The 69798-nt window shown below is 38.4% G+C and overlaps 7 protein-coding genes and 1 long non-coding RNA gene across 12 annotated transcripts in view; 3 read left to right on the top strand and 5 right to left on the bottom strand.

The window, feature by feature from the left end:
- The first annotated feature begins 5630 nt into the window (after nt 1–5630).
- Nucleotides 5631–9239, top strand: LOC122032076 (D-3-phosphoglycerate dehydrogenase 1, chloroplastic-like). The gene is made up of 5 exons (XM_042591325.1): nt 5631–6305; nt 7225–7601; nt 7884–7994; nt 8171–8266; nt 8344–9239. Exons 1-5 carry the CDS (start codon nt 5702–5704, stop codon nt 9013–9015), a joined length of 1860 nt encoding a protein of 619 aa, XP_042447259.1. The 5' UTR covers nt 5631–5701; the 3' UTR covers nt 9016–9239.
- A 1352-nt stretch (nt 9240–10591) lies between these two features.
- LOC122032651 lies at nt 10592–16505 on the bottom strand. The gene is made up of 4 exons (XR_006126183.1): nt 16110–16505; nt 15855–16015; nt 11069–11281; nt 10592–10913 (listed from the first exon to the last, which is right to left on the bottom strand). It is a non-coding gene; the product is annotated as an uncharacterized LOC122032651 (long non-coding RNA).
- Nucleotides 13755–15039, top strand: LOC122032650 (transcription factor IBH1-like 1). 2 transcript variants are annotated; one of them, XM_042591963.1, is made up of 2 exons: nt 13755–14512; nt 14687–15039. In XM_042591963.1, exons 1-2 carry the CDS (start codon nt 13962–13964, stop codon nt 14742–14744), a joined length of 609 nt encoding a protein of 202 aa, XP_042447897.1. In that variant the 5' UTR covers nt 13755–13961; the 3' UTR covers nt 14745–15039. The 2 variants fall into 2 exon arrangements, with proteins under 2 accessions (XP_042447897.1, XP_042447898.1); XM_042591964.1 differs by having other exon boundaries at nt 13756–14512; nt 14640–15039.
- Nucleotides 16506–18815: 2310 nt separating the features above from the next.
- LOC122032789 (aspartyl protease family protein At5g10770-like) lies at nt 18816–20626 on the top strand. The gene is made up of 2 exons (XM_042592102.1): nt 18816–19148; nt 19235–20626. Exons 1-2 carry the CDS (start codon nt 18974–18976, stop codon nt 20455–20457), a joined length of 1398 nt encoding a protein of 465 aa, XP_042448036.1. The 5' UTR covers nt 18816–18973; the 3' UTR covers nt 20458–20626.
- A 1970-nt stretch (nt 20627–22596) lies between these two features.
- LOC122032418 lies at nt 22597–23242 on the bottom strand. Of its 3 annotated transcripts, none has more exons than XM_042591713.1 (2): nt 23037–23242; nt 22597–22930 (listed from the first exon to the last, which is right to left on the bottom strand). In XM_042591713.1, exons 1-2 carry the CDS (start codon nt 23203–23205, stop codon nt 22719–22721), a joined length of 381 nt encoding a protein of 126 aa, XP_042447647.1. In that variant the 5' UTR covers nt 23206–23242; the 3' UTR covers nt 22597–22718. The 3 variants fall into 3 exon arrangements, with proteins under 3 accessions (XP_042447647.1, XP_042447646.1, XP_042447645.1); XM_042591712.1 differs by having other exon boundaries at nt 23031–23242; XM_042591711.1 differs by having other exon boundaries at nt 22597–22942; nt 23031–23242.
- Nucleotides 23243–23547: 305 nt separating this feature from the next.
- LOC122032553 (eukaryotic translation initiation factor-like) lies at nt 23548–29113 on the bottom strand. Its single transcript, XM_042591863.1, has 9 exons — nt 28732–29113; nt 28052–28123; nt 27642–27737; nt 26928–27131; nt 26069–26163; nt 25759–25846; nt 25325–25675; nt 24997–25239; nt 23548–24853 (listed from the first exon to the last, which is right to left on the bottom strand). Exons 1-9 carry the CDS (start codon nt 28909–28911, stop codon nt 23828–23830), a joined length of 2355 nt encoding a protein of 784 aa, XP_042447797.1. The 5' UTR covers nt 28912–29113; the 3' UTR covers nt 23548–23827.
- Nucleotides 29114–58288: 29175 nt separating this feature from the next.
- LOC122032164 (protein C2-DOMAIN ABA-RELATED 11-like) lies at nt 58289–60839 on the bottom strand. Of its 2 annotated transcripts, none has more exons than XM_042591426.1 (4): nt 60654–60839; nt 60108–60230; nt 59658–59753; nt 58289–58693 (listed from the first exon to the last, which is right to left on the bottom strand). In XM_042591426.1, the coding sequence occupies exons 2-4, from the start codon at nt 60228–60230 to the stop codon at nt 58385–58387; spliced, it is 528 nt and encodes a 175-aa protein (XP_042447360.1). In that variant the 5' UTR covers nt 60654–60839; the 3' UTR covers nt 58289–58384. The 2 variants fall into 2 exon arrangements, with proteins under 2 accessions (XP_042447360.1, XP_042447359.1); XM_042591425.1 differs by having other exon boundaries at nt 60108–60252; nt 60654–60836.
- A 4583-nt stretch (nt 60840–65422) lies between these two features.
- Nucleotides 65423–69798, bottom strand: part of LOC122031132 (DNA-directed RNA polymerase 1B, mitochondrial-like) — a 28976-nt gene continuing 24600 nt past the window's right edge. Inside the window, exons 12-19 of the mRNA XM_042590213.1 lie at nt 68029–68113; nt 67631–67783; nt 67456–67530; nt 66903–66992; nt 66759–66806; nt 66509–66623; nt 66299–66402; nt 65423–66059 (exon numbers count right to left, since the gene is read on the bottom strand). Coding sequence (XP_042446147.1) covers nt 65949–66059; nt 66299–66402; nt 66509–66623; nt 66759–66806; nt 66903–66992; nt 67456–67530; nt 67631–67783; nt 68029–68113 — 781 coding nt within the window. The 3' untranslated portion in view covers nt 65423–65948. The remainder of the gene's footprint in view (nt 66060–66298; nt 66403–66508; nt 66624–66758; nt 66807–66902; nt 66993–67455; nt 67531–67630; nt 67784–68028; nt 68114–69798) is intronic.

A 69798-nucleotide genomic window follows, 5' to 3' on the forward strand; every position in this document is an offset into this window, starting at 1 on the left:
AACAAGCCGATTCAGCCGCGTAGATCAGCGCAGACTCTTTTTGCGCTTATCCTCCTCAAGGCGCCTTAAAGGCCAGTCCAAGGCGCCTTGAACCCTAGCTCCAAGGCGCCTTCAAGTCCATATAGGGCGCCTCCAGTGTTTCTGGACAGCTGGCTTCGGCTAGCACCCAAGGCACCTCCAAGCCCCATGGAGGCGCCTCGGACACTGTTTATCCGAGGTCTGAGTTACTCCTTTGTTCCTGCAAGTTGTGTTAGTCCCAAACACAAACCCTGCAAAACAAAGTTAGCACATAAAATAATATGATAGATAAACTTGACAGTCGTCGGACTGTCCGGGTCTGACTTCGGATTTCCAACCGGAAACCCTAGGTCGACCCGACGCCTACTGTTCCCTCTACGGGGAACGCGTCCTCACCTACTTCACTCAGGAAATTTACCTGTTGCTAATGTGATCCTCCAGATTGACTAGACTTTTGCTTAGCGTTCGAAGCTTCCGGACTTTCTGTCGGACTGCCGCTTCCCGGCTGGTCTAGTCTTTCACCTGGTTCGCGACACCAGGACTTTCCACCTAGGGTTACCCCCCTCCTAGGACTTTTGCCTGAAGCTCTTGACCCGCCAAGACTTTCCGCATAGGGTTACCACCCCCTATGACCTAGGGTTACCACCCCCTAGAGTTTTCCATCTGCCTAACCGCAGTTAGGACTTTCCTGAAACACTCAATCAAGTGCATTATATCACACAACAACTTAACTTTGAATTCCTTTTTCATTATCAAAACAACGGTCGATCGTCGGATGCTTCCCGCACCAACATTAATATGGATACCATGTGTAATTTTTAATTTGTTGAGGGGTCAAATTAGAAATAGACAAACTTATGTTTCTATAAATAAGGGTTACGGTCTTAATTTGCAAACGATGCTTTTGTTTTATTTTCTCATCGACAAAACTCTCTGGATATTAAGAAAAATCTGTAAATTGAAAATCTTGCACAAAATCGACTACATACTATGGATTTTGGTACGTTTCCATAATTTTATCTATTCAATTTATAATTTCTTAAGAATTGAATAGAATGCATAAGATTTGTGTTGAGATTTATCAACCTATTATACTATCACTTTTCTCCTAGATGCTCGGTCATATTGTGCACTTGTTGATAGTCTGTTGTATCTAACCATTAAAAGGTCGGATATCTCTTTTTCTGTTGGACTTATCAGCAGATTTCTTTCTTCTCCATGGAGGGGTCATTTAGAAGTTGCAAAGAAGATTTTGAAGTATATTAATGCAACTCAAGATATGAGACTTCTCTTTAAGAAGAATGCTGATTTTCATTGATTGGGCATACAAATACAGAATTTGGTGATGGCTTAGATGATCAAAAGTTTACTTCGGGCTATATTTTCTTTTGTGGTGGTACTGTAGTTTCTTGGTGTAGTAAAAAACAGGCTTCTATTTCTCTTTCAAATACTTAGGCTGAATACAAGGCAACTACTCTTGCTACACAAGAAGATGTTTGGCTTCAGAGATTCATTGAAGACTTACATTTACCAATTGTCAAGCCAATTGTGATCTTTGGGGACAACCAGAGTGCTATAAAGCTAGCAACAAATCTCGTATGTCATGCAAGAACAAAACATATCGAGTTGGAGCATCACTTTATTCAAGAAATGATTCTTAACATAAAAATCTCAACATTAGAGAGTACAGAGTCAGGAGAATGTTGCTAATATCTTCACAAAGATACTCTCCAGAGCTGCATTTGAGTCCTTCTGTAAAAGACTTGGATTGGTTTCAAAAAGCACTTTATAGGAGGAGTGTTAAGTTATTAAAGCTGATTTTTTTTTATTTTATTGGAAATGTTTATTATTAGTTGTCAATTAAGTAGCAAATATTATTAGGCTATCTTCCTAGAAAATGGACTTAGTTTTTCAAGATAGATTTTTCTCTTTTTTTTTTTTTTTTTTTTTTTTGCTTCATGGGTGTAATTCAAGTTAGTTTTGAGTTCTTCAACCTTAGTAAAAATTCCTTTGCTTGCTACACGTTACTCTGTTATGTTCTCCTCTGTTTCTTGATTGTTTCCTTCACAAGTTTGGTTCTAGATCTTAGGCCAATAGGAACTTGCTGTAGAGCTATTGTTGTTCGTAGTTACAGCATGAATATTGGATGAGTAGATTAAATCAACATTATAATAGCTATGATTTTGTAGTTGTTACAATTTGAATGATAGAAATTCATATTATAGCAGCTATAAAATCGTAACTACTACAACACAAATTCCTATTAATATTAAATAAATTAAGTATGCATTGTAACAACTATAAAATTATAGCTGCTACAATATGCCTGACTGACTAAGGTTTAGATAGAATATTTAGATAAAAGATAATAGTAGGATTGATAAAAAAATCAAAATAAAGTGCCCTATAATTAAAAAAATTTATTTTTGCATTTCGATCTTCAAGTTTGATGGTGTTTTTATATTATAACAAAAGATTATTACACTTACCCCAAATGCTCCTCATAGTTTATCTTTAGGTTATGTGAAGAGAGATAAATCATAGGATTGACTTATAGTCAACTGTCAAATGACTAGAGAGTGAGAGTAATTTTATTTTAAGAACATACGCCTACTAAAAATTAATTCCTTATCTTAATATATGTCATCCTCTAACAATTGGGGGTCTTCAAATTTGATGGTGTTTTTACATAGGCCTATCAACCTGACAACTTCAATTATTGGGACAATAACATTATTGGTGGACACCATTTCAACATTGTTTTACTAGTGTTTATTTTACCCAAATATTTTTTTTATTCAAATATAAGAATCTTAAACCTCTTCTAAATACATCGTAAACACGTCCATCTAATTTCATTTGTTCATCCAAATATTTTTATAATAATTCGTACTGAAATTGTTATATAAATCTAAACTTATCAAACATCATAAAGTATTTATTTGTGAAAATTTAATTAGTATATGAAATATAATAGGTTTGATTAAAATTATTAGATAAATTTAAAACACTCAAATGGAAAAAATAATAATAATAATCATTCTAAAAGTCAAGAGGGCGCTAGTAGAAATTTTATAAGTTTAGATTCATCCGATTATTTTATTTAAAATTATCTAATAACTTTTTAAGACTTTAATACTGAATGACTTCAACGCGGTTTAAATTCCATCTCTAGAGGTAATTTTTTAAAATCCTTTTAACTAACTAAAATTCTAAAGTATTTCACAACAATATATTTTTCACGAACTATTTACTATTTATTATTTTAAGATGTCTTTCTTATTAAAGATGTCATATATTCATCGTTTTTAGGGATGTAAATGAACCAAACGTTCGTGAACAAGTTTGGTATTCGACTTGATAAAAGCTTGTTTATGTTCGTTCAATATACATAAGATTAATTAAACAAACAAGCTTGAACAGTTTGTTAAGCTAAACAAACAAACTTGAACACATATGTGTTCGACTCGTTAACGTTCATGAACAATGTTCATGAACAACGTTCATAAACAATATTCACGAACCATATTTATTAATAAAATTCTTTCAATATGCTAAATAAATAATAAAATAAAATAAATAAATTTAAATTATCAATCTTAATAACCAATCAAATAATTAAAAGTTTCAAACAATCAAACAAGCTTGAATTGAGAGCTTGATAACATCTAAACGAACCAAGCTCAAGCCAAGCTCAAGCCAAGCTTGAACCAAGCCCAAGCCCAAGCCAAGCTTGAAGTAAGAGCTTGATAACATCTAAATGAACGAAGCTCAAGTCAAGCTTCAAATAAGTTGAAGCTCATAAAAAATAAACCAAGCCAAGCTTGAACACTCATTTCAAAAGCTTGATTCATTTTAAGCTCGGCTTGGCTTGGCTCGGCTCGGTTATCTTATCAAACAAACTTGAACACCTCAAAATTCGACTTGACTTAACTCGTTTACAGCCCTGATCGTCTTAAAAATGTCAAATGTTTATCGTCTCAGGAACACATACGAGATCGCTCAAGGTGTAATGAAGGGGTATCTAGAAGGAATATTATCACCTTTAGCATTAACACAAGATGTCTTCCTTGTAGAGTGCACAGTTTAAATTCTTAAAGCTAGAGAATATCATTAAATCAACAGATTGCAAGAAATGTAACAAAATAAATGAGTAATTTTTAAGAATAATATTTATTACCGCAGGAGTGGACTATGTTTAGATAAGGATGAGTAATAGATTAAAATAGAATTGAATTTATTAAAATCGAATTAATTGATTTTTTTTCAACCTTAAAATAGAATAAATCATAAAATTATTTTTTAAAAAATAATTTTAATAATTATTTAAATTTTTAATACAAATTTAATTGATTTAATAAAAAAACTTAATAGTTTTATTTTAATTAAAAAATAATTTTATAATTTTTCCTTACGAGTAAATAGAATTATTCTAAGATAAATATTCCAGCTTCGGAGGAGCGTACTAATAAAAACTAAAATTTATCGACGCATGTAAATTTTTTAAATTTTCAAATCAGTACTCTTTAAAAATGATCAAAATGTGCACTAATTTATGTGGTCTTTTCATTCTACCCCTTCCGTTAATATTAACTTTTTATATGTTGATTTCTAATATATTAAGTCACATTTTTAAATGCATGTAATTTCATCATATTTTTTTTCATACTCTCTTTCCACTTTGTGATATTGAACTCCATGCTTATCATTTCAGCTGTGTGATATTTAACTCTATGTTTATCATACTTTTATCATGAATGAGATCTGAAATAAGTAATAAAAAATATCGTTAGATTTCTTACACTATCAAAAAATTTATAAAATCTAAAAAAGAATCCAATCAAATTTGTGTAGGTTGATTAATAGATTTTGATCGAAAATTACTAATAAATCTTGACACGTTGATTAAAGTTATTTTAAATCTCATTAGTTTCTAAGACGGTAGGGGTAGGGAGTTTGTACGATATTCTTTATTATTTATTTTGACTTTTTGAAAAATATTACAATGTTATACTAGCTTTTAACTTAGAATCTCATCTTGATCTCCACAAAATCAAATCTATATTAAGCCTGATCTAAATCAGACCAAATCCATAATAATGTTGATTCAAATATTTCAGGTCTGATATGATTTAGATCAAATTTAACGTGGACTTAATTTACTGAAAATTAAAATTATATTCTAACAAAAAGTTAGTATAATATTATAATATTTTCAAAAAAATTAAAATAAATAATGGAGAAACTCCTTATCATCCAAAAATTTCACAAATTGAATCAAATCGGACTTAGGGATGTTGGCCGAAACATGTCTTTTAGAATTTTGAAACTCGAAACAGTCAGGCCAGTGAAAAATAGAAAAATAAAAAGTTGATATTATTTTTTAAAAAATAATTTTCCCGTAAGGTGTGATGCAGTATAAAGAATTATACTAACATAAATATTCCAACTTCCGACAACTGTACTAATAAAAAAAAGTGGGCCGTCTAATTATTATTATTATTATTATTAAAAACGTGTTGAAATTACTTGAATGCCCTTGATATGTTTTTAAAAAAAATATATATTCTCCTTCTATTTTCGTCTTTATATATAGCCTACGACCACGCCTATGGCACCATTCCTGGAGGATTCCGACAGCTCCACCCACTCCCCACAAACTCTTCGCCGATAACTCGCCGTTATGGCTGCCGCTGTCACCAAATCCCTCCTCCGTCCTTCCGCCACATCGGCAGACATCTCTTACCTCCCTCCCTTATCCTCTTCCTCCTCTGCCTCGTGCCTCTCCTTCCGGTCCTGTCGTTCTCAAACCCCCTTCCTCGGCGTCCGCCTCGCGGATCCCGTCAATCCCAAGATCCCCCCTCTCGGCATCCGGAGCGTTGGTAGGGGGCTTCGAATTGAGGCTGCGGCGAGGCCCACCATTCTTGTCGCCGAGAAGCTCGGGGAGGCCGGGCTGGCTCTACTCCGGGAGTTCGCCAACGTTGACTGCTCGTACAACCTCTCGCCGGAGGAGCTCTGCGCCAAGATCTCTCTATGTGACGCGCTGATCGTGAGGAGCGGGACTAAGGTCACGCGGGAAGTGTTCGAAGCTTCCAACGGGCGGCTCAAGGTTGTCGGCAGGGCCGGGGTGGGCATTGACAATGTGGATCTGCAAGCTGCCACCGAGAGCGGGTGCCTCGTCGTCAATGCGCCGACCGCGAACACGGTGGCGGCAGCCGAGCACGGAATCGCGCTGCTCGCTGCCATGGCAAGAAACGTCGCCCAGGCTGACGCTTCCATGAAAGCTGGTAATTTGAGCCTTTTGATTTTTCACCTCCTCTTCCTCCTCTGCCTCGTTGTTCATACTCTGCAACTAGCTCATCCCTACTTAGAAGAATATTGGAATTCGATATTTCTAATTTAACTAGGTGCATTTTGTTTCAAATTAGCTGGTAGCCTGATTCTTGTTTAACCTCTTATCTTTCTGATTTCTCCTAAAACTAGGATCACTATGACACACACACATATATATGTTTCAAAGATCAATGGCGCATGTTTTGTTTCTTTAGTAGGTAGTCAACACTTTGTTCTTCCGAGTTCTCAGACTCGATCAATGGAAACCGTAAATATTTCATTTTTAGCTGGTAAATATTTCATATTTGATTTTGAATTTAAAGCACTTGTTACTCATATTTAGAAAAACAGAGCAATTCCTTTCTTGCCTACCATTTCATTTTCATCCTTTATTATCTGAGTCAATACATGTGGGATCCTCCTGTGTTTCTAATGTTTTATTTTTCGGTAAATTATTGAACCACGTAATTTAAGTTTCATATTACCCAAATTGATTATCTGATACTGATTTTGCCACTTCGCTCGTTCTCTTTTGCTGGCCGAATCAATTGTTACAGTATAGCAATCGATTCGATAAAAACAATCGATTAATTTTTTAAAAAAAAAATAATTAAAAGACTTTCTATGATCAAAAATTCACTACTCTCAATATGATATATCGAATTGATATTTGAAAGCGTGAATATAATTAAGAAAACTAGACGAGCACATAGATTTTATTTCATATCATTCCAAACTTTCTAGGTCGATCAAGCAGTTCTTATGTATTAAGCACATTGGTCAAGTGTATTACCTTTGACTGTATTTAAACTAGCACTTTTTATTTGCAATTTCTTGTATGCATTAGCATGTGTTTGTGCTTGTGATATCCAGGTAAGTGGCAACGCAACAAATATGTTGGTGTCTCACTGGTAGGAAAGACACTGGCAGTGATGGGATTTGGGAAAGTTGGTTCAGAAGTTGCCAGACGTGCAAAAGGACTCGGGATGCATGTGATTGCTCACGATCCTTATGCACCTGCTGATAGAGCCCGTGCTGTTGGAGTGGAGCTTGTATCATTTGATGAAGCCATCTTTACAGCAGATATTTTATCACTTCACATGCCACTGACTCCAACTACTGCAAAAAGTTTCAATGATGAAACATTTGCAAAAGTAAAAAAAGGAGTGAGAATCATTAATGTTGCTAGGGGTGGGGTTATTGATGAAGATGCCTTGGTCAGAGCACTTGATAATGGTACAGTTGCTCAGGTAGGTTTCCACTGGTATCTTCTAGCTGAGAGTCTCTCCTTTAACTCTAATCTAGACTCTGTAGGATGTAACCTAGTTATCAGTTTGGCATTCTCATATGCTTGAACTCACATGAACATTATTAATCAAGCTGCAGATTTAATACATTCACTGCTTTTACTTCTGTGGTGATACTAAACTTGTTTATTATACCTTTAATCTCCTTTAAAGGGATCATAATAAGTCATACCTTTGTTTAAGTTTGGAAAATAATATTGACTTTGCTAGTTGTAACTGAAACAGGCAGCACTTGATGTATTCACCGTCGAGCCTCCACCAAAAGACAGTAAGTTGATGATGCATGAAAATGTTATTGCCACTCCTCATCTCGGAGCTAGCACTGTCGAAGCTCAGGTCTGCGTTTCCAATTCAATCTCATTTTATCTAGTAAAAGAAACTTTAATGTTGATTACTAGTAGCATGATTGCATAAAAAGCATGCTAGATTAATGTACTTGATACAGCACAAATTATGGGTCCTTTGACTTTATTGTGATCGTCTTGTTTAAACATTGTGGTCACAATTATTAGGAAGGTGTAGCTGTAGAGATCGCAGAGGCTGTTATTGGGGCACTGAAAGGTGAACTTGCTGCCACTGCTGTGAATGCTCCCATGGTTCCTGCTGAGGTAAATTATTCTATATTTGGTCTGTATAAATTTGTTCTGCCTTACCGGCCGACCTGATATATTTTTGTTTATGATAGGTTCTTTCTGAGCTGTCCCCTTATGTTATCCTGGCTGAAAAGCTTGGCAGATTAGCCGTCCAACTAGTTGCTGGTGGAAGTGGTATCAAGGGGGTTAAGGTTGTGTATACATCTGCTCGAGATCCTGATGACCTGGATACAAGGGTTCTTCGTGCTATGGTCACCAAAGGAATCATTGAACCCATATCGAGTGTTTTCATCAACATTGTCAATGCAGATTATACCGCTAAGCAGAGAGGTCTTCGCATCAGCGAGGAGAGGATTTTCCTTGACAGCTCCCCTGAGATTCCTCTAGACTCAATCCAGATCCACCTGTCTCATGTCGAGTCCAAGTTCGCCAGTGCCTTGTCTGATGCTGGTGATATAACAGTGGAAGGAAGGGTCAAGGATGGCATACCACATCTCACCCTTGTTGGATCATTCAGTGTAGATGCAAGCCTCGAAGGGAATGTAATATTGTGCAGGAACGTCGACCAGCCTGGTAATATTGGACGAGTTGGAAGAATTCTTGGAGAGCAGAACGTGAATATTAGTTTTATGAGCGTTGGTAGGACAGCACCAAGGAAGCAGGCCATAATGGCGATTGGTGTCGATGAGGAGCCAGATAAGGAAACTCTAAAGAAGATTGGTGAAATACCAGCCATTGAAGAGTTCGTGTTCCTGAAGCTATAGATGCCATATGAGATATACCGTATGGTTTGATTGCCTCAACAAGAAAGCTGTAGGTTGTTTCATCCTGTAGCCACATTTCTTTTTTGTTGTATGAATATGATGGATTCAATTTTGGTCAAATGATCATCGTAATAGTCTGCATGCCTTTGCATTTTCAAGCATGAGAAGTTTATGTAACATTTGTTACTACATACGATATTAGTTGGAATTTTCCCACCCTGGAATTTGGATTCAGCACTTGGAGCAGATGCTTCCTTCAGATTATCTTAGATGCGTTGTTAAGTTACTAGGAAAGATTGTGCTATCTCACTGCTAAATCAATTTCACAATTCAACTTTCTGGATATAATCACTCAACTAGCAGCTCTTTAGACTCGTTCTACAAAAAGCTATCTTCAGGAGAAATGTAATATATATGATCTTTTTCATCTGTCTTCTTTGAATATAGTTTTTCCTTGTTTCATCGGCCGTGCAGATTGCAGCAGCCTAAACTAATTGGATTTAGTTTGAATAATTACATTGTTTCACCAATGTACTCAATTTGATTAAAACTTCCTTTAGTTGCCACTGCCACAACTAAAAACTGATTTTATTCTAACTTTAGGTTGATGCATCGAAAAAAAAGTGAAAAAAAATAATAGAACTAATTGAGATATTGTTAGTTTTGCTAGCCCATCATACATGAAGTTAACAACTCTAGTATGTCTTTTATTCAATTGATTTTGCTAGTCTTACTAAGTCAGTTTGTCTTGCTAAATTGGTCGACATTCAATCCATTCAACCTCCTATAATGAAATCACTAGTCTACTAAAATGTTAAAATAAGACGAGGGATCAATTCCCGACGAACGTATACCTTTAGGAAAAAAAAATACTTGTCACCCTCTAACCACTTGATAGTTGACTATAAGCTGATACCGTAATTTACCTTCCTTTATATAACAAGTCTAGGATGTCTTTTGTTCAATTGATTTAGTATTCTTACCCAAATCAGTCTGGCCTAGTCAAATTGGATGACATTCAATCCATTCAATCTCTAGAATAAAATCACTAGTCTACTAGAATGCCCCTCACTAGTCTACTAGAATGTCAAAATAGGACAAAGGGTCTTCCTGACGAACACATACCCTTAAGAAAAAAACTCCTCCCGCCCTTTAATCACTTGATGGTCGACTATAAACTAACCCCGTGATTTACCTCTCTTTATATAACCTGAAGATGAACTGTGAAAGACACCTGAGATGAGCATAATTACCTTTTGCTATACTAATATACCAAAATGATGCCCTCATGAGTTGACGTAGTTGGTACCTATATCGATATTTACTCTAATAGATATTGGGATCAATTTTTAATGGGTATAAAATGCTTTGTTAGGTATGTAATCTCCCCATACAAAAAACCACTGCGCTAGGATAAAATACCCCCACAATTTATCTGTCTAAATGTGATCGTAGGACCAGCGATACTGAATCACTTAGGATGAATAATATATGCTCCGCTAGTCTAGTAGAATGATCATTCTACCAAATTTAGTTGAATTATCCAAATAGAAATGATCAAGGAAATAATCTCTCTCATTACATCGCAAATATCTTGCTGTTTTAAATTTCCTTCATTACCTTTTCATATTTGTCTTACAATATCATATCTTGGCAGTTGGCATTTGACACCTTTCTGAAATTTTAGTTGGATTCCAGGAAATAAGGATGGATGGGGGCATGTGCATTTTTTTCCCTAGTGTCCTAGGAAAGAGCTGACCATTTTTTAGGGCACATCTTGTGAGATTTTGGATCGAGTTTATCTTCTTCCATGGTGCCTCACTTATCCATTTCCTTCCCTACTCAAAACTTATTTCAAGGACAGCCACAATGCCCACCTCCATTGACAAACCAAAACCCTGTCATTACAAAACAAAACAAGCACTGTGGTTAGCAGTCCATCTGTGCTGAGTCCCACACAGGAAGAAAAAAAAAGGTAAAGTGGAAAAAATAAAGAGAAAGTTTCCAATAATCCTCATAGTCGAAGACCATGGTTCAAGGTTGGATGACGTACCTATCATTCAACTGCATTTTCTGCTATAATGAACTATTTCACATGCCACCATACTCTCCTAATTCTGTACAGAAGTGCTGTGATGTTCACTGCAACTGCATCATGTTCATGTGATGCAAATCATGGCTTTTGGCTTTCTGACGGAAGCTTTGTGAAAAGCAACTATCAGGGAATTTGCCGGAGAGAGTCATTTTTTTTTTCCCAACAGCTAATCTAGTTTCAAACAAGGTAAATGACAATGTTAATACTGTTCAACTGAGAATTAATCTTAGTAGATACAAGGCATAATTTATCGTCACGATCCCAACAGCAGGGAGCAGATTATTGCAAAAAAAAATCTAGCAAGAATCTATATCAAAATAATATAAAAACTAGTGTGGACCATAGGGGATAATGTCCATTTCTATAAACACAGGGATAAGGTTGTCTTCTTCCTAGGATTCTGACCACTCTGCTTTACATCCTAACAATGTAACCTTATCACCCCAAATTAAGACCATTTAATTCTGATTTCGAATTTATGGCAGAGCATTAAATTTGTGAACTATAATAATGTTACTTCCATATAATGTTCTGAAAAGAAAAATAAATTTGCAGATTTCCAGTCAGTTTCATCAGTTTATGTTCAAGACAAATTTATTGTATGAATTCAAGAAATAAATACAACTTGTTAAAATGATCATTTTCTGGTGATATCTGTCTATCAACCAAATTACCATAACACTCAATTAATGCTTAAACAAATGCACGTTAATAACAGGCAAGAAACATAACTATCTTAGGAATTTTGATGTAGGATTTATATAATCTTTCAGTGTCTCAGAAAAGATTAATTTATCAACTAAACTAATTCGTGTGAGTTCTACAACACTGTGACCATAACGTTTACACTGACAAAACTTGTCTTCACAATAATTAATTCTCAAAGAGACTGAGGTTCTCTAGCTGATGGTTACATGACCCCAGCGGTATGTGAACGAGAAGCATGACTAGCAACATTGAAGGCCATTTCCAGCCCTAGGGGAAATTTAAAAGCTTGAATAGTGAAAAGCTGTACTTGGAAACATAATGAAAGAGGGAATCATGTGGAGGCCTAGAGAGTAGAAGCTCCCATGTGGATACCATGTGGGAAATATCTTGCTTTTGGCAAAGCCATCTGAGATAGGCTGAAAAGAGTGCACCACATTCATCACCATGTTTCGCGGATCCTGCAGTATCCAAGTTGTGAAACCAAATGGTGCATCCCCCCTTGAAGATACCAAAGAACAATCCCTTGGCTTGGCCTTCAGCTCTTAACACAGAGTCTCTCTGACAAATTAAGTAGCTAGAATTAAGTTACTACTTCACACCTATTTCTGGTGTTTAATGTCATTAGACGTGTGATCAGTTAATTTTTGTCACCTCCCTATGATAATTATGTAATGGAGGGTCAATCAATATGGATACTACATTTACAGACTTGTCATGAACTGAACAACTCTTCCATGTCACATCCACGTGGAGGTCAATCTAATTGATCAACCAATCAAAACAGATGATGGATTCGGTGTCTCAAGGAAACAAACACCATCCAGAGGCATGATGGTTTGGTCACCAAACTTATTCTGAACATCCTTATAAACAGTAGCCCAAGTTTCCTAAATAGTGAAAGCTAAATTCCTGTAAAACCTTGCTCACTGATTAATTTTGCACTAACAATCTGTTTATTCTTGCAGATATGGAGAATATCCAGTAAAGACCCTAATTCAATATGAGGTGCATACGCAACAGAGACAGATGACAATTTCATATGGCATTTGGAGTCATGATTCCACATGTGAGTCCACTGGCATTATTGTATCAGACCACAATAACAGACACAAATGGCTCTGCTGCATCATTTTTGTACCAGTCACTATTGCAGAAGGTCGGATTAGCTTAGGGTTGCTTGTTGAGTTTTTGAGAGAAATGCTACAGTGTTTTGCTAAACATAACTGCTAATCCTATGCCTCTATATGATCTGAACTTCCATTAGCATTCTCTGCCATTGTTATATCAGCCTGAGCCATTGTAGCATTGACCACATTCACCTAGCCATGTCAGAAAAGTAATTATGTACTAAGAAGACAAAATAACCCTTAATAATAATGAATATGGATTAAGAATTCTACATCATGCTTAACTATTTTTTTTCTTCCTGATGTGAATATCTGCATAGCTAGCTAATCTTTAGGAGCTCACAGACTTTGTTTGCAACTGTGGGTCTTAACAGCCATGTGCATGCATGTGGCCTGTCTCTGCCAAGTAGGCCCCTCTTTCTATTGCTCACAAATGAAATTGTTTTAATCATATCTTCTTCCCATGACAGGCTCATTTAAACTCCACTTTTTCAACCTTTTTTTTTTTTTTTAATTTCTGAACCTGTGGTAGCAAATTCAACTTCTCTACCTAAATACACCACTGGAGTTTCACCTTTTCTGTTTCTCATTAGACAACACAGAGTTAGCATGTAAAACTCACAACGATTTACTTTGTCTTACTTTTCCCCATCCATCAATACAGCAGATATAACAGATTGTATCTTCCTTTTTGCACTTGAAAACAGAAAAGTTGAGTTACTAGACATCTTAAAATAATGTTAGCATGTGAAGCTCTTAGACAAAAAACCATCTTATTTATCCTTTTCTCTTCATTCTATTAGATATACCAACATGTATCTCAGTTAGATGAGAAGCCAGAGGGATAAAAAGGTATAGGATCCTCAAGAAATAATGTCACATGTTATGCTTCTATGGAAATCCTACTTGGAGACACACATTGTCTCTCTTCCTCTCTCGATATAAGCAAAGAGAGCCTTTAACTCAGTGTCAAGTTTTACATTGCTTTTCCACTCTCGAATTTGCAAGCAGCCAACATGCAACTCACAAGCTCATTCAAGTTAGTTTTTCTCAAACAAATGCTCCGGGGGTTTCTGCTATCTGATGCTTCATCCAATAGCATGAGCTTCCATGAGAGGAAAAATGCCATCAAGCTCTCAGCTGACGCTGCAATAGCCTTTGCTAGAGGCAGAACCAGATGGTCTCAGGGTCTCATCACAAACCTCTCCAAGAATGAGAAGAACAAGGAAATACTCAAAAGTCTCCTAGGAAGGGAGTATGATAACTTACGCAAGCCATGCAGCAACTCGTTGAAGATTCCTAGATCGAAGAAGATACTCAGAAGGTGCTTAAGGATGTGTTCAAGGAGGAAGAAGGCAGGAAGAGCACAGCATATCTGTAAAAGCATCCTTGCAAAGGCATTGGCCAAGAAGAGGATCCAAGTGCTTAAAAAGCTTGTACCTGGAGGTGAGTCTATGGATGGGTTCTCCTTACTAGATGAAACTTTGGACTATGCTATGTCTCTTAAAGCTCAGGTTGATGTAATGCGACGTCTTCTGAAAACTTCCAAAGCCTCATTGAATATCAAGTAAGTGATGAACCATTACTCCTCCGCTACAATCTTCATCTCTTTTGTGATGAAGCCATGGATTTTTTACTAACTGTTCTGCATCATATGATCTCTATCTCTCATCTATTATCACCTGCAAAACTAGAGCCCCCACAGAATCCACAATGCAAGTAAAGCAGCCATCACTTGCAGGCAAATGAAAGCTTGGGGACAAGGAGGCATAGATTTCACAGCCAGAGGTCATCTTTGAAGGCCTCGCAAAGCCTAAAGTCCACATGCAAGCATGTTTTCTGTCAAGAAGGAAACTTAGATAGCTAGGATTGGCCATCCTTTGTTCTGTATTCAAACTTTGCTGCAAAATGTTAAATGTCATATGAAGGCCAACTTGTCCAATGTTTGAGGTCGTATAGCAGTGTAGAAGTGTAATTAAAGAGAGGATTAAGTTGGAGTTTATTTCTGGGAGTAGGTGTCACTAGCTAAATTCAATATGAATCCTAGTGATAAATGGGAAACCATCTCCCGGACACAACAACATTTGAAAGAAATTAGCTTTTTGCAAGGAGAACAATAACAAATCTTACATGAGACAGATCTGCAGGTCATCTACATCTCACACTTGCATTTGTCATCGATCAAACATGAAGAACAAATACAAGCGAGAACAAACTAGAAAACTTATTGCAATTTCCCAGTTTGACATCTTCCACAGTTATATCAGTCTGGTACAGGTGTGGAACAGAAAGGGAAACAACTCCTAACTATAGTTGATACTGTTGCCTTTGTGTAGAAAAATGGCAACTAGCTCAAGATACAAGTATGCATAGGCAAGTCTTTATGCGCCTTTCAGATGATATTTACACTTAAAAATACTACTTTGACGTCAAGTTGGCAAACTTACTTTGCCTAATGTTCACCAAGGCTCCTCCAATGTTGGATAATGGCCAACTAATTTATGAGTGGAGAAAAGAACGGATGGAGAAGTTATAAATATTGCCTAACCTACTACCTAATGTATGTCAACATCCTAATTCTGTGTCACTCAGACAATTTTTCAACTAGAAATCAAAAGATAACATTTAGAAACAAAATTTCCAAATGTGAAGACGACCCATATTTCAGAAAGTTAGACCAGACAAAGACTAGATGGTCCACACACGAAAAAAAGGAACAAAATATCTACTAGAAAAACTTGATCAGTTGAGACCACCTGCAAAAAAAGTAGCACAAATGGAAAAAATACCCTAGTCTGGCTGTCGTCTAATATGATCTTTACAGAGTTGCATATTAACTGAACTCACGAATTTCACACTACCATACTCGAATCAAGCTACATTCTAACATGGCAGAAATAGATTATTACCCAGCTAACATCAGGGCGTTTTCATTCATCAATGTCCTCTCCGAACCAAGTTAATGAAATCTTCAACGGAGAATAACGAAGCGAGGGGACAAAGATCAATGCGTTGGAAAGGGTGCAAAATGGGAACTTTGCGGGATTCTCGTCAAGAATGCGGGGGAAATCTACAATTTACAAAACATCTCCATTGAAAAAAAAAGTAGGGGAAACGGTGAGGCGAGGAGAAAAGGACGTTTATGTGGGGGCAAAGGAACGCACCGTACGGTGACAGGGCGCAGCAGAGAGTAAACCCTAGATGGGGTAATCTGCCTCCGCCATGGCCGACCGCGCTGTGCTGCACTATGGAAGTTTATCGTGGCCCAGACAGGGCCCCCACCGCGAGGGTTGGACGCCAGCGCTGCTTCCCCCATTACTATTCCACGACCCTTCCCCTTCTTTTACTATCAAACCCTAATTTCGCAATTGTTGTCACCGAAGTCGGAACGAAGTCTGCCATTAAGGAACTTCGGGGTTTGCTTGATCTCGCCACATGTAAGCTGCAGAAGCCGAGCTTCGTTCGTTCTTCTTCATCCGATGACAACTTCGATCTAGCGGAGAACGATCGAGATGAAGAAGTAGAAGAAGCCAAATGAAATCGAGTAAGAATGGAAGATAAAAGAGTTGTGAAAATGATTAGTGGAAGAACAAAAGGCAATAATTTAAATTTTAATATATAATAATTAAATCTTATTAACTTTAATCATAAGAAATTAATTAGTTCGCTAAAATTATATGACATTTACAAATATATTCTAAACACTTGCATTAAGTCGAAGTAAATTACAATTGAACTACCTATATAAAGAATTATTAATTAAAATTTTGATATTTATAATTATATTTTTTTACATTTTATATAAATATGAATATTTATATCTTAAATTTGGTAAAATATATCCCTAAATTCTCCATGCAATTCGCTCGCCCCAGTTATGGAGGGCAATGAGACGGGTGGGAGCGAGTTTACTGTTCTCATCCCCGCTCTCAAATTTCATCATCGCTCTCATCCCTATCCCCATCCTCACTTTTTCGGATTCGAGGAATCTCCGAATCCAAATCACCCGTAATCAAATCTCCATCCCCACACTCATCCCTACTTTCAATTTTCATCTTCAAATTAATTTTATATTATTATTATTTTACTATTAATATTAATATCAATATTAATAATAATTTTATTATTAATATTTTAAATTTTTTTAATACTATTATTATTATTATTAAAAATAATATTATATTATTATTATGGGTGGGTCCGGGGATGGGAGTAATATCCCCATATCCATCCCAAATCTGCCACATCTCAGAACTTTCCATCCATGAATAAATCGAGGATCTTCATCCTGATTTTAGGTTTTCTCCATAGGGCCCGAATTTATGAAAAAAATTATCATCCCTAGTTTCAGTATGTTCATCAATCCGTCTTTAAATCAATATAGAGAATATAAATTACGGATAACATTCGTGTTGTAGCCAAAATATCGAAAACGCATGACTTAACTATGGTTCAAGTCAGCCCACAACGGGTAATTGGGCACTTTCTAACAATAAAGTCAAGTCGAGCATGACTCGACCAAGAGTCAAGCCAGACACAACCATGGGCCAAGGCCCAGCCATGTTGAGTATGAATTAATTGAGAAAAGAATTAGCTATTAGATTTATATTTTCAAGGGCAATTTAGTGTTTTTCTTAGTACTCAAAATTATACATAATTTTTTATATTTATCAAATCACATAGTCATTTCTAATTATGTCCTTTTATTCCTCCCCACAATGGATCGGCCGCTTAGACTCAATTATCTCAATATTCTATGAGCCAGTGTAATATATAGGTTGACATAACAAGTGGAGTTGCACATGGGTTGTCAAAGTAAGTGGATGATGTGACGATATAATACGGCGATGATACTATGGTGATATATTAATATGACATTTTTTTTATTGTGATACGACGGTCATTAAAAGAAATATTATTTCATCTGCAAGTAAAGGTACGTTTAGATCATCACATATGCATGATCATTAATCCATTACTATTTATCTTCTCCATTTTTTCATTATCAGATATTGAATTGAAAGTCGAAGCACCTTTGGTCTCCATTCTAACACTCTTTTCCTCTCTTTCTAGCTTAACGAGCTCTCCCGACGATCAACCCTCCTTAGCGTTCAATAACCGAGTCAACATTGAAAATATCTCATCAGTCACTTATTTGTCAACGATCTCAACCAAGAATTGAATTTTACCAAGTTCATGGTATTTCTTACATCGAATATAATCATGCTCATAAATATAGATTTCATAGAAAAATATAAATTTTTGAAATTAACAGAATTTTAAATGCTTTTGAGAACTATGTAATGCCTCCGTAGATGTAATCGAGTTGGTACGGACTAATCATCAAAGAGGCATGATTTGATTTTGGATTATGTCATGCCCCCGTTTAGGAAGACCACTTAGCTAAGGCTAAATAAACCCTATGATTTATCATATTTTAGAGTATGTGGCCTCTAAGATGACCACTTAACCATTTCCCACCAGAGAACTATATATTCTCTATCAATAGAGAACTATGATCCTGCAGCCACTGATTACAAATCAAACAAAGTAAATGATTAGGCATATAACAAATAAAAGACAGTAAATTTAGAAACAGATCAACTTGATTGTTATATAATATCATCAATCGACTAATTAGAAATCGCTACGTGATATACGTTTTGGATATCATAGAAATGTGTATATATTTTCAAATCAAGTTAGTATGAAATAATTCTCAAGAGACAGTTCCTCACCGATGTTAGAGCAAGTTAAAGAGAAACTCGGTGGAAAACTTGCATAGATTCGAGCGACCCTCTCAGAATTAAAGTCAGATACAGTTCTAAGTAAAAAAATTTAAAATACTTCAAGTGCTTCCAAGATTATTGTTTGCGCAACCCGTGAGGCTCGGCTCCACTCATTTCCACACTCTGAGCTAATCGATCCAAGCAGCCAACCTTTCCTCCTTTGTTCTCTTGCCAACTCCCAAGGTAAACTCCAACGCCGTCGATTCCCCATTCTCATCTTCACCTTCATACCTCCTGCAATGGTGGTGCTGACCAGCCACCGTCTTCGCCTTCTTATCGTCGTCGTCGTCGTCGTCGTCGTCTCTGTTTTCGCCTTCGCCGATTGCTTGGAAGTTAAACAATCACTATCCGTGCAGGAGCTGCGATGGGGAAGGAACAGCCGTCCTCGCCGGTTTGCTTCCACTCCCGGGAAAAGTGAGCTCCCATTCTTCCTCATGCACGTTCAATTGGCGCCTTAATTTTTGTCATTCAACGTTCAATTCTCTAACTTTGGTTAGCAGATACCGGTGCAGTAGAACTGGAATTGAGGCGACAAAAGATTCCTGGGCCAAAGATTCTGATCGCCGACGAAGCTCGAGTCTTGTCGATTCAATCCAGAATCAGAAATGTAATCTCCGAGAAGGAGGACGACTCGTCCGGAGCGCAAGTCCCTCTCTTTTCAGGAATCAAGTTTCAGACTCTGAACTACGTGGTCACCGTCGCGGTCGCCGGAAAGAACGCCACCGTCATCGTCGACACTGGCAGCGACCTCACCTGGGTCCAATGCAAGCCATGCACCTCCTGCTACGCGCAGCGAGACCCCCTCTTCGACCCATCCGCCTCCACTTCCTACCAAAACATCCCCTGCAACTCCTCCGCCTGCCTCTCCCTGCAGGAGGCCACGGGGAACGCCGGCGTCTGCGGCGCCCACCGCTGCAATTACTTCGTCGACTACGGCGACGGCTCCTACTCCCGCGGCTTGCTGGCGCTCGAAAGGATCGACGTCGGTGGGGCAATCATAGAGAATTTCGTGTTCGGATGCGGTTTCAAGAACCGGGGGCTCTTCGGCGGGACTGCCGGGATCATGGGGCTCGGAAGAACCCCACTCTCTCTGGTTCACCAAACCACCGCTCAGTTCGGCGGAGTCTTCTCTTACTGCCTCCCCACGAGGCTGCTCAGCTCATACGGCTCTTTAGTCCTCGGAGATGACCCTGCAGCTTACAAGAACTCCACCCCAATCTCCTACACGAGAATGCTCCGAGATCCCCAACTAACTCCCTTCTACTTCCTCAACCTCACCGGCATGACGGTCGGCGGCGTGCCGCTCCAGGAGGCCGGCTTCTCCACCGGAAAGATCCTCATCGATTCGGGAACCGTGATAACCCGACTCCCGCCGTCGGTCTACCGGGCATTCAAAGCCGAGTTTGTGAAACAGTTCTCCGGTCATCCTCCGGCGCCGAGCTTCTCCATACTGGATACTTGCTTCGACTTGTCTGCCTTGGAGGAGGTGGCAGTTCCCAGGGTGAGGATGGAGTTCGAGGGCGGCGGCGAAATGACGGTGGACGTCACCGGCATCTTCTACTTCGTCAAGAAGGATGCTTCACAGGTTTGCCTGGCGGTGGCCAGCCTGCAGTACGAGGGTCAAATTGGGATCATCGGGAATTACCAGCAGAAGAATCAAAGGGTGGTGTATGATACGCTGTCTTCCAGGATTGGATTCGCAGAAGAGGCTTGCGGCCAATGAATCATCATCGCCGGGAAAAGTTCTTCTGACCGATCTTGTCTGCATTAGCCATAGTAAATTAAGCTTATCGCTGTTCAGAATCGTGTAAGAACAGAGAACTTCGATCGGCCACCTTTGGCTGGTTCGGGAGATCCTTTATTTCGAATAAAAGGAATTCAATAGAGTCCTACGCACAGTTCGCCATGGAAATTGCCAATTTGAGAAGTTGACCATCGACAAATATAATGTATCGTAAATAAAGGTCACCTACAGATGGAGGTTTATTTTGATCCTGTCTTCCAGTTCATAGCTTTCCACTGTTAATCTTTCCAAACCCTCGTCTTCAAATGGATTGCATGGCATTCCAAAAGTGATCCAGTACGAAAGCTGCGGAGATGACACGCTGAGAGAGAGAGGTGGCATTGCTGTTGATTTGGAGAAGATTTCGCTAGGGCTAGGGAAAGACAATAACACCAGGTGCTCTCTTCGGCTCTTTTCTGCACACACTCAGAAGAGTTAACATAATGTTAGGATAAAAATCAAGGAAGAGTTCTCTAGCGTAGACTTCTGATCCCGAAGTCAATATAGTAGTCGAGCAAAATATGAAGAAGATAAACAGTAAAAAAAATGAGAGTGTTAATCAAGTTGGCTTGGAATGTATTGCATGCATACCTCCGCCAACAGAGAGAATTCTTTTATATCACCTTTCATAACCTCCGCAATAATAAGGTGACAAGAAATGTTCGGTATCAGAAGATGTCAAATAATAAAAGATGTACAGTCTAGAATTTATACAATTATCCTCCGAGCAATCTTCTGTTATACGTATATGAACAATTGTGTAATCTTTATAATAATGATAGAAATTGTATAGTCACCTTCGTAAGAATGTTCCATTGAATGTATATATTATAATCGAAGAATATTCTTTGACAAATGACTATTATTCTCTAACAGGTAGTTATGATTCTCTAACAATGTTATCCCTTGAATATATCTCAGTCAGACCTTTAGCCAACCGACTTCATATTATACTGGCAGATATCGATACATAAGCAACAGGATACTAGTCCTGTAAGGCCGTTTGATCGCTCGACTATATATTGTGTGATGCTAAAGCTCTGATATTGAAGCAAACGAGTCAAGTTCCATAGGCTTGGCTGGTTCTATGACCGACCTTCCATATGTTGGGCTACTTGTCTCTGAAAGATGCGGACTAAGTCTCGCGAGATCCGATTGATACTTTTATCCGGTGAGATTTGTAATGAGAATTGTCTAGTATCTGTCTTGTGCCTATATAGGAGATAAGAACGCTGAGCTGTATAAACCCTACCAACATTATGACTAACCAGTTGTATACTGAGAATCACATTGTAGCAATGGGGATTGTATCTCGTATGCTCGACTAGCACGTCAAGGTTGGTCAGACTCACTTTGTGTGTCTTGGCAATGAGTGGAGCTACAAGTCTCTGCAATTTGACCAGCTGCAGGGTCAACCAACCATATGCTAAGAGCTGTGCTCTGGGAATGGGAAGCTAGGCCCTCTGAATCCGACCGAATATAAGCGCGATCGGATTTATGGCAGGGCGGCCATCTATTAAACCCACTCGATTAATGGCTGGCTAGATATATACTAGGTGTCTTAGTACGAGTGAATCACTAGGTAAACCCCGCAGGTCATCCAAGTTGGTATGTGGCGGGTATGGCCACAATGAGGTCGCAGGGTCGATCCTTGGGGCAGCTCGGGAATAAATCTCCTATCCCCGTATTACACCCTGTCCGTCACATGCTCGCTCGGATGTTACGATTTACCTCCCTCGTGATGGCCTTGGGTCGGGTACGGCGGGGGCGCTAGGGGCGAGCGTTTCACCTTTTTGCCACAACGAGTGAATCACTAGGTCCCTCGAATTCGACTGACTCTTTGGCTGGTCATCCTCGTACCGAAGGTCTTAGTGTTGGGCGAGAAGCAATAGTCCCGTTGAGAGTAACCCGCTGGCTGTCACCTCCCCTTGATTTGACTATCACCTCACCTCACCTCACCTTGACTTTGATTGTTACGTTATACCTGGATCTACTCGTAATACCCTGTATCATCAAGCAACATACATCAACTTTAATCATCGAAACATGAAGAAAGATCGTTTCTTCATATTTGAAATATACAATCAAAATATATACACAGCCTTCAACCATTATGAACAAGCAACACAAACCAAATTTCAATACTGTTTGATTGGCTGGCGACAAAAGTGATGATACAGATTCTTCAAAACAGCTCTTATTCAAGTTAAGGCAAGCAGAAGCAGAAGGCAAGCGAAGGCATCCAGTGGCAAAAGAGAATAATGATAATAGTCACGTCGTTTCATGGATGTAGAGCTGTTATGAGATCTGGGCGTTCTGGTCAAGCCACTCCTTTTTGAGTCGATTCGCCATTTCTGGTCGTCAAGTTCGGAGTCCTCCCTTGTAAATTTCTCAGTTTTCTTATCATCTAAGCCTGGGAAGAAAACTGACTCGATAGATTTGGATACAAATAAGCTTGTGAACTTATAAGAAGCTTGAGTTGAGTTGATCTCTTTCATGAACAAAAGAAAAACCTTTACTATGAAATGATTGGTCTTCCAAGAGATGCCTCATCTGGTGAAGCTGATCCTTCCCTCCATGGGTGTCATCAGTAGCAGCCACAATCCACTTGACTTGAACAAACACAAGGAGACCAAAGAGGAGAAGCTTAAGCTTCATTCTAGCTGCTGAATTGTTTGCAGTAAGCATGTGGAATACTAAGGGCGACTTAAAGACTGCTGTTCAGATCTTCTCCGAAACAGTATTATGATGCTTCATTAGTGGAGAATAACTATATGCTTAAGCAGACACGTTCAATTTGCAAAAAGAATCATGTCCTTTTTTCCCCAATAAGCCTCAAAAGTTGGAGAAGTAAAACATAAAATGGAAAAGAAAAAACATACTGTGGAAGTCATTTGTTAATAACTAAACAAGTCATAAGTAATATTCCATGGATCAAAGCCATGACATTTGTTAATCTTCAGACGTGTTACAAGATTTCACATGTAATGTACAAGTTTTAAGCTTTGTAGCTGCTCACAGAACCACACAGAATAAAATGCACTGTATGTTTCTCAATCTTATATGTAAAGATGGAATACATAAAGAGAAGGAAAAATGGATTTGTACGTAGCCACTTATTAATAGAGAGGCACATAACTGCTTGAGCTGGAGCAGCCTTCATGGTTTTCGTCTTTGAATAGGGACAAGTTACGAGTATATTGCCAAGGTCAGTCAGCATAGGATGATTGATGTATGCAACCTCACCATGCAACCAGAGTTGTTTCAATGTTGGCTGAATGTGGTAACACACGAGAAGGGGCATTGCTGGTCATTCTAACAATTCCTCGCAAACCTTCACGCCTGCTGCTTGTGCATTTAATATGACCTGGCCACTAGGGCTTGATTTAAGAGTTTTCAGCACAGCGTCAAAAATTGCAGACTGAAAACTGGAATCTCCTACCTTCTTGAGAGTTTCTTCCACTACTTTGAAGTCAACTCTGCTGAATAGAAGCAGTTGACCAATAACTTCACCAAAATGGGAAGGGGCTTTTGGCAAATCAATGCCGACATCATCCAGAGTTGCCCCGTAAAGTAAACAACCTGTCCCCAAATTCCTTGGAGTAAGCACTTTCTTATGTATCAAGTACTCCAAAAGCTTCACTAGTGGATCCAAACATGAAGGGCCTTTGTCCAGAGCTATGTTTATGGCTTCCTTAACAACTTCAGGATGGTATTCTGGACTCTTCAATTCCTTGACGCATTGAAGTGCCTCATCTAGAATCTTGATGTGAAAATACTCTTCCAGAAGAGCAACTGTTTTCTTTCGTAGCTCATTAGGATTGAATTTTGATGTTGATAATGGCTTTTCTTGAAGCATTGGATGTGATATTTGAACAACAGGCCTTGTGGACACTACTCTTTGATCTCGGGAATCTGATCTGCCTGAGACAAGGGGAGAAGTAGAAGGTGGCATGCCACTGCCCTTCAAAAATGCACTAGTCTTTCCGGAGATAGTGCTACCACTACCTTGAGGTAAGAACTTAGAGTTGCTGGAAGGTGAATTAGCAACCAATGGACCATGGCCACGGTTAGCTTTACCTCTTTGCATGGACGTGCTGCGTGGAACTTCCCAGTGATCCTTGTCTAAACCAGGCATTCCAGGCATCTTTCTCATTCCAGGCATACCAGGCATCATACCACCAGTTCCACGTATGTTGTTAGGAAACCCAGTAAGACCCGTACCCCCTAAAGCACCACTCTCACGGTTATTTCTCAAACTTGCAGTTGCACCAGGACGTAACCCAAGATTTTTTTCTGCTTCTGAATGAATTTCACTTATGGTTTTGGCCTTGACCTGAAAATCAGGAAAACAACCATTTCTCAGGAAGACTAGAATCTCCAAACAATATATAAATCCTAGTTATGCAAATCATATAGACTTAGATTAAATTGCAAGTGGAACTTTAAACTCAATGAAGGGTACCAGGTAAATCTTACCTCTTCACGACGAGGGATCCAACTGTTTACACGAAGGTCGAGCACGTCACGAACCGCAAATCTTAGCCGTGGTGCAAGTTGTGGATTTCTAGTTAGTTCTTTCAGCCGGTTGAAATAGGCATCATTAAATCGACGAGACTTTGGGCTCTCATCTAGCTGTTTACCTATTGTATTAAATAACTGGCAAATTGCCTCAACATTTTCCTCAGCTGGAAAGGTTTTCCCATCTTGCCCCAGAAGCTCCTGTACACAGTGTAACTCTCTAAGAAAGTTTCCTTGAAAGAGTACATCTCAATTATAAACAAGAAATAGGATTGGCATAAACTACCTGAGCTATATGATGAATTATTTTCTCAGGCAACATTTTCTGCTTTAAAAGCTCACCAATCAGACGAATGTTACCAAGCGTACGGAGCTTCAGCATTCTCTCTTTATCCTTGCGTTCCATTTCTTGGTCAGGCCCAGTCAATTTTCTCACTTCAGCCCTCAGGTTGTCAGCGCCTTCAAATGCCTCTTGGCAATTATTTAAGAGCACACGCTTGAATGTGATCTCCTTCCCACCTCCTTCTTCAGGAGGAAATGTATCAAGCTTTTCATTCAAATCAAAACACAGTTGAGCATACATAGGACAGAATGTTGGCTCAAATACAGCTTTCTCAAAAATGAGAGTAATGACATCCTGCAGAAAGGTGTTCATTGAATGAAATTTACAGAAGTTTTAAACACAAAGTAGAGATTAAGAGCAAGTTGCAAGATAAAAACCATGAGAATATCAGGTGTCGTAATTCCAGCATCAATCAATTGGCCTTTGAGAACATCGAATTTTTCTGGCGTTAGCTTGTTCAGTATACTGCAACAAAAATCATAATTTTTAAACCAAAAACTTTATAAAGAATACAATTTGTGAACTTCATAATATAAATATATCATAAAACAAAGTGCATAGAAAAATCAGCCTCAATGAAATGGAAGAGTACTTCTGTGATGCAAATGACATACTACTTTCTTATCTAGAAGAAATAAATCATGAAAATTAATAAAATTTGCAACTACTAGTGATTAGTTTAATTACCCTTTGACTGTTTTTAAAACCCGATCCTTGTCACTGAGATTGCCTCTTCGAGCAGACCATGGGACTTCAGCCTTGAGTAAAGTAGTAGGTCCCGCCTAATATATTGCCAGTGGAAGGATAATGTCAGCATACAAACAAAAATATTTAAATTGCAAGATAAGAAACGGTATAAAAGAATACAACTAAGGCGGTACAACCAATTTCAATATGGGAATTGTGGAAGTAATTTAAAAGCAAGTGATGTAGCAAGAAGGATGAACAATCACATGGAGAAAATAGACTTTAGAGAGAACTCAAACTAATTTTATTGGCTGGAAGATTAAACAAACAAAGGCTTAAGGTTTTTTTTTATATAAAAAAAAGGCTCCAAAATTCATCTAAAAACTTAATAATGAAAAATATATCCCCTAATTGCTTGGAAAACATATATCAATTCTAAAATAACTTATCCTATTAATATAATTTTCCTTACTTTGTCTTAACTACTTCAAAATAAAAGTTAGAACAAAAAAATAATACAAACTTTCATATTTCAAATTTCCAAATTTAACCTTCTAATTTTAAACCGCATTAGCAAAATTATGCAAATGTAGAAGGACTAGGCACATTAGGAAGATATAAAGATATCCTTATTCTCTCATGGGTGGTAGGGGTGGGAATCTTATATGGTTCAGACATTCAAGTTCAACCTACATTAGAACAACAAGGGGCAACAGTACAATTTTTAAACTTGATGTAATTCAATAATATTAAACTCAAAAAGCAGAAAAATCATTCTAACTGTATGAATGTATGTTTCTGGGTTAGGAGAAGGACACAAAAGTAGTAAAATTTCTATTGAGTTGATTTGACATATTACCATTGCAGTAGAAGAAGCATATTGAGAACCCTGCTTATTGAATTGGCTTATTTCTTGGTGTCTGGAGTTCAATGTAATTGATTCTTTATGCTCGCGTAGTGTATCCCAAGACCTTTCATTTATATGTGTAGTAGATTGCCTAGAACGATCACGCCAATCCCGACTGTCCAGCTCAAAATTGTGATTCTGTGATTGACTTACCAGCTGGAGTGCAAAGACATACAAAAAAATTAGTAGAGGTGAATGACGCATACAAAAACAAAACTGGAGCGGAAAATGATCTATTTTCTGTATTACCTAAGATTGCCCAACAACGGAAAAAAAGACCAAACAGTTTATGAGAGCCTCAATTAGCTCCACATTTTATATTAGCTATAATAAGAATCACAAGGAGAGTTCAAACTTCTTCCAAATGAACTTTGGAGAGTATTTCCTCAGGAACAGAGTTACATGGTCATACACTTTGATTAGGACAGAAGTAAACTGGCTGAACATGTTCACCCAATCATTTTTTCAAAGGAAAGAAGTATTATCTACTTATGGGTCTAGAGCACCTGTAACCTAATTGCACTTGCAAAACCAACCTACATGACTGGAATTCCACATCAGTTCAATAACTCTAGTGATTTTGGCAAGGGAAACGTCTTAAGATGCATAATAGTTCAGAGTTAAGTTGTGACAGCAAAAGAATATATATAGAAAAAATGATCATACATTAGCGTCACGATGACCCCAAGTTCGACCTTCAGGAAAAAATTCTGCCTCTATCTCCTGCTTGAGTTTCAAAATATCATCTGTGATCCGAGCAGCCTGTTAAACAAAAATACTTATTTAAAGTCCTGAAAAAAAAGATCATTTTTTACAATTCATAATTGATCAAAAAACAACATGTCACTGAGTTGGACTGATGATTATCAAAGAATGATAAACCATATTGTATAAATCACTTAAGAGGAAGCTAGTTTACCTAAGAATAGTCACCTCAATTAGCTAAAGTGTAAAAAATATATGCACTAAAAATATCAGAGACTAAAATGGCATGAAAAACAGAATCCAGTCAACTTGAAGAGATTATAATATGATATAATAAAGAGATCAAAACAATTAAATATTTGGATGTGTACCTCACGAAGTTGTAGAAGTTGCTGAGTAGTGTAACGAATGCATTCACGGCTTTCAAATCTTGAATCTCCAATCTGTCAAAACAGATATACATTTTAAGGAAACATGTAAAGCAAGCACACATCTCTTGAAGCAAAAGCAATGACGATTTGATTCATGGAAAACCAAAATTACAGTTGTCAAATTTATATAGCATAATAATCATGTAAGTCCAACTCGTTCAACAAAATACAGATGGTCTCGGTGGCAGTAGACGCAAGAATCTTCCATAAACATGTCGCAATGAGTTAATTACGAGGCAAACAAACTACATATGCAGTTAGCCAAAAAGGAATAGATCAAACAATCGATATCATGCCTCATGCTGTGGAAAAAAACAGAACTTACAGTAGGCCTTAATATGAAGTTAATAAACTAGTTAGACATGAGGCCCTTAATGAGAAGGCTGTGGTTTTCATGGATAACGCTGGAAACCATTACATCTGAAAGGATTTAAATTACTTGTTTTAAATTGCAACCAATATTAGTTTGCCTTCCTTTTTCTCCCTGTTCGATATTTCTAGGAGCACATTATTTGACAAGAGAACCCATATCGAAATTCAAAGCAGGCAATTCAAAGACGCGACCTTTATCGAAAAAAAAAAAAAAAACTCAATATCTCTGGGGAGCATTCCCCACCTACCGTGAGCGAAAGGCCCACGCCAGCGCCGCCAAGGGGGCGAAGGACGGGGAGATTGGAGGAATCAATGGCTCCAGAGGCCGCAGAGTCGAATCGATTCGCGAAAATTCTGCCGACTCGATTTCCGCCGCCGGGCCTCAAGCTGATCACGGTGGGATCCAGCTGCATATCTCCGTGAATCATCTCCTATCGTTTCTTGTCTCTCTTTCACGAACAAACAATCCGAGGACCGCGATGCAATCACGCAGGCGAGCCGATGAGAGCGCAATGGGGAAAGAAAAGAAAAGAAAAGGCAAAGGAGGTGGCAAGCTATTCGCCTGATCGGAGAAATAACGAGAGTCGGAGGGTGAGAGGGGGATCGGATTGATTAATCAATCGTATTGATTGTGCCTAAGGATTACATAGTCTCTCTTTATATAGATACAAAAGGATTTTTTAACGGAAAAGAGAAAAAATCTAACGACTTTTTTTTAATATATATATATATATATATATATATATATATATATATATATATATATATATATATATATATATATATAGAAGGATTTTTTAACGGAAAAGAGAAAAAATCTAACGAAAATAATTATATATAATTATTTATATATAACGAAAAAAATATTTATATATATATATATAATAAAAAAATATTTTGAAAGTGTTATTTGAATATATTTTGGGAAGGATGGCACCACCTCACCTATCAACGTAAATAATTTTTTAAATATCAATTACTCACCTCACCTCTATTTGTAGTAGGATATACTGAAATTAAATTTAGTGTCGTGCAATTGAAATAATTTTTTTTTTCAAAATTTATTCATAAATATGGATTAGTGACAATATTTTTGATAGTTCATATGACAATGGGAGGCAAGATGGATTTGTCATCTTCATCCCTGTCTCTAAATTTCATCCTTGTTTCCATCCCTATCTTTTTAGATTCTAAAAATTCCCGAACCCGAACTAATGGGATCAAATTCTCATTCACGTTCCCATCCCCGAAATTAATTTTATACTATTATTATTTTACTATTACTATTAATGATAATATTAATATTAATATCAATATCAATAATAATAATAATAATAATTTTACTATTAATATTTTAAAATATATTAATATTATTATCAATATTATTTAATGACATTATTATTAATATTTTTTTAAAAATTATTATTATTATTATTATTATTATTATTATTATTTTCTGGACAGATTCGGGGATAGGGACAGTATTCTCATACCCGTCCCGAATCCGTCCCCATCCCTGAATAAATCATAGATCTTTGTCCCAATTTCGGATTTTTCCTGCAGGGTCCCAAACTCGTGAGAAAAATTTTCATCCCTAATAACTTGATTATATAGTCAATAAATATTTGAACAACATGGGTGATAACTATTTAAGGATATAATAACAGATAAAAATGAATATATTTTATGAAGTAATTAATTATAGTAAAAAGTGATTATGATCATTTCAAATATTTTTTATAGTCTATTCTCAGGTTATATGAAGGGAGAGGTCAGTTTATAGTCGACCGCTAAGTTAACTAGGGATGGGAGGAATTTTTTCTTTGAGAACATATACACACTGAGAATTAATCTCTTACCCATTATAATAAGTCTATCATCCTTTAGTCAACTTATTATCCCGCTAAGATTTTGAGAAACAATCAATGACTGTCCTTGTGATATTGATAACCCTTATATAAAATTTATAGACATGTCTGTCAATATTTGTTAGAGTATGAAAAGGGATTGAAGAAGACCTAAATAATCTTGCTACATTTTCTAATGTTTTTTTTTCTTTAATATACATGCATGACATTCAACAACAAATTTTTGTTATATTTTTTCATTCCTTTCCCATAGAAAATCCTTGAATTCGTTTATAGGTGCACAAGAAAACAGAATTCCCACAATCGGTGAAGAATGAAATTCCTCTAATATTATTCTCTTCTCCTTTGAGTTTGTTGGAAGGAAGAGTTGAAAGGAAAATTTTATTTTTATAGTTCTCCATTAAAGGAATAGCGGGTGATGAATGTTGTAGTATGCTTTCTCAGGAGAGCTTGGCGGTTGAATTTTCTTTTATCTCTCTTTTAATTTTATATGGTCTATGTAGCATCAAATTCCATTTGGTCAGAAAAATGAGATAAAATATTAACCATTATTTTATTGGTGCAATTATTCTAAGATCAAAGTTGATCAATTTGATTCAAATTTGAGTTTTGATATTTGATAATATATGAAAATTATAGGTGCAATTGTCATTTTGGAGATTATTGGTACAATTTTTCACTGGTCAAAGGTTGACCAGTTTGATATGAGAGAGTAGTCAAATAGGTCATGGTTGACCAAATACTTGACTGTGAAAGTTTTAATTGGAGATTAAGTAAGGACAAGACTAACGGCATGGTTGGCAGAAAAAGAAAAATCAAGTGGGTCAATATTGACCGGACACTTGGTATGAAAAGTCCCGATGAGTGAAACCGGACAGTGAGAATGTCGTGGTGAGTGAAGCCAAACAAATTGAAAGTCCCGGTGAGTGAAGTTAGGCAATTGGAAAGTCCTGGTGAGTGAAGTCAGATAATTGGGAAGTCCTAGTAAGTGAAGTTAGGCAGTGAGAAAATCTGGTGAGTGAAGTCAAGTGGGAAAACCCTAGTGAGTGAAGATAGGTGGAGAAAAGTTCTTATGAGTAAAGTCAGACATTAGAAAATCCAGGTGGATCAAAGGCCTTGAGGATCGTGGCCCGACTAGAAGGGGGGTTGAATAGTCGTTTATTCTAAATTGTTAACTTCCTACAAGGTTAGTTACGTAGTGAAAATATAAACAATATAAAGGAAGTTAATCTAAATACTACAAAGACAAGAAATCAAACCACACTACACGTTTATTTACGTGATTCGAAGATAAAGCTCCTACTCCATGACATGTCCGTAAGGTGGACGATCCCTATCCGTCGGTGGATAATTTCTCGACAAACTTTGGCTAAAGCTTACTCTTTCTCGGTGGAGTGGAACCTCTCACAAAACTCTCTTCCTTTTTATAAGATGGAGACTTAAGTTTAGGAGGAAGAGGATAGGCTTGAAAGCTTAAGGGCAATCACTTAGGAGTATTCAATAAGAATTAGTAACCTCCTTTATGCCCCAAACTTTCTATAAATAAAGTGGAAAGAGTTAATCACAAGACAACTGATTTCTTGCACCAGTCGATTGATCCATTCATGAGTCGATTGGTATAACTGTTGGACATAGTCAACGGTACTTCACAAAATCTGTGATTCTGTTCAACGACTCTTTACCAATCGACTGACACCTCCATCAGTTGACTAGTCTTCGTAACGGTTGGGCACAAAAACATTTTGTGCCTTCGTGATCCTGGACCAATCGACTGGTCTCTTATAATCACTCATACTCATCCTTTCCGGAGTTGCTCTTGAAGTCCTCTTCCTCAGCCTTCGTCTCTCAAACGTACTTGAGCCCCAACGCCTCTCCTTTATGTTCCTTGAAGTCTGCTTCCCTCAATCCACTCCTTTGCTCCTTGTCCGGCGATCCCTCAGATGCACTATCCTTCATCGATCTCAAGGATCCGAGCCATAGGATGAGTCTTACCAAACTTAGCTGCACCAAGTTTCTCATGTGTGGTTCACCAAGTCCTGTACGACTCAAACACACATATTAAACACATATGAAATCTAACTTAAACTCTTTGACATACACATAAAAACTAAACTTAGATTGATTGCACCCACAAAAGGTTGACTAAACACCTGGTATTTGGAAGTCCAAATGGGTCATGAAGGGCAAGACATTTAGCACGAGGAGAAAAGTTTAAGTGGGTCAAAGGATTGACCAGACACTTGATGAAGAAATCTCAACAGATCAAGAGTAACCGGATGCTAGGTAATGAGGAGTTCCAACAAGTCATAGTTAACCGGATGTTGGGCAAGGACCCTTAGGTCACGGGTTTAGGAGCTAGGGTTGCCAAATCGATTGGGACAATCGATTTAGCAAATCTTAAGTGATTAAGCTCTGACTTAATCACTTAAGGCTCAAAATCGCGAGAACAAAAGGGTGCTGAATTGCTTAGGGTAAGAGATTCAGCAAGCCTTAAACTATTAAGGTAATCGCTTAAGAAACTTTCTATTCGAAACAGAACCTGTGGTAAGCGATTAAGCAGGGAAGCTTAATCGCTTACCGTATTTCTCGCGATCGAGCATAAAGGAGCGGAATCGATCAGGCTAATCAATTCCGCCCCTCTTAAGCGATTGGGCTAATCGCTTAAGATTGGAAATATAGTCGTTCTACAGGTTTTGAGCAAGTTGCTAACATGGTAATTGCTTAAGAAGAAGCTTAAGCGATTAAGGAGCCCGAGGTAACCCTTGAAAAGTGTTTTCATGACCGTTCTCCATAGAGCTCTGCACGCCAGTTCTTGACATTTGGACAAGACAAGTGCTGCTACATTTCCCACCTTCAAGAGACATTCCAAAGCTAGAAAAGCTCAAGCAAATCAAGGTTCAAAGTGCTAAGTTGTGTTTTGATTTATATTTTTGTTTGTTTTCATGTTTCAAGTTATATTTTTGTTCTTGAGCTTGTAGAAGGCTTCTCTGCCTCTGGATTATTTATTTCCAAGAATGAGTTTTTTCAGAGTGTATGTGTAAGAGAGGGTTAGATCCTTGTATTAGTCATCTCAAAGAGGTGGATACCAAGTAAATTCTTATGTTAGCATTGGAGGGTTCTTTGCTTCAAGTATTCTGCTGTAAATCATCTTCATTGAAGTGAGCAAGCTATTCACCCCCTCCTCTAACTCCCCTTGGTCCCAATACATAATCATATCTCTAAAGCTTCTTGATCCACTTTTTTTATTCATGTTAGAGATAATCCAAGTGAAACTTGTTCTTTTCTTATAAAGGTTATATAATCATATCACAAGCTTCTTGATTCATTTTCATTGATCCATGTTAGAGATACATTCCAAAAGAAACTTAAATTTTTTATCGTCAGTTCATATTTGAAAGCATTGATCAAGAAGATATAATCTTCATTTTGTAAGGCGTGTATGATAGCCAACATCTCTATTTATTTTATAAAGATATTGTTTTAATCAGTGACGTAGCTAGGATTTTAGACCAGAAGGGGTGATTTTTAAAATTCTAAATATTAGTATAGATCAATTTTCACTCTCTAAAATTTTAAATTTCGAATTTAATAAGTTAAAATTGAACTCAAATTTGAAAATTTTTTAGTTTAGCCCTTGATTTTAGTTAAAATAATGATCTGTCAATCCTCAGAAGATTATTTAGGTGGAAAAAATAAAGGAGAAGGATGTAGTAGAGGGGATGATGACCTATTTGAAGTAGGTATATCTCATATTTTCTTAAAATATCTCGACATTCATATTTCACCTAATTTATCATTAGAATAATATTTTAAACACATAATTACTTAATTTAATGACTATCTTTTTTCCAGCCATTCAAAAATAATAATAAAATTGATAGTAAACAAATAACACACTTGACTAGCAAATAAAAACATGAATATGAAAATTTGACACTATATATTTTTTTTAGCACTTAAATCTGTAACGAAAAAGATCAAACAAGAAAATTTCACCATAATCAAAACGTATTTGTTGTGGAGAATTGATGTAGCGACGATGACGATACTCGTAGCAAACAATGACAGCGTTGGCAATAAGATCGTGTGGTGATAATAATGTCGGTGGTTGTGGCAGAGGGGAAAACACAAGGAAAAAAAAACGATATTGAAGACAAATACAAAAAATGGGAGGGAGAGGGGAAAAAGAAATAGGGGAGAGAAAAAAAAATAAAACATCATTAGTTTTTCATTAGATTTTTTAAAATATAAAAGTCCATAGATTTTTAAAATTTATAATTAAGTTTTTTTATTTTTTTCCCCAATGTACAATTTTTTTTTCTCAAATTTCAGGGGGTGCGGTCGCACCCTCAAAGCTGTTGGTGCAATTTCCAATAGGTCAAGGTTGACCTAGTTGACCAAGCGTAAACCTTGGTCATGGTTTCGATGTTTGACAATACAGAAAGACATGTAGACATGGACAATGCAGGTGCAGCTGTTCATGCGGAGAGATACTGATCAGGGTCTGATCAGGTTGGATGAAGAAGAATCAAGTAGGTCAAGGTTGACTGGATACTTGACTGGGGAGTCCTAACTGGGATGTTAGGCAGTTCGGAAAGTCCTGGTGAGTGAAACCAGGCAGTTCGGAAATGTTGGTGCAATATCCCTCAGGTCAAGGTTGACCTGGGTAACCAAGCTGAGTCTTGGTTTGGGTTTAGATGTTTGACAATAAGATATTGATTGAAGAAGAGTCAAGTAGGTCAAGGTTGACTGGATACTTGACTGGGAAGTCCTAACTGGGATGTTAGGCAAAATGAAAGTCCTGGTGAGTGAAGCCAGGCAGAAGAAAAGTCCTGGTGAGTGAAGCCAGGCAGAAGGAAGTCCTAGTGAGTGAAGCTAGGCAGATGGAAATCCTGGTGAGTGAAGCCAGGTGAAAGTCCTAGTGAGTGAAGCTAGGCAGATGGAAAACCCTGGTGAGTGAAGCCAGGTGAAAGTCCTAGTGAGTGAAGCTAGGCAGATGGAAAACCCTAGTGAGTGAAGCTAGGTGAAAGTCCTGGTGAGTGAAGCCAGGCAAGGGAAAATCCAGATGGATCAAGGATGATCGGACATCTGGTGTTGGGAAGTCCAAGTAGGTCAAAGGATTGTTGGATACTTGGCATGAAAGAAAAGTCCAAGTAGGTCAAAGGGATTGACCGGATACTTGGCACAGAGAAAGTCCAAGTGGGTCAAAGGGATTGACCGGACACTTGGTAAGGGAGTCCTAGCAGGTCAAGGGAGTGACTAGATGCTAGGCATGACATACCAACAGGTCAAGGTTGACCGGATGTTGGTTTGGAGGTTTAGGACTTGGTTTTGGACAAAAACCAAGTGCTGGATCGATCAGTGGATCGATCCAGGCTCTGGATCGATCAGTGGATCGATCCAGACCTGTCCCAGCGAACAGAGAGCTTCTGGATCGATCCGTGGATCGATCCAGAGGTCCCAATCGATTGGGACGCGGCTGCTTCGCGCGATAAGCGCTGGATCGATCCGTGGATCGATCCAGGCGTGTTTCCAGAGCACAGAGGCGCTCTGGATCGATCCATGGATCGATCCAAAGCCTCCCCGATCGATTGGGAACATTCGAATCGATCGGGATCCGACCGTTGGCGTCGTTTATAGCTGTTGGCGTGCGATTCCTTCAGTAGAACTTCTCCGATTCACTCCAGAGCTCTCGCCAACTCCTCCACAGCGCTCACAAAGCTCAGATCGCCAGTTCTTGAAGGATCTTGGAAGCTCTCCAAGTCAAGAGGCGGATCAAAGCCAAGAAGAGAAGCTAGGGTTAGGGTTTTGTACTCATTGTAAGCTTGTAAGCTTGTATTTCTTGTATCCTTTCCCTCTCTTCTTGTATTGAGTATTGTAGGGCTTCTCCGCCCTTGGTAGTTACCATAAAGGAGAGTTTTATTTAGTGGAGGGTGTGTGTGTTGGTGTGGATCCTTGGATTAGTCACCTCTTGTGAGGTGGATACCAAGTAAAACCAACCGTGTTAGCGTTGTGTGTTTGTTTCTGTATTTTCCGCTGCACATCTTTGAAAGAACAAGCAACGCCGAGCACCGAGCGAAAGCGACGAGCTATTCACCCCCCCCCCCCTCTAGCTACTTTTGGTCCTAACAAGTGGTATCAGAGCGAGGCCGCTCTTCACCGGAATCATCGCCGGAAGGGTCAAGCATAACAAGAAAAGCTAGAGGGTGAAGAAGTTGAAGCAAATTCTTCAAGTTCAAGACTTTATCAAGCTCAACTTCAAGATGCAATTCCAAGATGGACTTCGATTTGACACAAGGGTGGCTCCACCATATTCATCTACAAGCTTCGATTCTTGGAAATCAAGAATCGAAAATTTTCTTATGATGGAGATAGAGCAATGGTTTGCTCTCATGGAAGGTTTTGAAGCTCCCACAAATTCCAAGGGCAAAGTACTCAAAAGGAGCAAGTGGAGCAAAGACCAAATTCAAAGATGTGAGGCCAATGACAAAGTGACCAAGCTTTTGGTCAATTTATTGCCAAGCAACATCTTGGAACAAATTGGAGAGTTTGAAGATGCCAAGGAGCTTTGGAGCAAATTGGCAAGAATTCATGAGATCCCCTCCACTGTATCAAATCAAGGAGAATCCAAAGAGGGCGACTCATTGGATCAAGACCAAGAGGAGGACTCCGAGGTTGAGAGATGCTCAACCTCCGAAGAAGAGGAGATCCAAGAAGCTTCATCCTCAAGGGAATGCAACGAAGGGAACAAGGAGGGAGCATACTCCTTGTTTCATATTCAAGATGATGAAGCCTCCACCTCTAGGATTGAGGGGGAGCAATCCTTGGTGACGCCGGATCAAGAAGAAGGAGAAGCTTCTACATCCGGGTCAAGTGAAGAAGAAGAAGATGGTGCCACCTCCGAAATTCAAGAAATATCAAATGGAGGAGCAAGTGCCATCCCTATACAAGAAGGTATAAATGTTTCAATTAAAAATAAAAATCATATAATATGTTTTGAGTGTAGGAAAGTGGGAAAAGGCAGACCTAAATTGGCCAAAAAGGGAACAGTGGCACCAAAGGGGAGAAGCCCAACACCCGGGACAAAGAAGAGCAAGGAGCACATTGTGTGCTTCTTGTGTCAACAAAAAGGGCATTACCGAAGTCAATGCCCCAAGGGGAAGAAGATGGTCAAGGCTCATGGAGGAAGCTCTAGTCAAGGGGGAGCCTCTAAGGTAAAGAAGAAGGTAACATTTATTGAGCCTACTCCTCTACATTATGGTAAAAAGCATGATAGTTCAAATTTATATCATTTTAATGCTATTTACCATGAAAATAGAAAGCATGATAGTGTTAAAGAAAAACATATAGCTTTTCATGCTAAAACTACTACACCTAAGGCTAGGATTGTAGGTAAAAATCTAGGCGAAAACTCTAAGGATTTTAGATACAAGTCTGGAAACAAAAATGCTCATGGGTCAAATACTAAGGACTTAGTGAGAGAAAATCAAGTCTTGACGTCAAGACTTGATAAAATGGAAAAGACCCTAAAAAGGATGGAAAATATCCTATTAGGGCAAAATGAGCATAACCTAGGTCTAGGAGCACAAAGGTCATCTAATGGCCATAGAGGTTTGGGATACAAACCAAAGGCTAAGAAGGATGTGCCCTCTTACCATAGAGTTCCATATAGTTATGGAACAAACCCTAGGTCTAGTGGTCAAGCCAAAAATACTAGGGAAGTCATCCCTAAGAGTATTTTTGCAATAAATGTGACTAAGACTTCTAAGAAGTCTAAGAAAGTCACAAACAAGGTCACAAGGGAGGTTATCCCTAGAGTTGACCTAGAAAATGTGACCAAGGCTTCTAAGAAGCCCAACAAGGTCACTAGGAAGGTATCTAGGGAAGTTATCCCTAGTGAGTACCTAGAGCATCCAAGGAGCACCAATAGGTGTTGGGTTCCTAGGAGCATCTTCTCTACCCCATAGATGGGTTAGAGAGTGTCAACTCCGATTAGAAGGGTAGTTAACCCAACTTTGAGGAAATTGACACTCAAGGAGCATTTTCAAGGTTTTTGTTAACCTTTGAAAATGAAATGGAATTATTAATTACTCCTTGAAAGAGTAAAATGTGCCTAATGGTGGAAGAATTGATTTTAATCTTAAATGGCACATATTGGAAAATTAATAAGAACTATCAAGTTGGGTTTTTGGTATGTTCTTAGGCAATTTAAGGCAATCCGGGCCTTAAATTTAAAAGTGATACTCTTGAGGAAAAATGGAATATGCCAACATTTGAGGACATGTTTATTTTAATTGGCATAAATTAATCAAGGGAATAAGAAATGCAAACTTAGGCTTTGGCATTTTCTTGAAGCACTTTAGGGCAATCTAGGTTTAAGGTGTAAGTTTAGCTAAGACTTTAAGGATACTTAGATAGTTAATCTAGGTATATTTTATTTATGCTAAATCTTGCCATGATTGTTTGCCCATCATATGCCATGACATCATGTCTATTTTTACATTCATGTTTTATTATGAAAAATCCAAAAAATACCATGTCATGACATTCATACATCATGTAGCAATAGAATATTTTCTTTTGAAAATTATTTTCTTTTGATGTATGTCATAACATAACCATGCATTAAGTTTAATTCCTTGTAATTAAGGACGAATGGCATTTAACGACACTTATTGACAAGTGACATCCTAGGTGGATGTCTAACATTTCTAAAATGCCTAGATAGATATGCATGATCCCTAGAATAGGGCAAAACCAAATTTTACATCTCACAAAGACCTCTAAGGTGACTTGTATGTGTTTTAGTGCATATTATATACAAGTGAGATGTTAGGATGATGAACAAAGCTCAAGATGTTGATTTAGTGCATTCCTTTGAGTTTTAAATTCATCAAAACACATAGTTATGTGTTTTCCCATCATTGGGAAAGCTAATGTACAAGTCATGTGCATTATGCCCAAGGAACATGATGGGATATTGGTTTTGAAAATGTTTTTAAAATGTTTTTGGAAAACCTTGGTGAAGGCTATCTTTTGATAGTAATCACCATTGAATAGTTAGACACAAACTTGAAGAAAAACACTAAAGTTTTTGCAAGTTTTCAAGTTTGTGTCAATCTTTGAAAATATGATGTATTTTCATAGAAAGTTATTTTTCCATGATTAAGTATGTCCTAAATAATGTCTACACGAAATTTCATAATTTTTGGATTTTTGTAGAATTTTCTAGGGGTTTCTGAAGTTGACTGAAATGGAATTTCAGCAACTATCAGAGCTCCGATCGATCCATGGATCGATTCAAACGGCAATTCCCGCGAGCAGAAGCTCGCTGGATCGATCAGCCGATCGATCCAGGGAGTCTGAATCGATCCGTGGATCGATTCAGAAAGGTTCAATCGATTGGAACCCAACTCCAATCGATCCAAGTTGCTGATTTTGGCTGGGAAGGCCTGATCTCAGCATCTTTGAACCTCTTTGAGTCTAGGTAACCATTCCAAACCCCTTAAATACATTTGTATACATACAAAGGTGTTTTCATGTTGAAAACAAGGATGGATTGGTTAACGACGACTAAGTAGAAGTTTAGGTTGAGGTTGTTTCAAATTTTGAATATTTGAACCTCAAAACTTCTAAATTTGGGTTTCCTAATGTTTTAGGGATTCCAAGTCATTGTTGGTGCAATGACAGAAGTTACCACCATGTCTTTAGGGGGAGGGACTCTTTAAAGACATGAAAATTATTTTTCATGAACCTTGGAAGGTGGTTAACCTTCTATTGTGGACTTGCTCAAGGTTGAGCATTTAAACTTGAAATGGGGAAAAATGGGGAGTGGATATCCTCATTATTTCAAGTGGACACTCAAGTGGTAGATAATGCTCAAGGTTGGGTAGTTGTCTACATTGAGGGAGAAGTTAAGGATAAATGAAGGGTATGAGACCTTCATTATCGTGTTGATCACAACGAGTGATGTTGTGAACAACGATGAGCAACTCTTCAGGGGGAGAGTCTTCAACAAATGGATTTGTTGAAGTGTGCCCAGAATTGGAGCATAGGTTGATGTGTGTCCAACGATGGGTTGATGTGTGCCAATAGGGGGAGAATGTATGGTTAAGCTTAGTCCTTCATTACCTATGGGAAGGTCATAGGGGGAGAATGAAAGGACTCATGAAAGGGAGTAAGTTAGGCTTTCATTACCTAGAGGGAGTTTGCCCTCTTAGGGGGAGAATGAAGAGCTTAATTTATGCTTTCATTACCTAGTGGCATGAAGAAGGAGGCTATGGGATTAGCCTAACTTACATATGGGATTGTAAGTGTTATTGTGGTATTGTCAAACATCAAAAGGGGAGATTGTTGGTGCATATCCCTCAGGTCAAGGTTGACCTGGTAACCAAGGTGAGTCTTGGTTTGGGTTTAGATGTTTGACAATAAGATATTGATTGAAGAAGAGTCAAGTAGGTCAAGGTTGTTGGATACTTGATGGGAAGTCCTAACGGGATGTTAGGCAAAATGAAAGTCTGGTGAGTGAAGCCAGAAGAAAAGTCCCGGTGAGTGAAGCCGAAGGAAGTCCTAGTGAGTGAAGCTAGGCGGATGGAAATCTGGTGAGTGAAGCCGGTGAAAGTCCTAGTGAGTGAAGGTCCGGATGAGTGAAGCTAGGCGGTGAAAGTCCTAGTGAGTGAAGCTGGCGGATGGAAAACCCTAGTGAGTGAAGCTAGGTGAAAGTCCCGGTGAGTGAAGCCGAGCAAGGGAAAATCCGGATGGATCAAGGATGATCGGACATCGGTGTTGGGAAGTCAAGTAGGTCAAGGATTGTTGGATACTTGGCATGAAAGAAAAGTCCAAGTAGGTCAAGGGATTGACCGGATGCTTGGCATGAGAGAAAGTCCAAGTGGGTCAAGGGATTGACCGGACACTTGGTAAGGGAGTCCTAGCAGTCAGGGAGTGACTAGATGCTGGGCATGACATACCAACAGGTCAAGGTTGACCGGATGTTGGTTTGGAGGTTTAGGACTTGGTTTTAGACAAAAACCAAGTCTTTGGATCGATCGATGGATCGATCCGGGCTTCGGATCGATCGGTGGATCGATCCGGACTGTCATGGAAGAGCTTGGATCGATCCGTGGATCGATCAGGAATCGATCGATGGATCGATTGGGGTTTCTGCGCGATAAGCGCCGGATCGATCCGTGGATCGATCCGGCGTTCGAGCATAGGCGCTCTGGATCGATCCATGGATCGATCCAAAGCCTCCCGATCGATTGGGAACATTCGAATCGATCGGGATCCGACCGTTGGCGTCGTTTATAGCTGTTGGCGTGCGATTCACTCCAGAGCTCTCGCCAACTCCTCCACAGCGCTCACAAAGCTCAGATCGCCAGTTCTTGAAGGATCTTGGAAGCTCTCTAAGTCAAGAGGCGGATCAAAGCCAAGAAGAGAAGCTAGGGTTAGGGTTTTGTACTCATTGTAAGCTTGTAAGCTTGTATTTCTTGTATCCTTTCCCTCTCTTCTTGTATTGAGTATTGTAGGGCTTCTCCGCCCTTGGTAGTTACCATAAAGGAGAGTTTTATTTAGTGGAGGGTGTGTGTGTTGGTGTGGATCCTTGGATTAGTCACCTCTTGTGAGGTGGATACCAAGTAAAACCAACCGTGTTAGCGTTGTGTGTTTGTTTCTGTATTTTCCGCTGCACATCTTTGAAAGAACAAGCAACGCCGAGCACCGAGCGAAAGCGACGAGCTATTCACCCCCCCCCCCCTCTAGCTACTTTTGGTCCTAACAGGAAAGCCCTGGTGAGTGAAGCCAGGCAGTTCGGAAAGTCCTGGTGAGTGAAACCAGGCAGTTCGGAAAGCCCTGGTGAGTGAAGCCAGGCAGTTCGGAAAGTCCTAGTGAGTGAAACCAGGCAGTTCGGAAAGCCCTGGTGAGTGAAGCCAGGCAGTTCGGAAAGTCCTGGTGAGTGAAACCAGACAGTTCGGAAAGTCCTGGTGAGTGAAGTCAGGCAGTCGGGAAATCCTGGTGAGTGAAGCCAGGTGAAAATCCTAGTGAGTGAAGCTAGGTGAAAGTGAAAGTCCTGGTGAGTGAAGCCAGGCAGTTGGGGAAAGTCCTGGTGAGTGAAGCCAGGCAGTGGCAAAGTCCTGGTGAGTGAAGCCGGGCAGATTAGAAATCCTGGTGAGTGAAGCCAGGTGAAAACCCTAGTGAGTGAAGCTAGGCGTTTGGGAAGACCTGGTGAGTGAAGCCAGGCAGGGGAAAGACCTGGTGAGTGAAGTTAGGCAGTTTGGAAGTCCTGGTGAGTGAAGCCAGGCAAGGGAAATCCAGATGGGTCAAGGTTGACCAGACATCTGGTGAAAAGTCCAAGCAGGGAGCTTGGCACGGGAAAAGTCCAAGTATGGAGACTTGGCACGGAGAAGACCAAGTTGGAGACTTGGCACGGAAAGTCGGAGTGGGCTCGGTAGCTTGCTCTCCGGACTGTGGTCAGAGAGGGCTCGGTAGCTCGTTCTCTGAACCGGACGAAGTCTGAGAGGGCTCGGTAGCTCGTTCTCCGGACTAGGTCAAGAGAGGGCTCGGTAGCTCGTTCTCAGGACCATTTAGGGTTTAGGGCTGAATTTCGGATCGATCCGGTGACCGATCCAACCTCTGAATCTGATCGGTCTGGTGACCGATCAGATAACAAACAGAAGGGTTCTGTAAGTCATCTGATCGGTCTGGAGACCGATCAGAGGAGTTGAAGCCAACTTTCTGTGAGTGAACTGATCGGTCTGGGGACCGATCAGAAGGGAGTCTGATCGGTCTCCACGATCGATCAGAGACGCAACCACCTCTCTTGCAGAGAGGTGGGATCGGTCCGGGGACCGATCAGACTGGGGCCTGATCGGTCCCCAGGACTGATCAGAGGCCGCCTGGACCGATCAGGCTTTAGCCTGATCGGTCCAGAACTATCCATTGGCTCGCAACGGTCTTCTGTCTTCTGGCTTCTTCTTCGCAGGTGGATGCAGGTATAAAAGGAGATCGAGGGCGACTCTTTCTTACCCTTCTTCTTCCTCTTCTTCCTACTGACTGCTGAAGTATTTTCTGCTTGAGCTTTGTTGAGCTCTTCTTCGCTGAAGCTTCGCGTGAGCTTCCCTCGGCTGGGACTTCAACTGGACAGTTGATGCTGTGGTTGGATTCCCGTGAAGTTGCTGCTTCATCCAGTCGACAAGAAGGCAAGCTAGGGTTATTACATTTTTGTATTGTACTTAGTTTCCTGCTGTATTCTTGTACTCCTGTTCATCTTGCTGTTGCAAGACATTGTGGTGAGGTTTCTCCACCCAGAAGGAGTGATTATTAGCCGGGTTTCCGGGGTCTCATCCACCAACGGATTGATAGGCTTCGTCCACCTTACGGACACGCCGAGGAGTAGGAGTTTCATCTCCGAACCTCGTTACATCGTCGAGTTTGTGTTGAGGTTTGATTTCTCCGCTTTTGTTTCTATTATTTTTATTTCCGCTGTGCTAACCTTGATTTGTAGAACGAAACGAACGTTTTGGGGGCGGCTATTCACACCCCCCCTCTCTAGCCGCGATCATCGATCCTAACAAGTGGTATCAGAGCAAGGTTGCTCTTCGACGGATTAACACCCAAGGGAGCACAAGCTAGAGAATGGAGTTATTTGGAGAAGACGTCACAATTCCACCTTTCTACGATCGCGATGACTTCGCGTTTTGGAAGGTAAGGATGAAGTACTTTCTTATGACTAACCTAGAAAATTGGAGGTGTGTGCAATTAGGTTTTACTCCTCCATTGGATAAAGAAGGAGAACTTTTGGAGAAGAAGAAGTGGACGAAGGAGCCAATCCACCAATCAACCATCAATGATGAGGTAACGAAAATCATTGAATTTTCTTTACCTAATGATGTTTTGTGTAGGATAGGTGGATATAACGATGCCAAGGAGTTGTGGAACAACTTGGCCAAGCTCCATGAGGGAAGCTCCATTTCAAGTCATGAAGAGGAGTCAAGTGAGCCAAGTAGCTCACATCATGGAGGAGAGGAATTAGAAGTTGAGGGCTACTCAACATCTAAGGAAGAAGAGGAGGAGAGTTCTTCTTCAAGAATGGAGCAAGAGGAAGAAGCTTCTACCTCCGGAAGGGATGAAGAAGAAAGTCTTCATCCATCCTCAACCCTAGGTAACTCAAGCATTTCAATTTCAAATAAATTACACATAATGTGCTTTGAGTGTAGGGAGTATGGACATTACAAGAGTAAGTGTCCAAGGAGGATTAGGAAGACTCCACCGGCACCAAAAGTCAAGGAAGCCGGAGTCCCATTATGCAAGGGCAAGGAGCACGTGGTGTGCTTCCAATGCAAGCGAAGGGGACATTATCGGAGCCAATGTCCGAGGGGGAGGCAACCTCACAAGGACAAGAAGACGAGCACATCGATAGGGAGAGCTAAGGCAAACCCTAAGGTAATCTCTAAGGCACATTATTGCAATAATAATAAGACACATGCTAGTAGCCTTATTGCTATTGTTAATAATGGTAAGCATGATAACATTAGAAATCGATACACATGCTTAGGTGCCAAACATGTGAGCATAGATAAGGATAACACTAGGAAAGCCAACCCTAGAATTAACCCATCTAAGGCTAAGAAAAATCTAGGTAGAAATCCAAAATCATCTAGACATATGCCTAGGAATACCTCAAAGAAAAATGATAAATTAAAGCTTGAGGTATTAGAGAAAGAAAATCAAGTCTTGAGGTCAAGACTTGACTCTCTAGAAAAGGCTCTTGAGGATTTGACTCTAGAGTCTAGGGGTCAAAAACCCAAGTCCAAGGACAAGAAAGGTTTGGGTCACAAACCTAAGTCCCAAGTGGTCAAGCCCACTTACCATGATGTTCCATTCGATTATGGAACAAAACCTAGGACTAGGAAGACCATCACCAAGGTCACAAGGGGAGTCACCCCTAGAGTTGATCTTGATGAGTCCCAAATGACCAAGGCTTCAAAGCCTAGGAGGGTCATTAGGAGGGTTGCTAGGGAAGTCATCCCTAGTGAATATTTAGTGAACCCAATGAGCTCAAATAGGTATTGGGTTCCTAGGAGCGTGATTTCATCACGCTAGATTAGTTAGGGTGTGCCAACCTTACTTGAATAGGTAGTTAACCTAATCATGGCAAAAGGTGGCACTTTAGGATTTTTCAAGGTACAATCAAGCCTTGAAAATGAAATTAAGAATTATTCCTAAGGTGATTAGAATGTGCCAATCAAATTTGAGGAGTTTTCTAGAGTCAATCTAATTGGCACATAATTAACCAAAAATCTTTGGTATATGATTTTAGGTCTATTACACTTAGGAATATAGAACCTATGACAAAATGATCAAAATTATCAAAAATGGCAACTAAGGCTAGAATTACATATTTTCTATACCTTTATATATTATTTGCCATGTATTGTTTGCCATATGCCATGTCATGACATCATACTTATTTTATGATCATTTAAAATGTCATGATAATGCTTAGGTTAGTTAAATGTCATGCTTTATTTAAGTTTCATACTTTATGCCATGACATCATGACATTGGCACATGTTTCCATTTATGATACAATTATATGTCATGTCATCATCTTGTGCATTAATGATCAATGAAATTGATTTAAGGACTAAAACACAATTTGATATGGAGATCAAATTGTTGTTTAGAAAATGCATGAGAACTTAGCTTAAGATGACCTAAACCCATATCTCACATCAAAATTGACTTGAATATGTTTGATGCACCTTAGATGTGTGTGAGATATTAGGATGATGAGTTAGGAACAAGGTGCATAGTTCTTGTACCTAGATGAGCCTAATTCAAAATTGGGGATCATAGGGAAAGCTTGTGTACAAGTCATGTACATTTAGCCCTAAGATTGTGGTCCTAAATTAAATGGTTTAAATTCATTTCAAAATTGATTTGAAAAACCTTGATGAAGCTTTTCTAGTGATAACATTCATCATTGAGCAAAATGATACAAAGATGAGTTAACTTTGAGCTATTTCAAAGACTTGTGAACTTTGTATCAAGATTGAAAAATGGAAGCTATTTTCATAGAAAACTATTTTTCCATGATAGTATATGTTATGAGGAATGTATCCTCAAAATTTTACAATTTTTAAAATTTTCTGTGATTTTCTAGAGGTTTCTGAATTTCGGGAGAAGGAAAATTCAGAAATCAGAAATCAGAGGTCGTGGACCGATCAGGAGGTTCCCTGATCGGTCCAGGTCTGTGTGGATCGGTCACTGGACCGATCCAGAGGGAGCCTGATCGGTCTGGTGACCGATCAGGATGTGCCAAATGCTGATTTTCGACTGTTTTGTCTGAAATTTCAGCTGGGAGTTGGTGTTTTTGGATTTTTGAAGGTTTGAAACTCTCCAAGATATTGTTGGTGCAATGGTCAAGGGGGAGTTGACCTTTAGGGGGAATTTTACCTATTAGTCAAGGGGAGTTGACTATTAGGGGGAGTTTTTATTCCTAAAGACTTGAGTGATATGGGATTATCACTAAGTTAAATTGTTGGACCTTAGTATCAAGGGGGAAATTAAGGGTTTTCAATGAAAGGTATGAGACTTTCATTAGGAAGAAACTCTTGACCATGATTCACTCTTTTTGATGTGTGTCAAAAAGGGGGAGAATGGAGAATGTCTAGAGAATGTTCAAGGAAGAACATTGGAGTTAGTGGGAGAGTTTGTTGATCACAACGAGTGAAGTTGTGAACAACGATAACTTACTCTTCAGGGGGAGAGTTTGTTGATGTGTACCAATAGGGGGAGAATGAAGGGTTTAAGTTAGGCCTTCATTATCTAAGAAGGAGGTTGCCTTCTAAGAAGGAGAATGTAAGGTTGTAACTTATGTTTCATTACCTAGTGGCATGAAGAAAGTTGAGGCTATTGGATTAGCCTAACTTAAAGGTATTGTCAAACATCAAAAAGGGGGAGATTGTTGGTGCAATTTCCAGTAGGTCAAGGTTGACCTAGTTGACCAAGCGTAAACCTTGGTCATGGTTTCGATGTTTGACAATACAGAAAGACATGTAGACATGGACAATGCAGGTGCAGCTGTCCATGCGGAGAGATACTGATCAGGGTCTGATCAGGTTGGATGAAGAAGAATCAAGTAGGTCAAGGTTGACCGGATACTTGACTGGGGAGTCCTAACTGGGATGTTAGGCAGTTCGGAAAGTCCTGGTGAGTGAAACCAGACAGTTCGGAAAGCCCTGGTGAGTGAAGCCAGGCAGTTCGGAAAGTCTTGGTGAGTGAAACCAGGCAGTTCGGAAATCCCTGGTGAGTGAAGCCAGGCAGTTCGGAAAGTCCTGGTGAGTGAAACCAGGCAGTTCGGAAAGTCCTGGTGAGTGAAGTCAGGCAGTCGGGAAATCCTGGTGAGTGAAGCCAGGTGAAAATCCTAGTGAGTGAAGCTAGGTGAAAGTGAAAGTCCTGGTGAGTGAAGCCAGGCAGTTGGGGAAAGTCCTGGTGAGTGAAGCTAGGCAGTGGGAAAGTCCTGGTGAGTGAAGCCGGGCAGATTAGAAATCCTGGTGAGTGAAGCCAGGTGAAAACCCTAGTGAGTGAAGCTAGGCGTTTGGGAAGACCTGGTGAGTGAAGCCAGGCAGGGGAAAGACCTGGTGAGTGAAGCTAGGCAGTTTGGAAGTCCTGGTGAGTGAAGCCAGGCAAGGGAAATCCAGATGGGTCAAGGTTGACCAGACATCTGGTGAAAAGTCCAAGCAGGGAGCTTGGCACGGGAAAAGTCCAAGTATGGAGACTTGGCACGGAGAAGACCAAGTTGGAGACTTGGCACGGAAAGTCGGAGTGGGCTCGGTAGCTTGCTCTCCGGACTGTGGTCAGAGAGGGCTCGGTAGCTCGTTCTTTGAACCGGACGAAGTCTGAGAGGGCTCGGTAGCTCGTTCTCCGGACTAGGTCAAGAGAGGGCTCGGTAGCTCGTTCTCAGGACCATTTAGGGTTTAGGGCTGGAGCTCTAAACCTGGATCGGTCTGGTGACCGATCCAGTGATACGGCTGATCGGTCTGCAGACCGATCAGATAACAAACAGAAGGGTTCTGTAAGTCATCTGATCGGTCTGGAGACCGATCAGAGGAGTTGAAGCCAACTTTCTGTGAGTGAACTGATCGGTCTGGGGACCGATCAGAAGGGAGTCTGATCGGTCTCCACGATCGATCAGAGACGCAACCACCTCTCTTGCAAAGAGGTGGGATCGGTCCAGGGACCGATCAGACTGGGGCCTGATCGGTCCCCAGGACTGATCAGAGGCCGCCTGGACCGATCAGGCTTTAGCCTGATCGGTCCAGAACTATCCATTGGCTCGCAACGGTCTTCTGTCTTCTGGCTTCTTCTTCGCAGGTGGATGCAGGTATAAAAGGAGATCGAGGGCGACTCTTTCTTACCCTTCTTCTTCCTCTTCTTCCTACTGACTGCTGAAGTATTTTCTGCTTGAGCTTTGTTGAGCTCTTCTTCGCTGAAGCTTCGCGTGAGCTTCCCTCGGCTGGACAGTTGGTGCTGTGGTTGGATTCCCGTGAAGTTGCTGCTTCATCCAGTCGACAAGAAGGCAAGCTAGGGTTATTACATTTTTGTATTGTACTTAGTTTCCTGCTGTATTCTTGTACTCCTGTTCATCTTGCTGTTGCAAGACATTGTGGCGAGGTTTCTCCACCCAGAAGGAGTGATTATTAGCCGGGTTTTCGGGGTCTCATCCACCAACGGATTGATAGGCTTCGTCCACCTTACGGACACGCCGAGGAGTAGGAGTTTCATCTCCGAACCTCGTTACATCGTCGAGTTCGTGTTGAGGTTTGATTTCTCCGCTTTTGTTTCTATTATTTTAATTTCCGCTGCGCTAACCTTGATTTGTAGAACGAAATGAACGTTTTGGGGGCGGCTATTCACACCCCCCCTCTCTAGCCGCGATCATCGATCCTAACAAAAGCTCCCCCTAGCTACGTCCCTGGTTCTAATCGTATTGATTCTATTATCTTTAGGATGAACAAAATTTCAATTCAATCAGAATAATTGAAAGTGTTGGGCGTTTGAGCGTTACTGGAGACGAAGGGTTTCCCTTCGTTACTCTCCTTTTGCTGCAAACGCCAAGGAGACAAAGGGGCGTCCTTTCCCCTTCGTCTTCCTTAGCCTTCTTATAAATGGCGTCCAAGTGCAGATCTAAAAGGAGAGGTTCTAGCGAAGGTGATCAGGGAGCACCGAGGAGATCGTAAAGGGAGAGATCGTGTGAGAGCAAAGGGAGAGCATTCGGCTGAGATTTGGCTCGTGAACTTTGAAGTGCTTTCTGGTTGCTCCGTGATCGTGCTTCCGACAGCGACAACCTCTTCGTCGACCGTCGGCGTCTTCAACAGCACTTCGGGAGATCACTATGAGTTTATAATTACCGCATCGCTTTGTTTAATCTTTGCTTAGTTTAGATTTTGTTTCATGCTCTCAAAACTACCAACAATGGTATCAGAGCATGCATAGTTTTGAAAGCATGGAAATCGACGTGAAAAAGCTCGCGTTTTTTCTTCTTCTGTCGCGAAGAAGAAGATGAACAGTAAATTGAATCGATTGAATTTCCATTCCAATCGATTCAAAATCGCGACAGATAAAAAAAAACAATGTTGAACCGATTCATTAATCGATTGAAAATTTCAATCGATTGAAAAGAGAGAAAAAATCGGAATGAACAGTGAGAAAAACTTGCATTTGAATCGATTCACGAATCGATTAAAGAGAAAAAAAAATGCATGAACAATGCCATTTTACGAAGCACAGTGAGTTGCGCTTTTTTTTTCATGCACTTCAATCGATTCAAGAGCAAGAATGAATCGATTCAAGAGGGAAAAAGGCATGAACAGTACTTTTGATGAAGCACTATAACAAAAAACGTGAAGAGAAAAAATGCATGCATAATTTTAATTTTTTTTTCTTCTTCACATTGCCTAAAATTTAATTAAATATTTATTTATTAATTCATAATACATATCTATATGTATTTAATTAATAAATAAATATATTTAATTAATTTATGATTCAATTTACTGAAAATAGAACCCTACCAACTTAATCAATCAAACCCAGGTCTAGTTTAAATTATTAATTGATTTAGGCAGACCAATTTGATTCAATGATACCTAAAGCTGATTTAAATTATTTGTTGGTTTAACCAGTCCGGTTTATTATTGAATTAATTAGGGTGATCTTGATTACAGAAGTTGGGTTGATCAAATATGACCGGATTAGTTCCATTGTGTCAAATTTGATCAGAAACATTGGATTTGTTCTAATGGGTCAGACTTAATCCAATAGGCACTGGAAGAATCAAACGGACCTAAGTTTGATTAATAAGTCTGTGATTGACTCAAATGAGCTTAAACGAAAACAGAACATAGGTCCAATTAGATTAGTTCTAATGAGGACAATAGATTAAGCTTAAGATTCGGATTCATGATCGATCAATCCAATGTGTCAGTCACATGAGACTCCCCAAAATAAGGAAATTTGTTTTTCTTAATTGCTTGTGTATACTGTATATTTTGTTCTATATGTGGGAATTGAATTTGACCGGTTTTGTACTGGTCAGTCGGTTTTGTACTGACATCATGTTTTTCAATTCCAGATACAAAGAATGATATACACGATGACTGGTCGCTATGAACGACAACATGAGCTGTGGGAGGAGATCAAGAAGCTGGAATATGACCCGGATCACGGAGTCGGTAGGCTTATTGGTCGGCTCGATTGGTTGTTCTGGAATCTCGAGCAAGAAGGGTATCCAGTTCAGGAAACAGAAATAAGATTTTCTCTGGTTTATTCATTATCGGAACATCTGAGGCAGATAGCATTCCAACTTTGGGATGAGTATGAAGGGCACATCTCATACTCAAAGATGTGTAGACAATTACTTCGTTTGGAATGGGGTCCTGATGAATCTGAAGAGAATCCAAATCCCAAAAATATGGACCTCGAAGAATCTGAGGAGGATCCAGAAATGGATTCTGAAGAGGATCCAAATCCCGAAGAATCTGAAGATGATCCAGAAATGAACCTCGAAGAATTTGAAGAGGATCCAGAAATGGATCCTGAAGATTCAGAGGAGGATCCAGAGATGGATCCCGAGGAGGATCTAGAGATGGATCCAGAAGAATCAGAGGAGGATCCTCAAGAATGTGTAGAAGATCCAGAAATGGATCTGATTGATGCATCTGAGGCTAATCCACCCATCATAGAATCCGGGATGAACAGGATGCAATTGCCCATTGCTCTAGCATTTATCCTAGTAGGAGTAGTGCTAGCTTATCTAGTCTATTAGTGTTCTGTTTACTGTCGTTATGTACGAACAGTGTTAGCTCATCTAGTTTTTTTTTTTGAGTTATGTAATAATTTCTGTTGTTTTGTACAAACAGAATTATATAATAAAAGTTATGTTATATGTTAACTAACTTGGAAATGATTAGTTCATTTCATGATATGATTAGTTCATATAAATATGATTCGTTCATATTAAATGATTCATTCATTAGATGGGATGTGTGCAATAAAATTGATCAATATTGATTAGATTAGAACATACAAATGATAAGTGGAAACAATGTTATCACTTGATTTTGTAAACTAATTCTAATTTACACTGAGTCAATGATTAATTGCACATATATGAATTACACTGAAATAATAAATAATTTGTTTATTTATGTAGATCATGGCAACTAAAAACATCATAGCTAAACTCAATAAGGGTGAGAAATTATATGGGGATAACTACAAAATCTGGCACCTCAAGATACAATATGTTCTTGAGGAACAAGAAGTTCTAGAGGCTGTAAACCAAATTATGGAGGAACCGGTTGATGGTTCTTCAGCACAGCACAGACGTGACCTTGATGCCTATAAGGCATGGAAAATGAAAGACTCTATTGCTAAGGGCATATTGATTAGTTCAATGGTAGATGACCTAGTATTTGAATATGAGTCATTACCATCGGCTCATACTGGGTAGCCCTTAGAGAGAAGTACAGTGGAGTCAGTCTGAGTAAGCTCCGTCAGCTAACTAGTAAGTTTGATAGTTGTAAGAAGCGCTCGAATGTTACCATGGCCCAACATCTCAGGGAGATGGGTAACATGATTCGAGAGCTTAAGACTGCTGGTTATACGTTGACCGATGAACAACAGGTTTAGACAGTTATCTGTTCCCTTCCTGATTCTTGGGAAACGATGAAACAGAACCTGACCCATAGTGAGAGTATCAAGACTTTCACTGACGTCTCACGGCATATGGAACTTGAGGCGGAGAGGATTGAATCCGCAAGGATTTCGGGTCAAGCTTTTGTAGTTAAAGGTTCTGGTTCCAAGAATAAGAACAAGTGGTTTAAGAAAGGAAAGGGGAAAGGAAAGGAGGCTAATGCTGTTGCTGCGAAAAACCAAATCAAGAAGAAAGGAAAGAAATATGGACAAAAACTTAAGAGCAGGTTGACTTGTTTCAACTGTGTCAAGAAGGGTCATTTTGCTCGGGATTGTACTGAGCCTAAAAAGGTAAATCCATTTTTGTCTTCTTCCCACGAGTAATATGTTGCAAGTACAGTGTTGTTAGCTGATTCGTATCCTTTGTGGATTGTAAATTCAGGAGCAACGAACCACGTAGCTCGTGATCGAGCTACATATGTGGAGTATCGTCGGGTACCAGCTGGCAACAAATGGATATATGTAGGAAACAATGCAAGAATTGAAGTTAAAGGAATTGACACTTGCAAGCTCAACCTACGTGGTGGAGGCACTTTGTTTCTACATGATGTCCTGTACGCTCCTGAGATTCGACGGAATTTGGTTTCCGTTATTTGTCTTCTTGATTTAGGTTACAATATAAATTTTTATAGTCGTTGTGTGGAACTTCGAATTAGCTCTGTGTTAATTGGATATGGTTATGTAACAAATGATTTTATGGTTCTTGATGTAGAACCAAATAATAATAGTTGTTTTTCAAACATTGCTCTTACTAGTAATGTTGATGTTAATGATGAAATTTGGCATGCTAGATTGGGACATATAAGACAAGAACGAATGAATAGATTAGCTAAGGAGGGCCTATTAGGCACTCATGCTAAGATTAACTTGTCTGTATGTGAGCATTGTCTTGCTGGAAAGACGACTAAGAAACCGTTTGGTAAGGCTATTAGGGTTGAATCACCATTGCAATTAATTCATTCGGATATTTGTGGTTTGATAAATATGAAGGCTAGAAATGGGAGTTCTTATTTCATTACATTTATCGATGACTTCACACGTTTTGGTCATGTGTATTTGATTTCTCACAAATCTGAAGCATTGGATTGCTTTATTCGTTACTTGAACGAAGTTGAGAATCAATTGGAACGTAAGGTTAAAACCTTGCGCACTGACCGTGGAGGAGAATATTTGTCTGATCAATTCAAGACAATGTGTAATGAGAAAGGGATTATTAGACAACTTACTATCCCTGGAACTCCACAGCAAAATGGGGTTGCTGAAAGAAGAAATAGGACTCTTCTTGAAATGGTTAGGTCTATGATGGCACATGCTAATTTGCCAATCTCCTATTGGGGAGATACATTATTAGTTGCAGCCTATATACTTAACAAAGTGCCTTCAAAGTCAGTTCCATCTACCCCACATGAACGTTGGACAGGCAGAAAGCCGGATTTAAGTAATCTGAGACCATGGGGGTCAGCTGCCTACGTTCATGATAAAACTCACGAATTTAGAAAATTAGGACCCAGAGGTAAGAAGTGTATCTTTATAAGGTACTCTGAAACTTCTAAAGGTTATGTTTTTATTGGTGAGCGACAAGATGGAACCATCTCTGAAATAGAGTCAAGAGATGCTACTTTTCTAGAAACTGAGTTCCCAACACGAGATGAAGTTGATAAGACAATTCCTCTATATGAGATAGAGGAGGAGGATAATGTTCCTTTATCAACGAATCAGGAGATGCCTGAATCTAGTCAACCGAGTGGGAGTAATTTGTCACTGAATGAGTCAGTTTCTCAACAGTCTAACCTTCGAAGAAGTAGTCGTCAGATTATTCCTCGAAGAAGGTTTGATATTGAGAATGAGGCATTAATGGTTCTCCCAGTTGACGATGAGGAACCTCGAACAGTTGAGGAAACTTTGAGCAGCTCAGTTAGAAAAGAATGGAAAGTTGCAATGGATGAAGAAATGGAGTCAATGAGAAAGAATCAAGTTTGGGATTTAGTTGATCTTCCTCCGGGCCGAAGGGATATTAGGAATAAGTGGATTCTCGAAGTAAAGAGGAAAGCAGATGGATCGATTAATCGATACAAAGCTCGATTAGTTGCAAAAGGATATACCCAAATGGAGGGTATTGACTTTGAAGAGACATTCTCCCCAGTTGTAAAGTTTGTGTCAATACGTGTCATCCTAGCTATAGTAGCATACTATGACATGGAATTACATCAGATGGATGTAAAAACGACTTTCCTTAATGGTAATCTTGATGAAGAAATCTATATGGTACAACCAGAAGGTTATGTTGCTGAAGGCCAAGAGAAAAGAGTATGTAGACTTCGGAAGTCTATATATGGACTAAAGCAAGCGTCAAGACAATAGAACATAAGATTTAATGAAGTAATATTATCTTATGGTTTCGAAATGATCAATGAGGATCATTGTGTTTACCTAAGAAAGGAAAAAAGGAAAACTTGTCATTTTATCATTATATGTTGATGATATGCTAATAGCTGGAAGTGACATAAAGAGTGTGATAGAAGTCAAAAGTTGGCTTTCATCACAATTTGACATAATAGATATGGGAGAAGCAGAGTATATCTTAGGAGTGAAGATCGTTAGAGACCGATCAAAGAGGTTTTTGGGTTTGTCTCAAGAAGCTTATATCACTAAGATACTACAACACTTCAATATGTCAGATTGCAACATTGAACAGATGCCTATTGCGAAAGGTACTGTCTTGAGCAAAAGTATGTATCCCAAGACTCCTGAGGAAATAGCCGAAATGAAGAAGAAACCATATGTCAGTGCTATTGGTAGTTTGATGTACACTATGTTGTGTACTCGTCCCGATATAAGCTATGTTGTTGGCTTAGTTAGTCGTTTACAGTCAAACCCAGGATCGAGACACTGAAAGCGATGAAGAGGATATTCAGATATCTTAAAGGAACAGCTGATTATTGCCTCTGTTTCCAAGGATCAGATATGAGCCTAAGTGGCTACTCAGATGCAGATTGGGCAGGGGACCTTGATGACAGAAAAACCACATCTGGCTATATCTTCTTGCTGAATGATGGCGCCATCTCATGGAACAGCAAGAAGCAGGTTTGTGTAGCCTTGTCGACAATGGAAGCTGAGTATATGGCTTGTGCAGCGACTGTGCAAGAGGCTGTCTGGCTAAGAAGGTTCGTGAAGCATTTGAGGATTGCTGAGGATAGTGGGAGTCTTGTTACTGTGTACTGTGACAGTCAAGCTACGATAGCTTTTTTCAAGGATCCCAAATACCACAGCAAAGGCAAGCATATAGAAATTAAATATAATTTTGTAAGGGATATTGTTGACAAGAAAAAGATTATTCTTGAGTACATCCCTACACGGAATATGCTTGCTGATCCTTTTACTAAGCCATTGACTAAAGAGTCATTTCATGGGCATATGAAGTCTTTGGGACTTTGGAGAATGTAACAATTGTAAAGACATTTTGATAAATGAAAAATTCCATGATCTATTCAGTGTATATGTCTTAGTTACATTCGAATAAAAGTCTCAATAAGCATGTTGGCAGATTGGGATTGATCCACTCACATGGGCAATCATCTCTATTTGTTAAGTACGAATAGAGGTAAGACCGTTGCTTATGGGACAACTTATGTAGCTGTGAATAGAGACATACCCATAAGTTAAGGTCGCCTTGATATTTGTGTCAAGATGAGATCATTTGTGTAATGATTGGAGTAAATGCACCCACCATTTACTGAATCTACTTGAAGCCAGATTAGAATTCATATGATGAATTCAGGATTAGACATTGGGAATGTCTAGATCGAAATCTGTACGATGTTAAATTTGGGAAAAACATGCACTCTTTTTAGTAAAGAAAATAACATCGTAGCATGTGATTCATACCACATGTGCTATGGCGACAAGAAGGGTAGTAGGAGAATGGATCCCTGCTTCTCTACTATGTGAGACCCTTGAGATTATCAGTTAATCTCAATTTTACCATAAGTGACTATTTAGCTGTCTACTTGAAGTTCTGATCAGTGTCTGCTACTTTAGCATGTTTCCTATTGGCTATGGATGATTCGGTCTATGGAGCATAACTAGGAAAGCGACTGATTAGAATGAATGGATTCTAGCTAAAAAGGAAGATTAAGATTGATTTACATCTGTGACATTTATTCACTGGTACTAGTTACATTTTTAGTTCAGTACATAAAATGTAATTGTGAATAATTTGTTTGATTTGAGATATTGAACATGCTCTTGACATATGGTCAATATGAGGGATTGGAGATGTTCATGATAATGTAAATAATTTAATCTGGGGTAAAAGCAAGCCATTTATGTCTTTGATTCGTTCTATGGACATTTATGTCTCTGATTTGTTCTGTGGAGCAGCTAAGTAAGGTGTGACAATCTTCTTAGCAATTGAATGCTCACTGTGCTTGCTGTCGCACGAACCATTTTCCCTAATGTATGGAATGGATGTTCTTATTTGGTCTTTGTGACTAAATTTTGCTCTGGTCTTCGTGACTTGATCTCCATAAAGTCTTCGTGACTTATTTGGTCTTTGTGACTAAATTTTGCTCTGGTCTTCGCGACTTGATCCTCATAAAGTCTACGTGACTTATTTAGTCTTTGTGACTAATTTCGCTCTGGTCTTCGTGACATGATCATCTTGTAATCTATGTGACTGACATGGTCTATATGACCATATGGATTCACTTGGACGAGTGGGAGATGTTGGGCGTTTGAGAGTTACGGGAGACGAAGGGTTTCCCTTCGTTACTCTCCTTTTGCTGCAAACGCCAAGGAGACGAAGGGGCGCCCTTTCCCCTTCGTCTTCCTTAGCCTTCTTATAAGAGGCGTCCAAGTGCAGATCTAAAAGGAGAGCTTCTGGCGAAGGTGATCAGGGAGCACCGAGGAGATCATAAAGGGAGAGATCGTGTGAGAGCAAAGGGAGAGCATTCGGCTGGGATTTGGCTCGTGAACTTTGAAGTGCTTTCCGGTTGCTCCGTGATCGTGCTTCCGACAGCGGTAACCTCTTCGTCGACCGCTCGCGTCTTCAACAGCACTTCGGGAAATCACTGTGAGTTTATAATTACCGCATTGCTTTGTTTTATCTTTGCTTAGTTTAGATTTTGTTTCATGCTCTCAAAACTACCAACAGAAAGAACCAAACTAATTCAGAAATTCAATTCAGTTTATTTAAAAATTCATTTTTTTTAAAATAATATTGATTATTTCAGTTAATTATTCAATTTCAACTATAATTTTTAAATCAATTAGACTAATTTTTTTATTAAACAATATTTTTTTAATAAATATTAAATATTTTCATTTTTGTTATTAAACTGATTCAATTTTTATTAAAAAAATCTAAATATTTTATAAAAAAAACAATTAATTCATTGTTTGAATTAATCAATTTTTTTATCCATTTGATTTGTTCAATTTCAATATTATAAAACAATCAATACGATTGCCAGAACAAAATTTTAATTAATTTGATTTTAACAAATTCAATTTTCATCTTTGTCTTAAGTTGATATCCTCAGTCGCAAACCTTATTCAATGATTGGCTAGATATTCCCATCTCTGTTGATTATTGTCTGAGACTTGATTATCTCAATCATATAAGAATGAAAAGTTAAAACATGTTTTTCTCCAAAATTCTCCATGGTATCTGCACAATCTACGCTAGTTAAAGGCGTCATTTCAATAACCCTGATTAACAAACAATGTCTTCAGCACTCACATGGTGTTACTTCTGTCTCAGAAGATTAGATACCATAATTTAACATATTTTAGCAGAAACTGCAGTAGTTGGACTATCAATCCACTTAACCAACACGGACAACTCGCCAGATTCAACATCGCGAAGCCTCAACCGTGCGTCCAGTACGATCTCTCCATTTACACATTTGATAAAGCTGTCCGACAAGAGGCAGTTATCGGAATCAGGTGTCACTTTTCTTAGCTTGGTCTCTCCTGTGGTGAGCTTCAGTGCTCGTTTCAGCTTTGAAGAAGAGGCCAGCGGCCGAAGATCAAGGAAGGTATGACCCATCTTGTCATCGAACTTAAATCTGTCCCAATCGAAAACTTCCTGAGAGAAGCATGATGAGTCGAATTGAGTCAGTGCTAGAAAACAGACTTTCACAAGACATTTCTAAAAGAAAATGATAAGAACAAATTGAGTAAATCTGTCTCCTCTATCTCTAATCTTGTGAGCCACATAGCAAACTCTAAAGTTCGTATCTCAACCAAATGGGAGGGGTATCAATCCAAATGCCAAAACCTTTACCATGTTCAGAAAGACTTTCGATGGCTTCTCTTGCATGGTAATTAGTTTTGTCATAGAATCGTTTTTTTTTTTTTGGAATAATTAGTAAAAACATTCTTAAGATAACATGTTGATCACAATGCAGATTAGAGATTGTTTGTGCAGAGACTATATAAGTCAGAGATAACTAAGAGCTGCATGTTGATGATCATGCAAGTCATGTTCTTTTCAACTGTACAATGGTCTGTCAAATGCAAAATAACATTGATTGTTTGTGGAATCTAGACTAAGTGTATCAAGTTGGGATTATCACCTAATATTCTTGACTTCATTGCAGATAGAGGTCAATTCAAAGATCAATGCTCATTATTTTATCTGAGCTTGGGTTTGTTTACGACGAGTTCTGAATTGGTCAAATCGCACCAATTAAGACAAAATAAATGAATTAAACTAGACAGAAGTAAGTCAACTATGAAGTATTCCAACTAGTACAAGTTTCCAGATTCTAATGCATCAAGTTGGGCATCGCGTTGTTTGACTAGCATATCGTCTAATATCCCTTGACCTCATTGCAGATAGAATTAAATGACCATTCTTTTGTCTGAGCTTGCAACATGTTGGTTGGTTTATAGCAAGGAAAGACCGGAATTGGTCAATATCATACCAACCAAGGCACAAGAAATGAATTTAAATAAGCAGTAGGGAGTCAACTATGAAGCAATCAAGCCAAGTGGTACTAGCCGCAATCCAAATTCAGCAAATATTTAATGTAGCATATCCTACTTACCAATCTTAAAACATCAACTGGCTCTTTTACACGGAATGTCAACTCTTCATTCCAAACAGGATTAAGGCAGCATTTAATAACCTTTGTCTTTGCAGTCTGAAGAACATATTAAAGGTATTACTCATAGGAAGAACAGCTAATAGAAATGTTTCTTAAACCAAAACATTATGCAAACCAGGGTTTCATTTAGAAGAGAATCATTAGATAATGAGAAAGATCAAGATCGACTACAAGCTTGAGGATTAAAAAAATATCTTTTTTAGGGTTTTCATATAATATGCACCCTTCACAGTATCATAAACTGCAAGTTTTGAGGATTCAGGAAGATTAAAGTTGATGGTTCTACACAATGAACCAAGAAAAAGCCAAAGAAGCTTTTGTCAAGTGATGTATAGCTAAAATGGTGGCCAAAAAAGCCTAGAAAGAGAGAGAAGAACACGCTTGACTTGCCTGTTTCCCTAACTTCGCCACGACATAAGGATCGCTGCTTTTGAAATCCCTGATCGCCAGATCATTTCCTTCAACAATGATCACCTTGAGAAATCCAGCACCTTGCTCCATGGTTTCCCTCATCTGAGATAGATCCGACGAAGAGCTGACCACGCATAACAATCGACCATAGTAAATGCCAAACGAACGGCGATTCTCTATCAACTCAACTCTCACATATAAATCCTTGCAGAAAGCCACATTCAGCAAAACCCCCAAATAATCCCAAGAGACAAAAAAAAAGTGAACGGAGAAGAATCTAGAAATTAAGCAAAATCTGTTTTTCTTTTCTTTTCTTTTCTCACTTGGATCGTTCGCGTAAAGAAACTTATTTTGCCCCAAAAATGTACGAGTTGTAGAAGAAAACTCCATTCGACGAGCAAAAATCAGCGATAAAATCCTCAAAATTCCATGAAATTCGTCCTAAACAAGCGAACTCCAGCTCCGGACTCAACGATCGGCGTGTAATATAAACTTCAACGAGCGAAAGAAGAGGAAAACTACTACCTCGAGTGTCGAGGAGGGAGGAGCGAAAGAAGGAGCGCCGAGGAAAGCGAGTGGCGATCGATCGGGCGATGGCTGCTTGGATTATTATGGCTGGAGCTCGCCGCGTTTAATTGGAAAACCCTGGCAGCCGCGGAGGACGCGGTCGAGCGTGCGACCCACCGGAGGGAGCATGGTCCATGGCTTCTTCTCACGCATTAACCTCGTGCTCCAAAAGACGGCAGTCAGGTGCTACCTCATCACTCACCAGGCGGGTCCCACGCATCGAACCTTCATGACTTGGACTAATCACGGCTGGGTGATCTGGCAGGGCGACGATCGGGAAGCGCGTTTGGCTGGTGGACAGATTTCGTCGGTGGTGTGCCTGTCGAAGGTCTCTGTTTTTTTTTTTTTTTGCTTCGAGATCACGTGCAGTTGATTTCTAATGCAAATCACGTTTATTCCGTCAGTCCGACTTTACAGTGGAAACGGTAGGAGGATTAAAAGTTCTAAAATTATCATTACCTACTCCTTGTCTCTAACTTACGGGTCAATTATTACAGTATATCAATCAACTATAAATTTATTCCTCCATTGGGAATAATTTTAGTCCTAAATCTAAATTAGGTTCAATTATTATTTTTATTAAATTGATATTTAAAAGTATAAATATAATTAAAAGAATTAGACGAATATATATATATAGTAAAAGATAATTTTTTCGTCTCAGCGTCCTCGTCAACCCGTCTCTAGGTCAATATGAAAAAGATAAATTATGGATGACTACTAAATATTAGTATAGATGATCAAGACATAGGGGAAGGCATATTCAGAAGTGTTGAGTTTGGACTCCAAAATCTCATGTCGCAATATCTCATTCCTCAACCACCGTTCCGTCCCTAGGGGACAATTAGACGAACACACATGATCTCATTCCATATTGTTCTGAGCTTTCTAGGTTCATCCGTCGATTTCGATCAAAATCGACTTCTGAACCCAGAGAACTCGAAATGATATGAAATCATATCCTATGTGTTCGTCTAATTCCCTCCAAAAAGACACTATATTGAGAGTAGTGATTTTTTTAATACGAATGTGTTTAAAAAATTTTATTCGTATTAAAAAAATTACTGCTCTCAATACAGTATATCAAATTGATGTGTGATGACATGAATATAATTAGGAGAACTAGACGAACATATAAAATCTGGTTCCATGTGTTTCTGAACTCTTTAGTTCCAATAAGTCAATTTTGGCCAAAACTAATCAAAATCGATTAATAGAGCTAGAGAGCTTGAAACTAGATTCTATGTATTTGTCTAATTCTTCTGATTATATTCATGTGCTCAATATATTAATTTGACATACTATATTGAAAGTAGTGTTTTTTTAATATGAATGTATTAAAAAAAGTTGATCTATGTTTAAAAAATAACTACTCTCGATGTATTATGTCAAATTGATATTTAAAGGCATGAATATAATCAAGAAAACTAGATAAATATATAAGATCAAATTTAATATCATTTCGTGTAACAATCCAAATTTTCTCATTTTGAGTTCTAAAAGTACTTAAAAATATTTAGAAATGCTTTAGAAAAATTCTAGAGATTTTTAGAAATTTTTAGAGTACTTTTATGTAATTTTTGGAGTTCGTTTGATATTTTTACCAAAAGAAACAAGTTGCAAAAAATAAAAAAAATTAGCCGAGATTCAAACCTGCAACCTCCGGCCGAACCAAGCCATAAGCAAATCTGGCTGACCAAGTGGTCAAGCAGGCGGTTCTATTTATGTTGGATTTATCTGTTTAGAAAAGGTAGCGAATTTATTTAAGATAGTTAACAGAATATTGGATTATAAAAAGGATAAGTTGATGTTGGATTTGTCTGTTTAGAAAAGGTAGCGAATTTATTTAAAGAGTTAACAGAAATATTAAGTTATAAAAAGGGATAAGTTGATGCTCTGTTTTCCCGTGACTTAAACCATTGTCTCCTTCTCTTCTACGTATGATGGCGGAGCTCGGGTAGAAAACGAAAGGGAGTTAGGGCATCATCTCCGGCGGCCGGCCAAGGTCCTAGAAGCCCTTTTTGTTCGGTTGTGAGTCCAAGAAGCAAGGTAAGTGCTTCTCACTTGCAGTAGGAGTAGTTTCAGACCTTTGTGCTTCTTGAATTTGAAGCATAAGAAGCGCTTATAGTGCAGATTTTTAATTAAGCCTATAGTGCATATTTTAATTAAGCTTATGATGCAGATTTTTATGTAGAGCTTATATTGCAGATTTTAATTAAGCGCTTATAGTGCATATTTTTAATTAAGCCTATAGTGCAGATTTTAATTAAGCTTATAATGCAGATTTTTATGTAGAGCTTATATTGCAGATTTTAATTAAGCTTTTAGTGCAGATTTTTAATTAAGCCTATAGTGCAGATTTTAATTAAGATTATAATGCAAATTTTTATATAAGCTTATAGTGCAGATTTTAATTAAGCCTATAGTGTAGATTTTAATTAAACTTATAGTGCAGATTTTTAATTAAGCTTATAGTGCAGATTTTAATTAAGTTTATAGGTGCAGATTTTAATTAAGCCTATAGTGCTGATTTCAATCAAGCTTATAGTGCAGATTTTTATGTAAGCTTATAGTGCAGATTTTAATTAAGCTTGTAGTGCAGATTTCTTAGAGCTTAAAATGCAGATTTCTTTAAAGCCGATTTCTTTAGAGCTTGTAATGCAGATTTCTTAAGAGCTTATGGTGCAGATTTCTTTAAAGTTTATAGTGCAGATTTTTGGTGGAACTTGTAGTGCAGATTTTTGGTGGAACTTGTAGTGCAGATTTTTTGTAGAACTTATAATGCAGTTTTTAAAGAAAAAGATTATAGTGCAGTTTGGTTAAGTATTATAGTGCAGAATTTATGTTTGCATAGTATGAAGAAATAGTGTATCATAGAATGCAGAATCTTGATTAGAATAGTATGCAAAATTTTGATTAGCATAGTATGCAGATTTTTGTTTATGCATTTCAAAGTTAGAATTTGTTTAAACATTTCAGTTTTTAAAAAAACATTCTTTTATTAGAGGTATTAACAAGTATAAGAAAGATAAAGAAAAGAAAGAAAAAGGCCAAGGCCTTAAGTAGATTCCAAAGTCAAGACTTTAGGGATTTTGTCACACAAGGTGCTCGTTAAAATGCCGAGGCATTATATATTAGAAGTATTAAAAGATAACAAGTATTTTACTTTTATCAGTGGCACTGTGTTGGACTCTCAGTTGTCCTTGGGTTGAGCTCCCATAGTCGTCCCTAGGTTTAGATAACCTAGTAGTAACGGCACGGCCGACGGTCGACGGTCGACGACCCGAGGGTCGCCAAATGGGTCGGGTTGTTACAATAGTAAACCTTACTAGATTCGGGACTAGCTACCTTGGGTCTTGTTAGGGATGCGCGCATAGCAAGTACAGTTGTCGGGCCCAAGAAGAAAGTTGATTATTATTTTGAAATATTAAAGTATAAGTTTTCAAACAAAAGAAATAAGCTTCACATAAGTTTAAAATTCAGCAAGTTTAGCTTTCTTATATACTGACATGTTGTTTAGATTTGCTTACATGTTTAGTATTTCAGTATGCTATGTTTCGTTTGCTATTAGATGAGCATTCAGTTTCTAGATTTCTTTCAGCTTACATGCATACTCGAGTTTTGTGAGTTAGATAGCGTTTACTAAGCAATTTTGCTTATAGATGCATTTCCTCTTACTGCAGATAAAGGAAAGGAAAAGCTATAGTAAAGGAAGGCGACAAGGGGGTGCGGATGGATGTGTGATGCCTGGACTATAGAAGCCTTGGGATTTAGCATAAGAATTTATTAACAAAGAATTGAGTAGAATGTATTAGATGAGTCATTTAGTCTTCCGCTGCTAGTTAATTGTATGTTTTGAGTTCTCCGAGAGTTTTAGGAATTACTATCAACATGTGTGCAATGTTAGTTAAGTAAAGTTAGTAGTCCAGTAGCGCTCCGCCCTCATAGTCCAGTAGTAAGGAGGGTGGGGTGTTACATTTCGAGTTCTCAAGGTCCATTAAAATGAATTAAACAATTAAAATAATTATTCAAGATTTAATTTCTATTTTATGAGTTTGAGTTAATTCAATCTTGGCTTTAGATTTGTTTATTCAGATGTTATTAAGTTTTAAATTCAAATTTATTTGATAATGTAAATTTTTTTATATTTTTAAACTGATTTAATTTACTATCAAATTTGACAATGTAAATTTATTTATTCATATCAATTTAAAATTTATTTATTTATTATATTGAGAAAATTTTATTGATGAACATAACGTAAAAATTATATTTATAAATATTATTCACAAACAATTCATAATTTATATTCATGAACAATATTAAACACATAATAGTTTAAACTTATTCTTTAAATATTATTAAACTTATTCATTTAATTTATATTCATGAACAAAATTAAACACATAAACATTCAAACTTATTCATTTAATTCAAAAAGTTATAATTATTCAAATTTATTCATGTTATTTCCTTTTCAAACAAACATAAATAAATTCTTTTCAAATTTATTCAATTCTCCTAGGACCCTAGAAAAGGGAAATGAAACTTCCGACAATACTTGGATTTTTGCTAATCTGTGGAACAAAATTCGTTGAGACTTACAAGACTGCCTGCCATTCATTCATCTCAAAGGTCACATTACCTTTGGAAACACCTTCTGTTCTTAGATGTCAATGAAGAGCAATACTAACACTAAAATTTGAAAAAGCAGGCCACAGGTAGACTTGTTGAAAGAAAATATAATTTGAATCAGCTCTATAAATATATCCAACAAGTCTTTTCCATAAATATAAGAAAAGATAAAATCTTATTTCACATTAACCTCTAGAAATAAAACTTTCAAAAGTTATTGGAGATCTATGTGATCTCCAGCAATCCTGCCATTTATTGTGAGGTGTTATCAAAATTTTCATTGCTTGAACGGGCGTGCTCATTCTCAAGCTTAGCTCGGTGTATGACTAGGAATTCATGCTGTTCACGATCAACTTGGCGCATCTGCTGCTTATTTTGCTCACATAAATCAATCAGTTGGATGATCCCCAATTTTCCTGGTAAATCGGCAGGGACTAACATTCAACCTCATCAAACTTAGACCTTGCCTGAGTTTCTATAATGGATTCAGTTGCACAAAGAAGCAACGCCCCTGCCATGCACCACCAAAGGCAAAGAGATGGACCTGCTCGACCGGAGATGAAGTCATGTTTGTATGCAACGAACATTAAAGTGGAGAGTTGGAAGGGAACTGCCGCATTAGTTGAAGAAAAAAGTAGAATCCAGAACATCTCTCAGGTTGAAATCACCCCGCTCGGGCAACGGTGGGAAATTTAATGTCGGGAAGGATTGCTGAAAGCTCTCCAGTAACTGCAAAGAAGCACCATCTGGCATGTCAACAGTTTGAACTCAAAAGGGAGAGGATTAAGCAATCGGCATTAATAAAAAGAAACCAACAAAGTGATCAAAAAATTTGTGAGTTTGAAGTTTAAAACAATTGGTCATTCGAGTGTTTGATGCTTGACAGTACCGACAGCGGCACCCAGGCAAAACTGCTACATTAAAGCTATTCTGACGTTAGTATAAAGGCATATAGAAATAGGTCTTACATTTTCCAATATTGGCTTCTGATAGAGTTCCACAAACTTTTCACGAAGAATTACATTCATCTGGTCGACATTGCATGCATGTGTCCAGTACGAATCATGGACTCCTGCAACATAATGAAAAGGATGTATAATCAGTGACTTCATGCTACAGTAGAAAAGAAGTGTATTATTTAATTATGTAAAGTTATCATCCATAACAAAAGAATGCACCTGCAAAATTTAATCCTGCTCTTCTGCAGGCAACTGCAGTCATCATCATGTGAGAACCATCAAGAGAGTGAACAAAGTTAGGGGGAAATGCTGTTTTTTGCCGTTTCGCCATGACCTATAGGAGCAACAGGCAGGTTCAAAAGTTAACCATCTAAAATCTTGATCACGGATCAAAGAAGAAGATTATGCTAAGACTTCAGCTACAGGAAAAAGAAAAAGGGAAAAGGAATAGAACACTATAGAAGCAGACCTTGTCAGTCTCCACTTTCAAGGTCAATATCTGAAGAGATGTTTTAACCTGCACAACATTGTTAATATATATGGAAGACTAGTAAATACCCAACAAAGAAAAACAAAGTGGAATCTTGGATCAATGGCTTCAAATATGACTTACACAATACTGTCCTAATGCACGATATGGCTGAACTACAGGAAGTCCAAGAGGAGTAGTCCACCTCACTGTATGGTTTTCTGAAGCAATAATCTGTAGGACAAGATAACTCAGTTCATTACCTAGTTTTTAGCACTTAATGATATAGTGAACTTAAGTGGATGTTCTTAATATGAAAAAGCATCTGAATAATCATCAGTGTTAATTATCAGAAGCTAACACCTAATATTATATCAACTTATAGGAAATTTAAGCATTCAAGGAAACACAATATTCTGATGAAATTCATTCAGAAAATGCAAAAAGCTATGTAAATTCAATGAATATGTGAAATTTATTTCTGTCTCGATATATTTTTGAAATTTTAATAGATAAAATGGTGAACTGGATTACTATCATAAGCAATGTGGATAACTAATCTCACCACCACACTTCATGTTTAACAGCATTTTCAACATTTCTTTCCAGAAGGAGGTCTTAATCAGTTACTATACTAGATTTTTAATTTCATCTTACAATCTTTGCAGCGTCCATGATTAATTAACCGATTACAAACCTTTGCGCAGTCACCAAGCCAGCTCATAATTCTATGTGCTGCTTCAAAGATCTCCCCTAATGCAGTCAACGTTGTCTGTACAAATGATAATAGACTCTCAGATAAACAAAAAGCATTCAACTAAACCTAAAGCATTCAACGGAAAGAAAAAACTGAGAAAAGGATTACTTCTTACTTTGGCAGCATAACAAGAACAAATATATAGCTCATTATCATCAGCAATAACACCGCGTTCTTTCAATCTTTTTTTAATTTGCTCTCGAGCTCCAACATAAGTTACACCATAAACAGATGTCATGACAGTTTGCTTCACTAATTTTCTGTCGACCTTAATAAAAAACAAAGAAAAAGCAATTACGAAGGAGCAATCAAAATTTAATGCATGGTTAACAAGAAAGTAAGCCCCCATTTCCACATGGACTTGCAAACATGGCATCCACAGCATTAGAAAGAAATATCAATCCAAATTAGAATCAACGATCTATAGGTGAACAACCAAAGGTGTTCTTGCTGCAAAATTCAAACTAGAACCAGCTAAGTATTAGTACGATGCAGCCCGGGTAATGCACAAACCTGAGCAGCTAATAGTTTTGCCCTTAAAGCATCTGGGTTTTTAGCAGGATCTTCTTGTGCATCTCTTTGCATGATTTCATGAACCCTGCATTATATAAATGATCTCTTTCATCACTCCAAAAAGCTAACCAAAACCAATTTCAATTAGATAATATCCTTGAAGACTTTCCAGTCAAAGGGGTAGTGGTAAAATTTAATAAGTTCAAACAGCAGCTTGTGGAATTTGTAATTAATTAGTAGTTTTCAGAGATGCAAAGAAATCAAAATAAGCTTCAAATATGTGAATCATCTTACTAACTAATTCAGCTCAAAGATCCAAACAATTCCTAAATTCTAGAACTGCATAAATTTTGCTGCTGCAGGCAACCCTTTCTGTGTGCAGTGCACACAGGTCAGAAGAAAATAGGTGAAGTTGCTGATACAGCATAAATTTCCCTTAGGAAAGTGTGCTTATGTTATCCAACTAACAGAACCAATTAAGGAAAAACAAAAAAGTAGAAAAATATGGTGGCTGGATACATGCTTAAACCATTTCAACACAGGTGGGGATAATCATGCATATCAACAGAGAAGAATGGTTCTTATGTCCATACCAAGGTGTCAGAATGCTTATGTGCATTATTGTGTCTCGACCCTCTGCATATCAATTAGGCAGGATAGTGGTGCATATGTGTTCAGTATTAAAAAATTATTAAATAAATCTTTATATGATAAATATTGACTAGCACATAGCCAGTAAAGTATAATTATCAACATCCAATTCATATTTCCATGTTTCCACATGGAAAAATATGCATGTCAATCAACTAATGGAAAACCCATATCAATCAATATTAATCAACAATGTATTACCACCATGGTTTGCAAAATCACAATCCAGATTGTAGGATCAAGCACTAAATCGATCCAAGATCGATTGGGATCGGATTTTGTAGTGGGATCGGAGCGGATCGCTGGGATTGTACAGAATCGGTGGGATTGGTACAATTCTATAATCCTACGATTCTACACTTTATGAGGCCATAACTTGTGACTTGGATTGAATCATACGACACATAATATATTAAATCGAAGCTCGTTCAAATATCTACATTTATTACCGGGTGTAACACATAACCTCCCAGAGTCCCAGTCTTAGGCCCAAAAAGCATTGTTGAAAGCTTTTTTAGAGTTTCCTAACAATTTTTGTCATTGTATTAGGGTTATTTTCATCTTTTGCATCGTTAGGGTTTGAGACTGTTTAAAACATGTGTTTACTTGATGTTCAGCAGTTTTGATCATCACGAATATTTTCTTTCATTCCTTTCCTAAAATTACGAGTTTTGGATGTCTATTTCCTGGTGTTCGAATCAACGAAATCAACATCCAATCCTACTATCATAACTGATCCGATCCTACTGATCCAATCCTGACTCCAAATCGAGCCTATGTAGGATCACGATCCTACAAACTATGATTACCACCACCACCATCAAGTCTGTACCACCATTTGGGGTCAGTTATATGAATCTATCTCCTTGCTTGATTTACTACCTATGCTGAAAATTTCTATATGATTTCTCAATGTTCACTTTGTTGCTATTATGCAATGACATTCTATAGCATTCCTACTAGCTATTTCCCTAGGTAATATCCTTGTTATCTAGTCTTCAAAATTTACACAAAATGAGTATTTAGTGTGTCAAGATATTAGGTTGCTACTAGACATGCTCCACAACTGAACTTGATCTTTTTTTTTTTTTTTTTGAAATTTATCACTCATTGAGGATT

Source organism: Zingiber officinale, chromosome 11A, assembly GCF_018446385.1.
Source record: "Zingiber officinale cultivar Zhangliang chromosome 11A, Zo_v1.1, whole genome shotgun sequence".
NCBI lineage: Eukaryota > Viridiplantae > Streptophyta > Magnoliopsida > Zingiberales > Zingiberaceae > Zingiber > Zingiber officinale.

Coding starts and splice junctions, on each gene's coding strand:
- LOC122032553 (XM_042591863.1), bottom strand. CDS start 28,911: ATGATTCACGGAGATATGCAGCTGGATCCCACCGTGATCAGCTTGAGG. Junction 28,124..28,731: donor GCGTGGGCCTTTCGCTCACG/GTAGGTGGGGAA, acceptor CTGTTTTGACAG/ATTGGAGATTCAAGATTTGA. Junction 26,164..26,927: donor ATGCTTCTTCTACTGCAATG/GTAATATGTCAA, acceptor GCAATATATTAG/GCGGGACCTACTACTTTACT.
- LOC122032418 (XM_042591711.1), bottom strand. CDS start 23,205: ATGCTTACTGCAAACAATTCAGCAGCTAGAATGAAGCTTAAGCTTCTC. Junction 22,943..23,030: donor CCAATCATTTCATAGTAAAG/GTTTTTCTTTTG, acceptor CTATCGAGTCAG/TTTTCTTCCCAGGCTTAGAT.
- LOC122032789 (XM_042592102.1), top strand. CDS start 18,974: ATGGTGGTGCTGACCAGCCACCGTCTTCGCCTTCTTATCGTCGTCGTC. Junction 19,149..19,234: donor TGCTTCCACTCCCGGGAAAA/GTGAGCTCCCAT, acceptor TTTGGTTAGCAG/ATACCGGTGCAGTAGAACTG.
- LOC122032164 (XM_042591426.1), bottom strand. CDS start 60,230: ATGAGGGAAACCATGGAGCAAGGTGCTGGATTTCTCAAGGTGATCATT. Junction 59,754..60,107: donor TGGCGAAGTTAGGGAAACAG/GCAAGTCAAGCG, acceptor TATGTTCTTCAG/ACTGCAAAGACAAAGGTTAT. Junction 58,694..59,657: donor CAGTTGATGTTTTAAGATTG/GTAAGTAGGATA, acceptor TGCTTCTCTCAG/GAAGTTTTCGATTGGGACAG.
- LOC122032076 (XM_042591325.1), top strand. CDS start 5,702: ATGGCTGCCGCTGTCACCAAATCCCTCCTCCGTCCTTCCGCCACATCG. Junction 6,306..7,224: donor TGACGCTTCCATGAAAGCTG/GTAATTTGAGCC, acceptor TGTGATATCCAG/GTAAGTGGCAACGCAACAAA. Junction 8,267..8,343: donor CTCCCATGGTTCCTGCTGAG/GTAAATTATTCT, acceptor TGTTTATGATAG/GTTCTTTCTGAGCTGTCCCC.
- LOC122032650 (XM_042591963.1), top strand. CDS start 13,962: ATGCAACTCACAAGCTCATTCAAGTTAGTTTTTCTCAAACAAATGCTC. Junction 14,513..14,686: donor AAAGCCTCATTGAATATCAA/GTAAGTGATGAA, acceptor CATCACTTGCAG/GCAAATGAAAGCTTGGGGAC.